Below are 71,283 nucleotides of genomic sequence, written 5' to 3'. Positions count from 1 at the left end.
GCTGAGCCCAGCCTTAGTGATCATATGAGAAACTTGGACATATACATGTACTCGGTGTAGAGCCTGTGCTCCTTCACAGTTGAATTATGCCCCCTGGGATCCTTCTGTTGGAGGTTTTCCATGCCAAGTGGAGACCTTAGAACCAGAACTTGAGGCGTGTCCTCAGGCCTACCTTGCTTGACCTGCGCTACTTAGGAAAAAGAAAATCCACCCATCCATCACACACCTACCCATCCATTCATCTACTGAATAAGTGCATGGGTGGAGGTTCTGCAGGGTAGTTAGCAGGCACGATTACTTAGTGGGAACAATACTGATATTCTAAGAACATCAGAAACAAAATAGGCGATCTATTACTGACTTTGCTTCAAACAGAGGGTAAATCTGAATCATTTCATGTGAATTATTTATTCAAGACATTAACCCATTAAATACCAGAATATAGTACTAATGCAATTATCACTGATACCATCTCAGTACTGAGAAATCGAAATCTTAGTAGGAAGTGAGCATTTCATTTTCCTTGCCTTTGTTCCAAACAGATTGTTTTTCATAGAAAAACTCTTCATGAGCAGTTCCTGGTCATTTATATGAGACTTACTGATAATTTGACAAATAATTTTAACGGGAACTGATTTAATGGGTTAAGTTCAAGTTCAAGTTAATAATAACTGTTAATAATAACTGTATTAAATATTAATTACGTTATTACTCATTTGTGGCAAATTGTTCACGGAGCAGCAGAAGAGTAAATCAATATGAAAATAAGTCAGGAACATTACCTACTCTTCAAAGTCAATGTTTCCCACTGTAGATAACTGGTACAGTGACATCAGTCTTTTTGAAATCTAATCAAAAAGACCATTTGAAATTTCCATTTTAAAATCTTTATATGAATTGCATGCCTAAAGATGTTTGACACATAATTTGCACTACTGAATATGCAATATATATATAGCCAGTTATTGTAATGTAATTATGTTCAGGAAACCTAAAACTATTATTTTACAATAATACAAAACTAATCAGTCTTCCAAGACAGTTTTTGGCCTCCTTTTGATGTCGTCCTTTGAGGCTCCGAATGAAACCACTTGTGGTGCACAGTGATATAGCTGCAGCTGAAATGATGCAAAATGAAATTGCACTCTGATTTGTTTCCACACAGACAAATCTCATTACAAATGCAAATGCAAAAAGAGTGTCGTGGCCTTATTATGTAGAGCCAGTACAGACAATATGCAAAATATATTTTATTTTAGGCCAATTTGAATATTGGATTTTTTTTTACTACCTGTGGATGTATTTTTTTCTAACCTACAATTTGAAATACAAACTGTTATGACAAAGCTAAAGCAGTAATGTAAGGGACCATGATGACCAGAGCCACCATATGCAGTCAGTTGATAGTCTAGTTTAATTTAATGTGCCAACAGATCTGGCATAGAAATAAGGAAGAAGTGTACTTTCAATTAATGCCTACAGTGTATTATTTTAATGTGTTTTTGGGCATGTTTTCCTGTGCATTCTGCACCTTTCCCCCTGTTATATAAATACGACTGTACATGCTAAATCATCATGCAGTTATTAAAAATGTTGGCAATGGACCTGAAATGCAATATGGTTTTTAGAAGTATGTAATAAGTGGATGAATAAGTTAATACAGTGACAGTGAAAAAAATTCCAAACATGATAAAAAATGTAGTTATTTTATAATTCCGTGGTAAAAGGAAGACTACACAGTGAGAAGAAGAAAACCTTGACCTGGTAGTTATGGCAGTACGGTATACATCTAACACCCAAAGCTTTACAACAACACTTTACAACAGCTTTTCACAGTCCTTGTTTCCCACTTTTAACGTCTACTGAGGCCGTTGATAAATCTTTAATTTGTGCGACTCATTAGTCACAACATTGTTTCTTCAAACCTCTACACCCCTGCCCACTTTTTGGCTACATTGGCATCAAATGTTCCAAAACAAAGAAGGAAACGGCAATCATTGCAGGCAAGACAGAAAAAAAACCCATGATAAAAAAAAGAAAGCTGGATTATTCTGCACCCCCAAAACAGAAAAAGCACAGTCAAAGTGCCAGACTTCTTACTTCTGTGAGAAGGTTGAGAGAGCAGCAGCAGGTGCTTAACACTTCTATTTAGATAAGTCAGTGTTTTACACGAGGGTAGCCTGAATATGCACTTTTTGCATGGAAATTACTTATGAAAATAACTCAGGGTCTAAACTGTTTAGATTCTTTGTTATGGGAATAATCTGCAACTCAGTGTAAGCCTTAATGAGAGCAATGGTGAACCCAAGCAGCAGCCTCCAGGGCTGAAATATGAATGCAGTGAGAAAGTGTCAGAAACCTCACTTCCTCAAGTGGCCACTTGAGGCTGAATCCAAAATCAAGTCAATCCCTGTGGACTCCCACAGCCACCTTTATGACTAAAATATACAGTTTGATACAGAGAAGTTTTACTTTCTACAGTATACTTTCACCTTTTTGCCTTTTTTTTTTTGGCATTTATATGACAAATAATATTTCCTGCTATGCTGTTAATTGTACTTTTCCAAAGAGGCTGTGCACTGGTTTTAGTGAGTGAATTCTACTATTTGTACATCTTCTAGCATCTGGTACTAGTGCATTAAACCTGCTTTCACTGTCATGGTCAGCAGCTGATGCCTCTGGCTGCAAAAAGACTGATTTTATAGAAGTTTATGGGAGAACAGCCCTCAGCTCCTGCTCTGTTACCTCAGTACACAGTTTCCTAATTACTTTATTCGTTCAGCTGCTGGTTTCATATCATATTGCCTAAAATAATAATAATAATAATAAGTTCATTTTCTAAATGATTGTCTTTATTAGAGTCAGAAAGCAGGGCCTTAGAGAATGTGGTCATATGTTAAGGACTTGTCAATCACAGGTCATTACCAGCTGAGCGTGGGGTATCCTTGTTTCCAGCTCTTCCTCTTCAGAAGCAATTTCAAAACACTAAGATCTGCAAAATGCTCAGCTTGGAGCTTCATGATGAGACCTCCCTAACAAAAGTATACTAAGTATTAGTTCATCTGCTGTTACATCCATATGAACTAGAGTGACATCTCGTGTTAAATCAATACATTTAATATGACATTGACCCACCTTTTGCTGCTATAACAGCTTCATCTGTCTGGGAAAGGCTTTCCACAAGGTTTCCTCGCTACCATATTTGGAAATTTCACAACTGGACTGGTTACACCGGTCACAGTACTACACTGAACTTCACTGAGCTCCTGGGAGCGACCCATTGTTTCACAAATGTTTGTAGACACAGGTTGCTTGCCTAAGTGCTTGATTTTATACACCTGTGGACATGGAAGTGATTGGAAGACCTGAATCTAATGTTTTGGATTGGTGAGTGAATATTTTTGGTAATTTAGTGTATCTTGGCTCTACCATCCACATATGGTCTGGCTCAGAACGATGGAGAGGGGCAAATTGACCCCTCAATCATAGGCAAGTGCAAAGACAAACTCCCAGAATGCATTACTGACCACAGATTGACAAATAGTAAACAGACTGGGTTTTGTATAATGCTTTTCTACGTCTATGCTTTCTACCTAACATTCAGACACATTCACACTCTGATGAATGCATCAGGAGCATCTCAGGGTTCAGTGTCTTGCCCAAGAATTCTTTGTGAGTGGAGCAGCCAGGGGTTGAACCACCAACCATCCACTAACCTGGACAACAGTGAGCTGGCTATTAGTGAATAGTCCAGGGTCCATTTGTCAAAATTGAGCTAAGCTTTACACGAGACCCACCTGCTTAGCATGGCCAGCAGGAAAAACAGGAAAACTAGTGCAAGGTTTTCTAAAATGTCTATTGTGAGTTCAGCAACAAATAAAGTATTATAGATTAGTGAAGTCCTGTCTAAGTCTAGAGTAAAGGGAGCCTAAAGATGGAGGACGTTTGAGCCTGCTTGGTAAAATGCCTGGTTGGAAAATTGCTATGAGTGATTAGCTTCTGTGCCCTGTTTGTTAACCCCATCATGACTCAAAGGATGCTGCATGACCCTGGAGACTGAACAAAAAGTGAGCTTTCAGTAAAGTCCAAAGGATGAAACTGAAATCTGCAGACCTTCAAAAAAGATAAAGAAATGAATCAAAGCAACACATAAGGGAACTAATCCAGGCAATGCAACAAAGAGGAACACACGACTGTACATACACAAACGGCTGACAAGACACAGGTGGGGAATAAGACACATGTACATGTACTTAACACAGTCAGGAAGCGAGACACAAGAGAAAACCAACTATCAAAGTAAAACAGGAAATGAGCAAACAACTGAAACAAGCATAAAGCATGACAGGCAAACACTGAACATGAATGAAGGGAAACACAAAAGGACAAGACAAAACAAGGAGGGCAGGAAACAGGGAACTACAGATTAAATAAATGGGAACCAAAACACAGACGCTCAAATAAATTTATGGTATTTGTTTATGATCATCATAAAGTGTAAAATGAGACTTAAAGATTCATCAATATGACCAAAAATATAATTTACTGTTGGAATAATAACAAATCCTTGGAACTTGGATACCAAAAAAACTGGAACAGAAACTCAAACTTAAGTATTTAGCTAACAAAAACAAAACCGCTAAACAAATTCAGGAGAAACTCTCAGGAGACCACGAGCAGACGAGTGGGGCTTCAACATGCACCTGTAAGCAGAATTGGAAGCCTATTAATGATTCTATACTCAGTGCATCTTCTGGATAATTAAGTTAAATCCAAAGACAGAATTCATGCACATGATATAATTAGAAATTCAGCAGTGTAAGTAAAAGTCAAGTTCAGTGTGTTCTCACATAAAATCCATAATGATAAATGTGGTGCAGGCATCATGCTGCTTTTAGCTTTCAAGTTTTCCAGTTTGGACCTCCCTCCTGGCTCGTTCCTTTCTGTGTGCCTTTCCTGTAGCTCTGTGGGTTTCTTCTGGCTCCTCCCAAATGTCCAAAGACACATTAGGTTAATAATTTTAAATTGGCTGTTAGGGAATTTTTCCGTGTTGGTCTTCTGATGGACTGGCACCTCGTTGCTCCTCTGATTATCGGGATAAGTTGGATACATTTTTAAGAAAACGGAAAGATAGATAATCAAATATTTTTTTAATTCTGTCCCTAAGGGCAATAACAATTTTAATTCTGACTCTGACATACATGCTCACAAAAGAAGCAAATACTTTAATGTTATACGACTATACCTTGATTTCCTGTTTTCTCCTGCGCTTATTTTCAACTTTAACTGTTATGTGATTTTAGAGCAACGAGAAGCCTTCTGTCAATGAGTGAGCTCGACAGTTTAGGCTGACAGATTGGACGAAGGGCAACGCGGTCAATCAAAGGCCACCTTCCCTCTCTCGGCTCTTGCTTTGGGGTCTTCCTGACGGTAATTCTCTGATTTGACTTTGATGTGCCAATTTGTGCCTGATGAATAATTGTCTGGTTTGCTGATAACTTGTGGGAGTCAAGTGTATTCTGGTGGCACTCAATGCAAATAGGAGATATTTGGGTCCTTCAAATCACGACAGTAGCCCCTCTGCATTTGCCTTCCCGTTCCGTGAGTAAACTGACCAATTAGCTGTGTTTGAAGAAGCCATTTTTGATTAGAGCAATCAGTAAACAGCATGGCCTCTCTTTGATTGTCCCCCTGATTAGATGAGTTGTCACTTGAGAAGTTGTTGGAGATTTTAATTTATGGCCTTATATCACTGGAAAGTATGGTAATTACCTAATCCATTCTCCACAGCTCAGCACTTGGATCCATACTGTTACTGTTGACGACCTCATTTTTCCTCCTAAAGTTTCTTAAAGTAGTCTCTGAATTGACCGAATCAAGCAAATAGGGCCGACACCATTTAGATGCAGATGAACGGCATTGATGTCAGTGTGATAGCGTGAAAAAAATATACAGGAAACACTAGGATACAGTTTTTAAAATGTTTTTTTCTTGTTGCATTTTCTCATTGTTATATTTACCTCCTGTCTCCTTTAGGAACCGGTACTCGGTACTCATAATTTACCACCGAATAATCTGCATAAGAAAGAAAAATATCTTCACTGTAAAACATAATTATTCATACCTATCTTTGAGTGTCTTTGCATTAGAGTCTAATTAACACGATGGTCCAGTTAATGACTAAAAGACTGCAATAAGTGATAAATTACTGCATTCTTTGCAACAAAATTACCAGCTCAATAATTTGAATAATAAGTGGTAGCATTTGGAAACATGTTTTTTAAGCAATTTCAGCAAAAAAAAAAAAAGATGATACATTTGTCTTCAGTTTAATCAGACGAGTAAGGCAGTAGAAGATGTTTTAGCACAAGGCATGAAAGCTGATTAATAATGTAGTTAAATGAAATCGATTGTTCTGCTCACTCATTTTTTTATTATTTGTGCAGATTTGTCTTTATTCAGCACAGTGTAAACTCTGTGTTTGTTGGAACTTCAGTCCACACAAAGTTAACAAATCATTTTTATTCAGAGGGATTATTAAAGGAGTTTAACCTTTGAAGATGAAGTTTTTAATTATGTCACTGGAGCAGAGAATACATGAAGGCATCTGAGGGTAATCTGTATTAACTCAAAGAGCTTCAGAATAAAGTTGACATCCTATAAAGCTCAGAGACAAAAGACACATCCAGAACTCGGCAACATTACATTATAGTTATTAATAGAAAAATGACTTTTCTTCCTTGTGCTGTAAAGTAAAGTCGTTAACTAACATAACAGCACAGTTTAACTTAGTTGTTTTTATCTGTTACTCGTAGTTAGTTTTGACTGTATAAAGAAAGCGTCGCTACGGTGTTTGACACCACGCATGCCAGCTTTACTTTTACTGTTTAGGCCTTTTTTTTAAGTGTCATTAGATGACATCATACGAAGCTCAAACCCATAGCTCATTGCAAATTGCAGTGTATTGACCACTAAATCCCCAAATGATGCATCAATCAATACTGCAGACAGAGTAAGTAGCTAGAACAGGGGTGTGTGTGTGTGACACAAAGCCAGGATTAGGCCTGATTAGGGCAGTTTTAACATGTCCTGCTGATTAGGGGCCAGTGGATCTGACCGCTAATTAGATGTGAAGTGTGGCTGGCTGCACAGACAGGACAGCGGTGGGAGGAGGGGTTGGCAGCCCAAAACTCACCCCCTCACTGTCCCTCCCTCCTTCGCCTGTCCACTCACCACCCCCACAAAAGCGTCTGGGGGCTCTTTGATTGGGTGTGCTGCACTGTGGAGTGGGTAGTTGAAAAAGAGTCCCATTTCCCTTTTGCTGTGCCACTACCCCCTGCAGGGTGGAGTCAATGTACCCTTTCTGTGGCTTCGTATGACCAGCTGGCTGCAGCAGGGCAAATAAACACTCCAGGCCCACCGGCCAGTGTGACTCCCATCTGAGACAGGGCTGTTTGTCCCATATGGATTGTTCCCTAATTGGTATCCCTGAGAGAAATTCTCAGTGTGATGGTTATTAGCACTGATGAGCTTTTAATGGACAGATAATACACAGAAGATGCAAGCTGCAAGTAAATAATAGACTACTCTGAATAGTAATGCAAGTAGGGAATGTTTAGAATATTGCAAACGCTCAGTGTATCGTCCCCAAACTAAAAATTATAATTCAATAAAAATAAAAATATATTTTTTAATTATAGATTTGCTCTATGAAATAGCATTGAGCTCAATGTCATGCCTTTGTAACCAGTGTAACGACATCATCAGACATTTCTGTGACTTGAAATGACACAAATTAGTCTGCAATGTAAAAAAAGACCTTTTCAGGTTGAGCTCAAGCTTAATGGCTTCCCAACATGTTCACGTCCCCTAAAATTGATATTTAATTGGTAACTTTTAAACACATTTTTATAGTTTTAAACTTGGGTTATATATTACACATAATTTCCTTAGGGATTAATAAAGTATTCTGATTCTGATTTGTAACTCTGCCTTGTCCTTGTGTTCATACCATAAATATTTATCTCATGGCCTTTTGCGGCCATTCTTTTTTTTTTTTTTTTTTAAACTTCATTCAAACCACACCAATGTGTTTTTTTCTTCTTCTGTGTAACCTTTATCCACCCTCAACATACAAAAGATCATTGGGATAAAAAAAAAAAGCCACATAATAATTTCTCTAAAAGCAGAATTCAAATGGAATTCATCTCCGTCCACACATTCTCCTTCCCCGTCTCCACCCTGAGACCTCCAGACCACAGTAACTTAAGAGGAGAGAGTAAAGCAACAAGGGATTTGGGGCGTAATCCTGTTTGTCCTTGGGGTCACATGCTCTACAGAGTTGAGATTGTCAGCTACAGTCTGGAAGTTTATTCGAGGAACAACCAGCGGTTTAATTGTAATTCCCTCTGGAGAGCAGTCAGTGTCTCTTGCTGAATGCTGGAGAGGAGACAGGTTGCTGCAAGATGATAATTGAAAAGAAAGTGGGTGGTCCTGCTTGGCCTCTGTGGCCCTCTGGGACAGTTATATTGAGACTCCTGTGTGTTTTGGAGGGGGCAGATTATCGAATGTTATATTTGAAGAAATGATTACATCCTTCTGGGCTTAATTTGACAGACATAGCTCGAGTGATAGCTGTTTCTGTTGTCTTTTGTCATTCGTGTTAATTTGCGTGTTTGCTGTGCTGGTTTACTGTTGAACCGCTGCCCCCGCTCAGCTGATTTCCTGACCTTATATCCAACAACGCTTTGAAAATATAAATATAAACTGTGTCTATAAGAAGAAATGAAACAATAAAAAGAAATGAAGCAAATAAAACGCCCTTACGGACATACAAATTACTTTCTCGTAACCAGCACACACTGATCTTATCCATTGCTTACCTTCATTGAACTGCTCTTCAGCCCTGGCCCTATTAACCGGTAATCCTTCGACTGGCAGCTGGCCATTGCCGTGGCAACGGTGAGCTGGGAGAAAAGTGCTTGCTGGTTCAAAAGTAAAGAGGAGTGTTGCGAAGGACGGAGGTGAACTCTTTTGTCCTGTGAATGTGTCTTTTTCATATTTCTGAATATAAAAAAAAAACATCTCTTTGCATATGTGGAGATGATTAAATATCTTCTAGGCATGCTTGTATAATTTCCTTTTTTCTTGTTTTGTATAGATTGAAACCCATTCCAAGGATGGAGTAAAATTATATTATGTGTAGTCAAAGGAGGCATAAAGGCTGGCTTACAAATCTCTTAGAGTTTAAAGCTGTAGTCTCTCGCCTACTGTTTTCAAAAGTACTTTATTTAGCCATTTTTTCTCATGCATACAGATAAACACAAAACCCAGATGCTACATGTTTAAAAAAAGACGAAAAATGGAACAGAATTCAGATGGTCTGTATTGTCCTCTCTCGTCCGCTCATTGAAAGCTGGAGGCTCCTAACTAATCCTTAAACAACTCGAGAAAACAGAAGCACACAAGATTGCACCGGACAACAAGAAAACACAAAACCTTTAACAGAAAAAGTGATGCAGTGGTGTAACAAGGTAAAGGAGAAAAAAATGGTGCTGGTGGGTGGGTGGGGCACCCCCCCGACCAGAGAAAAAAAAACCCTAAATAAACAGAAGCGTTAATTAAACTTTCAGCACTCTTGGATTCAAGACGCCTTTTGACAGATTCATTTTTTTTCTCCTTTCACTTTTATGGCGACAAATATTTTATATAAAAGACCAAGGTCATATTGAGGTTTGGAAACCCAACATGACCTTAATAAAGATAAGTAAAATTTCTTAGCTATGGCCAAAAGAGGCTCTGCTACATTTAAATTACACTGGTATGGTGTATAATACCCTGAAACTACACAGAGGCCCGGTTGTAATTAAAGCATGTCGCCTAAATGTAAAATTAAAGAATTAGATGAGGATTTAAAAAAAATATGTATATATAAATGAGGGAATTATTAATTTTGACCTAAAATTTATTTCTATTAAAAGGAGGTAAAGGACACAAAAACTGACTGAAGGTCAAAGGCTTTCAAACGTTTCTCAAAAAGTTATTGCAGACTAAACAAGGTCTTCCTCCAAACTGCTGTCTAAACAGAATCAGTGTGAGATTCAAAACCGTAATAGATTTCAGAACTGGCTAAACCAATTTTCTTAAAGAACAGTTTGTGGGACTTAATGAGGCATAACTAATGGAGGTCCCACAATCATCAGCACCATGCTGGAAGCACTGTGGTAGCACAGAGCAGCCATTGATTCTTGCTTCAAACCTCTTGAGTTTCTAATCAGCTTCTTTAGTTGTGCGTTTCAGGCCTGACAAACCTATTGTTGGTCTGTGTCACTGGAGGTCAGTAGCTATTAGTAGCAACTGAAAACAGTTTCTCTAAATACTTATGAGAGAATTGAATAACATGCATAGTGGGACTTGGAAGGGGGATTACTGGCAGTGTAGCGGGTCTGGTCACCACAGAGAGAGAATGTGACATGGTTTTCTAATAAGGGATGCCCCCCCCCCCCCCCCCTTGCGCACACACACACACACACACATAAACACACACGCACATGCACACACACTCCAAACCAGGTTCTTCAACCTCTGCCCCCACTCTCTTATAGACAGTTGTGAATAGCCTCTGCTTTGGTCCTGAGGTACCTAATATTGCTAAAATGGTATTCATAGTAACCAGTGGAATTAGCCAGTGGAAGCCCAGGAATAGAAATAACCACGTGTGTAAATGTGGAGTTTGATGTTATTGTCAAACCAAAAGCAATGTTAAAAATATGGTTTCATGTATTTAATTTCATGAAAATCTATTAGAGTGAGAAATGCTTTCAGAGTCCTATGACCTACTTGAAATGTTGTTTTTCCCACTCTGTAGGAAGATGATTATTTTTTTTTCCCATTTGAAAAAGGCTGGAATTAGAGAACTTTTTGCTTTCTGGGGCAAAGATATCCAGCTTTCAGTGACTCATTCTGTCGAAACCAAACAAATCACGCAGGCACAGGTTTGTTGTAGAGAAGAAAAAGACTGTCTCTCCTTGGCAGAATAAGAGGGCAATACACTAATTAAAATCTTGCTCTGTGTGTCTCAGAACCTGCCAATTCAATGCATTCATTCTTTCAGTGAAATGAAAAAGCGGACCTCACCTCTCCTAATCATTTCACATAAGTGGCAAGATTTGAGGACTATTTCTAGGAAGGAGGAATAGAAGCGGAGGTTAAACTTGCTACCATAAGCCCACGTTCCTACTGAATCAATATCATGATAATCATAACGAATAACACATTTCTATGAAGCATTTGTTTACATTTATTCTTCCCCAAAAACATGTGTGCGTTTCAGGAAAAATTTTAAAGTTATCCAGGTCAAAATATTGTTTTTTAGTTGAGACTAACAAAATGAAACAATTTGCCATCATATATATTTAAATGAAAGAAAAAACTCTAAACAAAACAAACAAGACAAAAAGCACTCTCTTGTGCATGATGATGGTTATATGTTAGGCCTGTGTTTCTGTGTAAACTATGCAGCCAATCACGTTAAGCCTTTGCCAATTAGCGCTCTCTAGGTTGCTAGGTCGCCATGGTCAATTGAGGAACACATCAATAGGACTTGAAAAGGTTTCTCTGCGATCAGACCTTCTGACATATTAAGTAGAATAATGGGGAGGAAGAGAGTTGGGCAGGGGGAGGTTGAGGGGGGGTTACAGAGACAGAAGCTTAGACTCCTTCTACGTTCACATTATGCAGTGCAACCTGCAATTACCTGAGACGAATAGTCTAAAAATTTCTTTGCATCCATGAAATGGAATATCCTCCGCTCCGTGCTTTGTGCTAACATGACATTGAAGTAGTGATGGACTTCCTCCAGCCATGATGGAAATATCTGCTTTTTGCAACAGAGGCAATTTTACACAATGTCTAACTTATTCAGTTGCTTTGTTTGTGTATGTAAATGTGAACTGTGTGTGTGCGCGCGTGCAAATGTGTGTGGGTGTGGACGTTGTTAGCAAGGACTTAAAGCTGGTTCTGCAACTATACACACAGAGGTAAGAGTGCACTGCAGCAACTGCCGTTCCAGAAAGTTTCCACATAGAAATGATGATGCCAGCACCAATTACAGTGCCCAGCCTGTCTCATATATCCTTACAAAGAGAGGTACCCCCCCAATAAACTGAGAGAAGCAACAGGCACAATAGCCAGTGATTACCAAGCATAGCCTATTAGTGCGCCATAACTATGGCTATTGAAAAGAGAAAAGAATGGCTTCACCTCCACTTTCATTTCATGTGGTCCACCATCAAAAGCTCTGTTGACAGCTCATTCATACCCTCAATTTAGAGACAAAATCTATCAGAAGCATCTTGCAGCATCATAGTGTATATTGTGGAATGCATTTCTCTTTTTAATGCTCTTATCAAACTCCTTTCTGATAGAGTTGCCACGCTCAATTCCAAATGTCAGGTGCATATTGGCTCTGGCGCTTCCTTCAAGTGTAGGGATGATAGCACATATACATACAGCTGCCAGGTATGTGAAGGGGTTGAAAATGGAGGCTCTCCAAGGTCTCCACTGATACACACTGATAGCCATCATCATCACCATCGCAGGGTGTCATCAGCAAGGGGATTGAGAAGTAATTTCTGAACGTGTTTAAATGACCACAGGAAATGAAATGTTACTTTCTATTATCAGCCGCCGCTGGTGTGGAAAAAGCTTTTGGAGGACAGAAGCAAAGGGGAACCGACAACGACGCTAAGTGATGACCTTAAAAACTTTGGAATTTGTTTGCACAAATCATTCACCTTCGACAGAGATTAAACAGAACAGGGCCAGTCCGTGCAAACGTGAGTGTGTGTGTGAATAACACTAACGCTTTAGAAATAAATAAGTGGATATATCAGTGTTATTTCATTAATCAAGTAAAAGTAAATACAGAGCAAGACCCAGTATTAGCTCTTTATCTATATTTAGATTCATGTTACCTTTCTGGTCCTGTGCTTTACAGAGAAAAGGTGGGTTTATAAAAGAAAATTAACTGCAAATAAATGACATTTAACTCTAAATAATAACGGTCAATAATTTAGCTAATAGAGAAATATCCTCGTCATACTTTCTGTGAGTCGTCAAAATGATTCCTAAAACTTTACGGATTACAACACAGCCCCCCATTTATAATTAAATTACATTTACTAATAAAACATAATTTGGACTTCTTTTTTCAGTTTTGAATAATTAAAAAACAACAACATTAATTCATTAAAAAAATATATAAAATATAACAAAAGTAATAATACAATTGTTCCTATTTGATTTTACAACGATGATACAAATGTTTATTGTGATAATAATAATAATAATAATAATAATAATAATAATAATAATAATAATAATAATAATAATAATAATAATAATAATAATAATAATAATAATAATAGCTGTTCTGTGATTACTGTCATTAACTCTGAGGTCACATAATAATAATGTGGAGCATGCATCTCGTTCTTTTACATACTATACCTACTATTTATAAGATTCCCATTTCCAATAATTGGTGATCATTGTGCATTCCACAGACGCTTGCATTCACAATAAAATTGGCCAATTGCACAGCGCAAAACCAACGTCTGGGCCTATTAAAAAGATTAAGATCAATATGATTGAATTGTTTAGTTGATTTAAAGGAAAGAAAAAAATATCTATTAATGTAGTGAAGTATGAATTAATCCCAAGATCGAGGCTGCTAAAAAGTGATAGTTTTTTTGTTGTTTTGTTTTTTTTTAAAAAAAAGGGTGATTTCCCGGTCTTAGACTCTTGCAGACATTTCCCATGAAAGGCAGCCCTCCAAAATGTCACCTGAACAATGCTGGCTCCCTCATCGACCTTGCTTTCCAGCTCAATTTGGTCTCAATCACAACATAATGAAAATGCACTCCAAAACAGATGCCTTTTAAAAAATTACTTGTTCAGGAATAGCTCTCACACTTCAAGTTATTTATTGTTAACGTTCAATTGGTTTTGAAACATATACAGCAGCCATCACGCATTTGTTCCTTTTTAACTTACAAAAGAATAAAGAAAACATAAAAGTGGACGCAATAACGATTATTATACAGTTAAACGCATTCTTGTGTGTTAGCCAAATATACAAGTCCCTACTTTATTCAATAAGTCTAAATGAATACATTAGTTTACAATATTAATATGATAAAATACCAGGTTATCACCGCAAATAAGGAGTGGTGGCTTAGTGTACTTCGAACCTGATCCCACCTCTCCCCCAGTCCGAACTCAAGTGAAGCAGCATTCCTTTTTGTTTCACCAACATAGACTACGTTTAAAACATCATGAGGAAGGTCCAAAACATGGATTACAAAAGGTCCAGAAACGACATAATTGCTTTGAAGGGCGGCCATTTCTGCAAAGTTCAAAAATAGACTCCCCTGTCAGAGATGTCAAGAAAATGTGCCCTGATCAGCTGGTGCGCCTCTGTGCGCCCCTTGCCCACTTCAACACCCTCCAAAGCCAAAGGGCCCCATTTTAAGCCCTCAGCGAGAATATATATATACATATATATATATATATATATGTGTGTATGTATATATATATATATATGTATGTATTGCAGTGTTTTGTTTTGCATGGGCTCATCCGCAGGTTCACATAGAAAAAGTGGAAAGTGACAGTACTGTATTAGGTCCTACCACGTTCTGCCGTACAGGAGGTTTGAGCTGACCATGTTACTGGTGTAATCTACAGCAGATGTGTCTATCTGTGCCATGTTCAGCTGGCTGTGCAGCGAGGGAGGGCTGGGCGACATCTCTTCCAGCTCCAAAGTGTTCACCTGCTGCTGGCTTTGATGCTGGCTGAGGCTGTTGGTGGAGGATGCGAGCACGACTCCAGCTCCGCTCTGTTGTTGGCTTTGCTGTTGGTTCTGTTGTACCTGCTGCTGGTTCGGCGTTGGCGTATTTGAGCCGTTCTGGCACGGTTTACCGTCCTTCACCAGAACAGGCACCGCTACGCGCCTGGGGGACTGCGCCTGCTGTTGGCACAGAGAACCGTCCTGTTGCTGCATCTGTTGCGCTGCCTTGTCCTTGGCCTGGCGCTTCATCTTGTACCGGTGGTTCTGAAACCAGATCTTCACCTGAGTCGGCGTCAGGTGTATCATACTGGCCAGGTGCTCCCTTTCAGGCGCAGACAGGTATTTCTGTTGCTTAAACCTCCTCTCGAGCTCGTAGACCTGAGCCTGTGAGAACAGGACGCGCCGTTTCCTCCTGGGCGCAGCGTGGAGAGCCGGCATGGCTTTGGTGGCGTCCGCCATTCCTGTGAGACTCCCCATGCCGGTCATGTTCATACCTGTGGAAGGTCCCATGAATCTAGAAACTTAAAAATATACATACATATACATGCGTTCAATAAACAGAAGAGGAGAACACTATTTCGCCTGAAGTAGTCTTTATTGATTATTGGCTGAAGTTGGAAAATATAAACAAACAAAAACATATAATAATAATAATAATAATAATAATAATAATAATAATAATAATAATAATAATAATAATAATAATAATAATAATAATAATAAATTATCAAATTATTGCTTTAAAATTGTTTCTTATTCCAAAATTTTAAAAAAGTCGAGTCAGACTGAGCCAAAGAATGATCTCCTTTTCGGTTTTCATCAGCATAAACAGTCATTTAAAATAAGATATTTTGTAAAATAGCGGACAATATATATCATTTTTAAATTAACATATAAAAAACAAACAAAAAGAAACTACAGGTTAGTCGTGTGCGTTTTTAACGGTCACTCTCAAAATTCATTTGTGGTTTTACGAAGATTAAAAAAAGTGTGAAAAGTGTTGATAAAAGGAGAATCGAACTTACTTGTGGAGTATCTTGGATCAGGGTTGGCGCTGTACCACCCTGTTGCTGCTGCACTATTCCGCATGCTTTCCTGGTACGACGGAAGATCTCCCATGTTGCCAATGCTTCCATTGCAGTATCCTCCCATTGCGCTGTGGGAGAACTGGGAGACGCTGTGCGGCATGTGGTAAGTGGTGGCCACCGTGGCGTTATGGCCCATGGAGTGCTGTTGCATGCCGGTCTGAGACACCTGAGGCTGTCGGTAGGCTCCCAGTGGAGAGGTTAGGTTCCCTGCGCCGTCCATGCCACTAAACTTCTTGTAGGTCTCCTCGATTGGACTCAAAATATCTGTCACTGAAAAAGGCGTTGTGTGCTTTGGGCTCAACGACATGATTCAGAAAGCAGGTAGATTTTTGTGTTTGAGCAGATCAACCGTGTTGTTGTATCGGCTCTCTCCTTGGTGGATGTCTACGTAAGAGAGTGCTTGTAGTGCGCCTGAGATCCTATTGATCGCCTTAGAGAAGGAGGCGAGCCCAGGGCGCTCTTAGCCCGGGTTTATTGGAGCCAGGAGCCAGGTTTACGACAAACACAGGGGGCGGAGCAAAACTCCTAAACCAGCAAACAATAGTCATTGACATTTTAGGGAAATAATTCATGAAAACACACTTTGCTTTGTATTAACTTGTATACGTGAATAAAACTACGACACATACTCACGATTCTGTGTTTGCAGCAGCTACATACAGGTGATAATATCCCATTATGTTCCGCACATCAGCTGATCTGACCACATATGACTATTTTGCGTCAGTAGGGAATTCCACTCTTTCTAGAAACTTTGAGAGCACTTTGAACAGACATAAGGGCCACCGAGTATCATCAAAGAGTCACAATGAAGTTGTATGACCAGCTCGTTTATGCTTCTTGAGCATCATTTTATCCCAGCGAAGAGGAACAAGTCCAAATAAGCTCAAAAAGAAAAAAAGAAAAGAAAGAAAAATATGTTGAAAAATGCAGTATGGGTCCAAAACTCTTTGCCATTACACAGCACTCACACAGCAAAAGACATAAACGAATTTGTAAATTATATTTTTCCGAAACTAATCATACAGCATCCGACTCCATATAACCTAATTTAGGATCAAAAGGGAGGAAATTACTTTTTTTTTTTTTTTTTTTTTTTTACCTATACTTCTTAGGCATCTACAATTATATTAGACTTGGTGCACTATTTTAAGCCTCAAACCCTCGAGTCTGGTCAACATGCATTAACGACACTTTGCAGTCTTGACCTGACATTGTAATCTCTGAGCAAACTGACTGGCGCCAGGGGAAGAATAAGAGGAAGAGGAACAAAACAAGAGGGTCAAATGAGAAAAGAGCCGCTAGAAACGGCGAACAGTGGTTAATAAAAACTTCTCAATTTGTCATTTATTTCTAAACTGATTTATGACGCCTATATCTGATAACTACTCAGTAATAAAGACTTGCCGCTACAATTCCTCTTGGAAAATATGTTTTCATAACAATGATAATGTTTCCTCTGAATTTTTTTTTAACTTTATCATCACCATAATACTGCAGACAACAATGGGAACAGGTGCTCTGCTCGGAGGTTATTTTCCAGACGTGAAATGTGTCGCTGTCTTCATTATTGTAGGAAGGAACCACTCGTCTGCATGAAGCCACTAATGTAATTTGCCATGGCATGGCAGCAAGTAGCTACCTACCCTAATTGAGTAAATGAAGATGTGACATGGTCAGCCATCAATTATAGAGAAATATCAAGAACAGCAATCTCCGGTTAAGTTGATAGGCTGATTGTAATCATTCATTTTTTCCTATGCATATTTCAGAAGCCGGATTTCTTATTTTTCTTTCCCCCCAGATGCCCGCACTCCGCGGCGGATTTAATGTGAAGTGGCTGGGCTTTATTGTTCTTCAGGAAAACAAAACAGTGCGTGCTTTTTCCAAAGTCAGCTGGAGTTGTCAGAAAGACACTGAAGACAAAAAGAAAAGAAAAAATGGCGTTTGAAAAGAATGCGGTCTAACCTGTGTAAAATAAAGAATCTCCCGAAAAGCTATTTCTATTAGAACATAAATTAGGGTAAATTAGCCTTTTTTAGAGTAATATTTCCTACCTGAAAATACACCTATGCTTGTCCAGACGTCTGTGAGCCTTTTCCACTCTTTTGGGAACAGCAGCATGGTGTCTTTTCAAGTAGAAAAGAAAAGTAGGCCTCGGCCCAGACCTCTAACATTATGTAAATGAGGCAAACCTCTCAACCTTGTGGATTACTGAGTCAGAGAGCAGGACCCGGTCCACAAACCCTCCACATTAGGATCCCATAAAAATGTGGAGCTGGTAGGCTGCATGCAACTCTTATAGGCGCTTATAGTTCATTTTTATATAGTTTTCAGTCCTAGTTAACTTTTACATCCTGTGGAGATGATGCGGAAAATGCAACCGGAGCCATATAAAGGAACGCGCCGGGACTCGTGAAGAAGGCCCACCCAAGGTTGGTTCACAAATCTAAGACGAACAAAGAGAAAAAGATTTAAAATATTCTCCACTTTTCAAACTATGTTTAGCAATAATTTTTGTCTCGTGCTTAGTTTCGCTTGTCTGCTTAGTCAAGCAAACGGGTACGATGCGTTCTGAAAAACATCGGGGAATTATTCATATAAATTAGCCCACATTGATTCTTTCCATCACAAGAAATACAATCAATAAATTGTTGGCACTATGGCGAAGAATACTGCTTTTCTATTCCCAAAATTCCAAATGGGAAGCTAGTTAGTGTCTATGGAATACATTTTTCCTTAAAGAAGACGTTAAGCTTTCTCACTAAGTCACAGAGCAAATCAGTTCACATGCTTCTGTGACTTTATTCCTGAAGACAAACAGAAGTATGTTACATAATATTCTATAGGCATCAGCGTGCTTGCCACCAGGGACTAAATGATCTCTTAAATTGTGTTCATTAACGATAGAGATTACTGGCGCAAACCGCGGTGTTCAGATAAACAGCGGCGACTTTCTATAACAACATTCTAACCATTTTTCTCTCTATATCTACGCTTTTATCGGAACATTTAAGTGTTGTTAACGAGAACCTAATAACAACCCATTTATGTAGTTTGTATCCTACAGATAGCCTTTTGCTCAATACCTTCGCCTTCATCAGCTCAGCACAGCAGATGGATTCAAGCGCCTGGTTACTGAAGTGCTTTTCTCCATCTCTTCGATGCTAGTTCAATACCCTGAGAGATGTGGAGAGATGGCTAGAGGGCCAGGGTCCTGACCTGTCACCTCAACCACGCACCGGCCGAGCACAAAGTGCAGAAAACACGAAAACGATTTCGTCTTGCAGCTCCTACAACCCCTCACATTTCCCACTTCTATCTGTAAAATAATACGAGTGAAATTAATCACACTAAAAGTGGTTTCCAGTTTCTCTTACTTCTCATCTTCTTCTTTGTTTGGATGATTTTTGAAAAGTGGAAACAAACGTGTGCCGTTATTGTAATGTTATCTAAGCTACGGGAATCATTTATCTGGGTAAATTTTTCTGTGCGTAATTTACGCGCGAACCGTGAATCTCTCTTTCGATTGTCTGGGACATCTTCCTTAGATTTCTAGTGTTTTCGTTTAGATTTCGTTGTGAGTACACCGGCCTCTAGTTAAAAGAAAACAGCTTCTTGGGTATGTTAAGAAAAAGGTGGATTTGCAAAACGACGCATTTTGGTGTGGCGAGTTTACAAAGAAGAAGAAGGAGAAGAAGGAAAACCTGAAAATACACACCGAACCTTGTAGACTGGGATCCTTATTTTTAAATTTAAGTTCAAACATATTCTAACGGAAAAGAAGCCAGGGATTTATAAATTCATGTCAGGGTTTGTCAACGAAAAGAAAAAGAAGAAAGCAGCAAGTATTCTTTAACAGTCAAACAACACCCACCACGATATTTATTACATCTGTAAATTGAAGGATACTGGAGGGAGGTGGGGGATCTTATGTACAGCTTTTCTTCCAGATTACTGATATTTGTATTTGGACATTCGTGCGCATGGAATCAAAAAGGCTCGTATATTAGAGCATGGCGCAAAATAAACACAAATACTGGTATTAAACGCACCAGTCTTACAACAACTCTAATCAGTTTTTCTTCATGTAAAGCGCATCTCTATACTGCCCGGCCCAGAGGGTGAATTTTTGCTGAGATTTGTGGAGGAAATTCCACACCTGCAGTCAGTGTAGTACCATTTAGATCAAATACTTTCTCTCCTCTTAAATCGCAGAGCAGTGTGAGAGTAAAAAGCGGGCAGGTGCATATCTTTCAGCTGCACTACTTGAAACGGTCCGGTTCCTCAGCTAAGTAGGTTAAAGGTCCTCCCAAGTGGAGAAAGTATGTGACAGACCTCTTGAAGACCGTATTCTTCTGCAGGAGTTTGCATTCATTCACAATTAATGTCGCTTGATGGACGAAATGATGCTAATAGGGTGCCAAAAACAGAATATGGGCTTTAATGGGCACTGACCATAATCTGACAGCTGTGGAAAATGGAGGAAAGAAGAATTTAACATACTATAATAGGATTAACGTTTAGAAGTTATTCTTAAAGTATTACAATACAGCTTTTCGTTAAGTTGATAAAGTTGCAGTAAAGGCCAATCAGACTGGATTATGTGCTGCAGCTGGGGGATAACAGCATGTGGGATATGTAGCTATGCTGGTGGTAGAAAACTGAATGTTCCTTCTTGTTTTTGGAAGCAAATTAAGATACTGAATTGTGTTAAATTCTTTTCTATGTTGCCTGAAAGAGGACATATTCTTTTAATTTCCATGCCATAGAACCCCCCCCCCCCCAAACAAAAAAACCCAAACAGTTTCTTTCTGCTTTTTTACAAAAATGTTAAACTCTTCTAATATCACATCAATGTAATAAAATCATCAATGTGAGTGGAAAGTTAAGTCAAAGATGTGTTGAGTACACCATTTCGTTGCCCTGTACCTGTGCATGTGCAATGACAATAAAGTTGAATTCTATTCTATTCTATTCACTCAAGAACACTCATTGCAAAAAAATTACCTTCACATCAGTTGGCACAATTTTTTTAATTATTGAACCATATGCTAAACTAATCAGATAGGAAATTAAAAGTAGTATAAAAATTGTACCTTGTAGTACACATTTATGACAACAAGTGATTGTGATTCCAGTTTTCAAACTGAAGCTGAAGACTAGCAAGGCATATAACAACCTTAATTAAGGTTCGTTAAGCTACAGTGGCACTGCAAAGCGTGGACAGGCTGTCAGTGATCCATTAATCATGTCATGATGAGTTTTAAAGAATGACTGGTGAGATTAACTTTATAGATCATATTTTTATGCATATAATTTATACACACATGACTTAATAAATCCTGTATCTGTAACTATGACCAGTCACTTTATTTGAGATTTGAAAAACAAAACAACAATAACAACAACAACAAAGGAAAAAGAGACAACAAATTGTGCCCTTCCATGTTTGAAACTGATTTAGCTCCCTGAAATTTTAGGTCCTCCGAGTTCTGTGAGTGCCACTGTCCTCTGCACTGTTTTGAGTGGCGATATTTTAGCATAGCTGCTCTCTTTTGTAGCAACAATTAAAAACCACAGCAGCAGATCAGTGCAGACTACCAAATGCATGGCAGAACAAAGCAGATAGTGTACTTGGACTGGGTGCTTGGTTCCAAGGGTACCTGGTTCGTCCACTTCTCTGCTGCATTAATTGTGGCAGCAGTAAGGGCAGGTAAACAAAGCTGTTAGAGAGTATAGTTGTGACTCAACCGTGGCTCACTCTGGATTTGTCACCCAGTTACTCATATGGCAAATTGGATCTGCCAGTCCTTCTCCTGTATCTGGTTGCCCTTGCATTCAATTATTGTGATAAGATGAAATCTGTTTGATGTCCTGAAATGTAATTTTGTAGTTTAATTTGAAGTGGATCCCCGTTTTACTTGTTTTACATAACAATATTTAGACATAGTTCAAGTACTGAGGATTCTTAGAATTATAAGGTAGAAGATAATCTTTTGGACTTTTGGCATTTTCCAGTGACATGTAAGTGTTTGCAATGTTCTGCTTTGACTTTTCTTTTCCGTTTTCATTTTCTTGAGCCAAATTTGCATTTTTTTTGTTCTTAATAAATCAAGAGGCTGTTCAGATTTACAATCATGTCTGCTTTAGTCATTACAGGCTGCATAAAGTTAAAATAATAAAATAATTTAGATAATTTTTGGATTTTGGAAGAAGCTTCAAAACATTGTTCAAACATTTAAGTGCACTTCTTCTCTCTCCCCCCCCCCCCCCCCCCAAAAGAAAGCTTTGTTAATGTAGAAACAGTATAAAGTTAGATATATAAATATATTTTACCTCTGAATAAAAAAAGTGCCGTAAAATAAATAATAATAATAATAATAATAATGATCAAACATGGTTTTGCACCTGAAATGCATGCAAATAGCTGCAATTTGCATCAAGTGTTTCCTGATGTCCATTTATGCCAGGAATTCATTTATTCGGCTTATTTTCACATTAACAGTCAAGAGATGTATCTTCTAATCAAAAGTTTGAAAACACTTTGAGAGCTGAACGTGGAGACGGAAACTTTTTAAATGGCCTCACAACTCAACAATGGAAATGTGAGCAGAAGCTGCATATCAATGTGGCATTTTTACCTGTCTGTTTGTCCCCACTTTGGGATGCTTTTATCCAGTAGGCCACCTGACAGCCTACCATTATTTAGATGAATCCACATAAACACATCCCAAAACTACTTCAAATTGTGAATGTATTGATCCTGACAGTTACAAGAATGCACCATGTGCTGCAATTTAAAATATGAAGTCAAAGTCCAGTTTTCCTGCAAAGTGTCAAAGGATTAAAACTCTAATTTCTATTCGTTTTTTACTGAGCACTGTCTGAATAAAACGCTGTATGCTGGATGGGAATGCCAGGTAGCTGTAATCCTGAAAAGGTAGAAGACTGTATGCAGAATTTATTTTTTTTAAAAATGGCATCGTAAAAAATAAATAAAAACATAGCTATTTGTATCTTATAGAAAAATAAATAACAAATTATATATAACATATACAAATAAGGAATATACTACTATATACTTTTACACTACTACAAATGTACAGTTGCAGTGCATGTATCTGTATCCAGCACACTTTCAGAAATTTATTCTTTACAAAGAATAAATTTTTGTTTTTGGAAATAAAATCTATTTTTACGGGTTTATTTCATTTAAATTTTGCTTTGTGTGGTTTGAATTTGTCCAAAAGAAAAAACAATATCCTTATTCCCCTTAAAAATATTTATTCATAGTAAGTAGCTTTTTGAATAAATAACCAGTCATTTTCTGTCCTGCCTCGTTTACAAAAAAACGGATTATTTATAAATGGATTATCCTTTTTTTAATGTCTTAAACCATTATTCACACAGTACATCTGTTATATCATTACACATTTTGTGTGTTGTGTGTCTATTAGAATGGTTGATATTTTCCCATATTGACTTTGTGCAGCAAATCAAGTGAATCAAGGAGTGCTCTACCAATTACCAGGCAGTTATTTTAGAAGGAGGAAGTTAACTTTAAAGAAACTTTAAAGAAACCAGAGGAATGTTACTATAAAAAGTACCTCTGAGATAAATGTAAAAAGTGTGACATGGGTTTCAGCTTGAATCATAGCAAGAGAGTAAAACCTGTGCAAAACGATCAAATTCAGGCCAAAATACACCCGTCTATAACAACAACATGCAACAGTTCAGTCTCTCTATAATTCTTTAGTGCTCTTCTGAGGAACTACAGAAAGAAAATGTCAGATTGTCCACATGTTAAGGACAGTTTTTATTTAACCAAACAGCCAACTGCCACTTCAGCTAATTCAAATTCAGATTCAGATTAAGATGCTGGTTTATTATCTCAGCACTGTGTCAGGCTGTGATCTGTAGCAAACTCGGCTGGTTGCTTAAAAGATATTAAAACGCAGAAAATGACCAAAGAGTGTTCGAGTATTGACACTTTTAAAATCAGCCTTATTCTGTGAATAACATTTATTTTTAAATTAAACATGTTTAATGAGAAGTGTAATATAAAATAATAATACAGCTTTTAAAAATCTACATACCTGTGAGTCAAAGTGCACCTTTGACACTTTTTCCTTAGTCGATTCATTAAAGTTTGGACAGTTTGTTTAGAGCTGAAGTTAGTGATGAAAAAACTGTTTATACTCCACTGGATTTAATCATGTTGTCAATGCATGAGAATCATTTAGAAGTTGTTAAATTACCTGTTACGTCTGGCAGATTTTTATAAATCAACAGCAGATCATCACAAACTGTGAAACGAGGCTCGCCACACAATATAAACCCTGCAAGAATTTGCACCATAAACTGTGATTTATTGAGATGCAGTTCAAAAAACAACTCTAAAATAATTCATCAGAAACTAATAGTCACATACATGTGCAGATATTATTATGCTTTGGCATTTATTATCAGATCTCATCCCAGGAGATGCAGACAGAGATTGCAATAACTATTTTATGAGTTGTGCACATGTGCACTTCGTAAAGATGGTTTATTTTATTGTGAAGTTGTTTGTCCATTTTGTTGGTGACTACTCAGAAATGCATGCTATTACACACATGCTGCAAATACCAGTTTATTATTGCCAACAGTTCATGTGTATTCGGTGTTTGTGCTCCTGTATGTGTTGCACAGAGACTGCGCTGACTTTGTGCTGCTGTACAGTAATAACAAGTCTTCTCGTGGTTAATGGCTCTCTTGTTTGTTGGTTTTGTCTCGTCCTGTTTCAGTGGTTCTTTTTGCCTGGAAGGATGTGAACTCAGTGTGTCTGACCGTCTCTGAGGACGCTCGATGTCATCTTGTCTACCTGATCATTACACTACCTGCTCTCCTCTGCAATACTGCCCTCTCGCTGCTCCGCCACTTGAAATGCTTGGCTGGCCTCTTCTCTGAAACCATCAGGAAATTGTGTGCTAAAACGCTGCAGACGGTTCGTCCTCTCTCTTCCCTCCAGCCATGAGTGCAGGAGTCATAAAAAGATTCCTCAGCTCGGATGACTACTGCTGCTGCTCACTCGACAGGAAAACACACAAAACACCCTTCAGCCGCCCGCCACAGCTCACCTCTCACAGCTTTTACTTGATTTATTGACGTTCACTACACTGCAGAAATGCAGAACACTGCATGTAAATTACATGGATGTGACCACTTGTTTAAAAGCAGGCCTAGATATATTACACATGGCCATTAGGAGTAAAACTAATTTTTAAATTACTATTATGTTACTAACATCTTGTCAGCAACATATTTAATGATGGAATGAGATTATATATGTTTAATATGCCTTTTTAAATAATCCCAAGGAATGTGAAGACTTGTAATATGTCAGCTTTCTGATCTGCAAATAAATTGGAAGTAAAATGGATTCTCAGTATTTCATATTTTGAGGTAAACAAGAGCCTCAGTCTGCATGTGGAGTCGCTGCATCGGCATTATTGCTATAAAAATACATCAGGCCTTCTTGCTGTAAAAAAGTTCAGTAACTCACATGAAGAAAGGACACATGCTGTTACTGACTGCATTCAAATACTCCTTTCTTAAACTCCCACGCTGCTGCTCTGTCGCCACCATTATGAATCTAAACAGGAACAGATGAGTGTCATGATGGCAAGTCAAAAAGTGAACTGCCAAAAACAGTTCTGAGTTTTTAAGTAACTGTAAAATGTCTCTTTGGTTATCCAATAAATTGTTGCTCCAGTCATCACTGATACTGATGAACAAACATTCCTGAGCTCCAAAAAGAGACCTTGAAAGCTTTCTCTTTAAAAAAGTGTCTCTGAATGCAGTTCAGTGCTCTGCATGTGAAGCTAATTTAATAATACAGGAGAAACCATCAAATGGAAAGTGAACCATGTTAAAGAAACTATTTCTGGCATCTGTCTGCTCACAGATGAAACATCATATATGCTCTGCAGGCGGTGGATTTTTCCCAGTTACAGAAACTAAGAAGAGATTTTTACCTGATCAGTAAGACTGACCACTGCAAACAGAACCTGCTTCAATGGACCTCTCTGCTGGATTCAATTCATACACTTTTTAAAAACCGTATTATGAAAGTATTGTTTAAGTTAGCTGGGTTAATAATATGACACACATTCATAGATGAAAGTGTTTGACAACACGCACATCATCTCATTTTGGACTTTTAATAAACGTACCTTTTTGTAAAAATGCAAAAGTTCTTCTAAGCTTTTGTGAATTGAGTGAAAGTGAATAAACATTATTAAAACGCTGCACTCACTCAGACACAACTTTAAAAAGAATCACGCAGCAACATTTCTGCAGTTACCTGGATGATAATCGAGAGCTAACAGATCATGCCTCAGAGTTCTGTGCTTGTCTTGCTCAAGAGTACCTCAGTCTAAAATGCTGAGGGCGTGGTTACATTGTTTCTTAAGTGTTTCTGACTCACTGTGTGCACCTTACAATAAAATAAATGTGCTTTGATGTTTTCACCTTTTCCATGCGTGCGCTTCATGTGTCCTTCAGTTCATCCTTTTGCCACATTTACCACTATTCTTCATATTCTTCATCCAATCAAATTACACTAAAGTATTAAACCTCTGTTTGTTTTAAACTTTTTTGCATCTCAGATAACTGAAGATTAATAAACATAAGAGTTGTCATCACGAACCAGAACTCTGCTTCTGTAGAAGGCACAGAAATCAGCACTGTGACTGTGCCTTTCATTTATTAGTGGAGATTTTATACAGTTTATACATAAGATTTTTGCCAATATAAGGCAAAAATAATGCGTTAGCACCAGAAATAGATTATTATTTACTTTTCTAAGCACTTGAACACTAACAGTAACACTATCTGTGAAACTATTAACTCTTGTAACTGAAGCATTTACAAAGTGTGTTAAACTGAACGTACAGCCTTCCTTAAAGTTTTACCCTGAACACATCCCACTGCTTCAGTTATATAACAGTCTACACAATAGCCTGTCTCTCTCTTTCTCTCTGTGTGCACTGCAAAACAGGATGCTATTTCCCCATGAAATGAAATACAACATATACAAACATAAAATTAGTAAAATATATAGATACATAAATATATTGTTTACAGATATGCAGTATGTGATGTACTGTTGTGCTGCATGATATCAGATATTTGGTCATTTTTTTCTTCTGAATCAATATGAATGATGCACAAATGAGGTACAAGTTTGTCATTTAGTAAAACCAATAAAATTCAAATAGCAAAGCAAATGCAATAATAACATTTATTTAAATAAATTTTGGGTAATTGTCTGTACAGTTCACATTTAAAGCAAACTTTGATGGGAAGAACAGATACAAATACATAATAAATAACATTTCATATGTACAGTGTTGGTTTCAAAAAGAAATGGAACACTTGACGACCTGAAAGTTAAATGTAGCTGCCTCTTTTCTTTTCCTCTGAGTAAAGGAAAAAGGACAATGGACTGCAGAGGATCTGAGGAACCTGCAGGGTTGAGGGTGCTGATGTCGTTTAGAAACGTGGAGCATGAATGGAGCCGAAAACAAAACAAAAAAATCAAACAAATTAAACTTTTGCAGTTGGATTTGGACCACATTACGAGTTAAAAAAGAGTTTTATGCATAAATAAAAAAAATGCAAATTCATAATAATGAATTTGTCCCCCGAGATGTAAATGATTACATATTTGATGAGCTTGTATAGAGGGATTTTTCTGTATCACCATGCTAGTGTTAGAGTTCTTCAGCAGTTTGTGGCCATGCTTGTGATGTTTGTGGCACCCATGCTGTTTGGTAGGACGATCTATGCATTAATGACTACAACAGATGAATACGTTGAAGGTTATTGCTTCATACTCATACATTTCAAAGAGCACGCGATGTGATACGTTGTATAATGAAGTCAGGCAGTGCAAAAGGAAATATCATAGAGAAACTTTTATTTTCCATCTATTGCAGAGAGCCATGAAACACATTAAAAATTCACCACAGAGCACAAGTGCACAAACACATGATAGGCACATCCTGCTACACATATTTTACATCCTCTTTAAACAGGAAGTTAATTAGATGATTTGAATTGGTAAAACACTGCTGCTACATTGCTGCTCTTTGATCATCACGCCTGCTGATTGAAGCATGTCTGAAACAGATGACGGCCAGTCGTTATCAGCCTCAAAGGCCCAGGATCCATTTGCAGTGCTGGCATCTCAAGCACCTCATGTTCATCCTCTGAAGAAGGTGAGACAATCCATTAAGTGAAAGGCATAAACACTCAACTCTGGGAACCTGATTGTTGGCGCTGTCCCCCATCCAGCCCACCTGACTGCAGCGGACTGTGGGTTTTATACAAGACAATTCAAGTCCTGAGGTGGAACATTGAGAAAGAGAAGACAAAGGGAAATAAGACCATATGGTGATTTGCATATCATAACACAGCAGCACAACTTTTAATAGAACTCAGAGATGCAAGAGAGAGTCGACTTTGAGCTTAGTCGGCTCTGAACATTATCATTCACCGTGGGTTGAAATTTACCTGCAGGTGCTATGAAACGGTTTCAAGTCCAAATAAGAGTGCCTATCTTTATCGTATTTTTATTGCATATTTATTTGGGCATGTAGATCAGCTCATCTAATTAATCATTAATTACAGCATATCTGAAACAAAAAGGTAATGTGTCATATTTGCATTGTCCCACAGGCATTGCACAGGTACACAGACTGTGAATGATGTTGCCTTAATTTACAAATTAAGGACTCTGGATCATTTGGATATAATGTGTAGAAAAAGTCACCTGGTGTGAAATTAAGTCTTGTTTTTTTTTGTTTTGTTTTTTTTTTTAAGAAAAGAAAAGAAAAGAAAAGAAAGAAAAAAAAGACACTGTTGGCAAACCAAAGGGGTGCATGAACAGTCCACTCATACTATAGACACTGAAATTTGAATCATCTACTTTTCCTGCTTCTTCTGCAAAGGGCTTAACGCCCCTTCACTTGTACAGTGCATTAATACCACAGCATCAGAGCTACTAGGTCGATTTAAAAAGTTAAGTTGATAAAAGATGAAGAAATATTTGCTCCAGCGCTTGACTGTTAAACATCTTTTCCATTAGAATAAGGTGGTGTGACTACATATTTAAAATGGCAGGCTCAAGAATCTCAGTTGATCTCGCAGGTCATTGTATAAAACTAATAATCACCGTATTCCCTGACCTTTGCCCTTACACTTTACACCAGCTAAAAATGATGGATGAATGATTTTATATCTATTTTTTCAGTAATGCATCAGAGCTTGCCCATCAGTGAGGGCTGGAGAAGCAATTAAACATTGCTGCTTGAGACACATTTAGTTGTTAATGGCACTCAACAACCTTTTTTTTTTTTTTTGTAATTCTCTCTCATGGAAGCAGAGGCATTGGCTGCTACAGTATGACTTAATGATTCATACTTTGGAACATTTTAAGAAAAATTATGACATACACTATCTGCGTTTCATACCCATGTCGTGGTAGGTAAATTAAATTTGTATCCCACTTATCATCATTTCATTATGATCCTAAGCACACTCGTCAGAAAATACCAAAAATTAACAAAACAACGTGATTTTTTTTTTGCAGTCCTTTATTTAATTCATCATACACATTATAGGATTTTACATCGGTTCGTGGAGTAGATTAGATTGAGTAAATTATTTGAGAAGAAAAATCCAAACTTTAGTCTCTGAGCACTCTACTCACCCTGTCACTCTCCTCATCTCTTTGCTGTTTTCTTAATCTCAACATTCAGCAAAGTCAAGAACCTTGACGCCCCCCCCCCCCCCCCCTTTTCCGTGAGATGACTCTGAGCTGGCTGCTGGTCATCTGCAGCACTTTAAACTCAGACCTGCCACTTTTAAAGAACTGCGCGATCAGCGTCTCCCACGGCAAAACACCGTGGCGTGTTTTCTCTTGCGTGTGGAGGCAAGAATGAAAACTGAATACATGCGGATGTCTTGCAGTGTTTACTTAGAGATCGTATCCAATGACTGGATTTTCCTTAAAATCATTAAATTTCCGAATAACGTCACTGTGTTTACATTTCCTGTCTTGGCATTTCATACCTCTAATGCAGACAAATATGAAAGAAAAAAGCACCAAAAAAAAAAAACCCCTGTTATAGAAGTAAAGTGAAGGTTGTGACCGTGGGCTTACATGGATGACGAAACTCAAGCGAATAGATTTTATAGTGCAACAGAACTGCAGTCAGGGGGGAAGAAAGGAGAAGCAATAACAAGTCAAAGCGCTGCAGAGTAAGAAGCTGCATGGAGAGCTGGTGTCCACTTGTTAAACCAATGGATGCCATGATGTTTACGTGTACATGCTAATGAGCTAAACAAGTAATGGTAAGTATATGTTACACCCCTCCTAATGTGCTCACGGTAGAAGCATATAGTTTGTCATTGCAATAACACAAGCTGTGTTCATATTTAGTATATATTCCCCCAATAATGGAGTTCAAACACGAGTGCCAATTTAACATCAAGAAATCTTTCATACCAGAAAATAAACTGTGCGCAACTTAAAATGCTTTTTCACAATTATTCCTTTAATTAGACACATTAGATAAGTCATCTACAAATAGTGACTTCATTCAGTGAGAACAATGACAAGCCTTTTATGAATTTAGCTTATCATCGGCTGTGAATCAAATAGATTTGTTACAGAGCGCTGCAGGCGTATACTTGCTTTTAGTGTATCATAGAAAAGCACTACTCTTGACTGTTAAATGGGTACAGTTCAAATTGAAGTGGACAAAGACAATCCTGTTTTATTTAATCTTATAGATAAACACAGTGTGACAGAAGCTGGAGCTGTTCGGAGACGATGGAAGGATTCCCCTTTGAGCTCCACAGAAAACTTCAGCTCTCCGGTTTCTTCCTTGTGTAAGTCATAGATGCTGGTGTTTGTGTTAGGCAGCTCGCACCTCTCCAGACTCTTCTCACGCAGATGGGCTGCTGATGTGAACAGTACTCTGCAGACGCTCGCTGAGTCAACTTGTGTATGTGTCATGTGGGCTTTGTCTGCTTCACACAGCAGCCTGCCGCCTACACTAATACACACAGCACCAATTTGAATGCAGCTCGTGGATTCGAATATGACCGTGTTACTTTCACATGCCCACCGGCTGACACCAAAACAGCAAACAGAAGAAGCCCCAGTGTTGATGTCTTGATATGTTTCTGCTCTCAGCGCTGTGTGTGTTTGTTTCAAACCGCTGTTTTTATTCCAAAGTCAAAACTGGTCACAATGCAAGCAGATTAAGAATTTATCTCCTCTCCCCTCAACCCTCCTTCACCGTGTTCAGCATCTCCGCACCCCCTGCTGCGAAACGTTTCTAACCCAATGAGGCCCCCTACAGTTGCAAGCTCACTGACGCTGAACTGAGCAGGTGCATAAAGATGGTAGCTTTTACTTTGACGTCATTTGACCCATTTTGCAGTGCTTTGCATAGTTCTCTACATGGAGGGATGTGTTCAGGCATTTTGCAGCTTGGAAAGTAAGTCTATGTGACTGCAGGACGTGATGCACATGTAAAAACCCAAAATGCTAACGATTTGATTCTTGATACCAAATATGATGCTTAATTTTCATTATTTTCCTTTGATCGTAAGGAAACAGATCCAGCCCTCTCTGAGTTTATTTGATGCTCCAAGTAGATTATTAGTTATTATTTTGTTTGATTTTATTTTTTAAAAAACAAAAACACACACCTCTCCTTTGCGTTTCTGGCACAAAACGTAGCAGCGGTGTAGATTTAGATTTTCACACGCGTGACCAGCTATGACTCACAGCCTTCTTTGTTGTAAAAGGCGATGATTGATTCAGACTTTCTTTGGTAAACCTTACTTCACCCCCATTGTTCACTTTCACTGGAGTGAATTAATCTGCGAGCTGCTGCACCCCGTTTCTCCCCCTATCCAATTGCGCCACACCGTGGAGACACGCAGACTATTTCTCCGCCAGTTCCCTCTCTCTGACTGTGAAATGGAAACTGTGCTAATTGCCCGTGGACTGTTTACGTCGAGCCTAGTTTGTTTTGAAGAGCGATATGATTATGCTCTCAAGATCCATAACAATGTCATAAACCGCAATCATGCACTTAAAAGACAGTCAAGTTTGCTGGTTCATTAAAGAGAAAAAAAGGCGCATTATTTCAGCAGTTGGAATATGATTTAGCTGCAGTAATTTGTAGCGATGGAATTAGATGCAGTAAGGCGACATTTGCAGGTAAGAGCTGCATGGCGCCAACTGAAGACCTCTGCTTCCATCTTGTGGCAACCTGGCGCAACGTTTTTTCTTCTCCGTCTCCCCCTCCCCCTCCCTCCATCACTCCCCTTTCTCTTTAATATCGGCACTGTGGCGAATCTAATCTGGATCTCCTTTAAGGCAATAAAACCCAGATCGCTTCCTTTAAATGAAAAGCACCGCTTATTATAGCTTTGAAATCCTCGTTTATTTGGCGATGTGCGTGATAGAAAAATGATTCATGTCGAGGTTCAAATGGGCAGGATGACGAAGATTCACGGTGTCCCAAGTGCATATTTCCTCAAGTATTGTATTCCAAGGTATATAATAGAGTTATCCACGCAGGTTGAACTATGCTGCACGCCAAGATGCTTGTTTTAATATCGTACTGCTTTATCCCTTCAAGCAGCCAAAAGCAATTTCCGATAAATCTGACCCTGTTGCTGAGCGGATAGAGGTGTAGTGTAATTTTCTGGTGCGTTAATGGCAATACGGGGGTGCAAAGAGAATGCTGTTCGTCATAAAAGTTTATCGTAAAGGCTTCCACGAAGACACTATTGAGGTTTTACTTCAGTTTTGTGGAAAACACGACAGAGCCTGACTGAACGCGCAGGGAGCTTCCAGCTGGTTTAAATCACTTTATATTTGCAAGTGAGCATAATTTCTGAAAGCAGATTTGTATGGTTCCGAAAAAGTGTTAAATATCATATTGTTAAATATGAAAATGTAAAGGCAATTTATGAATAAAGAAACCACTTGAATGGGATCAGTTCCGGTCTTTCATGCGCAAAAGTCCACAACACACCTGCCAACAAACCCAGTTTTTGTCCTCACGGAAAAACATCTGCATTTTCCAGAGATCACAGCAAAATAAAAGTGCAAATGGCAGCTTCAGCATTTAATTATTAGTCAGGTGTATTATTTGTTCTACATCCGTATATCGCACAGCAGCGCGGCACTGGCTTTAAAGTCAGGAGAGCTGCTGTGAAATCTAACCGTAAATTGTTAATTAATAGTAGATCAAGTTTACGCTCGATACGGAAGTCCTTAAAAAAGGACGGGGGCCAAACAGTGTCAAATATTTTTCCATGTGTTCATTTTAGAAACAGGCCCACGCACAGCAAACAAGGAAGAACACTGTCTAGAATTAAAAATAGTTTTTGCGCCTTGACGAGCCACTTTTTTGGACAGACAATAATCGGCCTTTCACGTTGGAGAATGGGAGGATAGAGGGAAAAGAGAAATGAGAAGGCTGTTGTTGGCATAGCTCTATCAAGGAAGAAGGACTCCCTGTTATGTGTGAATGGGGCTTCTTTTTTGACCAGAATAGATATAGCACGAATTTTTAATTCGTTTTTCTTTGAGAGACAACAATGCTTTATTTGAAAGCTTGATACAATTTGGGGCTTGTAAGAGATTCTTTTCTCCTTTTCCGAGCCCAGCTGCCCATATGGGACACAACGTGTGCAGCAAGGATCACAATGGCACCAAGTGACAGGCAGGACAAAAAGCCCAAGGATACATCTCCCTGACTCTGAACAGCACCAAGAAACTCTGTCTATCTACACTGTCTGCATCTCCACTCCTGCTGCTCGTTAGCATGCACGCCTCTAACATCCACAGAAACCAGGCCTGGGCTTTTGTTTTTTATTTTTTATTTTTTTATTGCCTCGTGCACTTGCGTTGCGCAGTGATAGAGTCGCAGAGCTGCCTTCTCTGTTGGACAAAAACTGACACAAATGTCAGCGTCATTCTTTCACTTATGAGTTTTTAAATTGCGTTATTGTTCCGGGACTTGTTCAGTTTGAGTTTGATTTGAAAGAAACCAGTCAGAGTTCACTAAAATCCAATCACAGACAGGCAATCATTTATCATCGACTCTTATCGGTTCTCTTTATAATTCTCATAACACGCACTGGTACTCACGTCATTTTTCTCTTCGCATGTGGCGGGTTTCTATAATAACTGCGTCTGCTTATTTAACACACGCACACACACGTTTCTGGGGGTTTTAAGACAAAGAAATAAAAAAATAAAGTTTGATTTATTTGACCTGGAAGCTCGAAACACAAAACCTTTCTGTCAGCGACAAATTGAGTCTGTGTCATCCACAAAAGCAGTAGCCCCCTGAGACTCAATTCTGTAAATAATTAGCAAATCTGCCCAATTTAGCTGTTTGTTCGGTGATGATAGGGGCGACTCTAACATCTGCTGTGAGATTTTTTGGCCCGGGACAAACAAAATGCATAGATTTTTTTCAACTAGGTTATCATATTTACTCAAGATATTGACTGGAGTCTGATAATCCGCAATGCGCTCTGCGGATCACTGGGGAGCCATTTGTGCTCGTTTTGGTCCCACGGTAAAGAACGCCTAATAGCGTAAAGTATATTGTAATGCGGGCTATGATTGCCAACATGTTATATGATCGTGTAAAAAATGTCTTTATTAGTCCCTTCAAGCCTCTGTAAGCCACGCGAATTTTAGCTGAACGCTGCCGTGATTAAACAAAGAAGGCTGGTGAGTCATTGATCCGTCCTGCTCTGTTTGCAGTTTAGCGCTTAACAAGATAACAAAACATTTATTGCATTAAACGATGTTTTTCCTCGCAGTCTACCACTTTACAACCAAGGCCGGGGGTGGTTGGGGATGCTGACAAAAAGGAGAGCTTTTCACTCAAAAGCTTCTTATGTTGAGAAGCCCACTTATAGTAAGTGAGTGGATTTTAGTCCCATTTCACAAGTGACTTTCGGCTCTTTATTAGCGAGGTGTTCGGATTGAGAAAAAATATTTTCGGGATTAAATTTGCCTGAAAGAGAAAGAACTGAAGTGCGCTGGAGATTTTTTTTTCGTTCCCGTGCTCACTTCCATTCTGTGCCACAATAAAGTGTTTTCATCATCGCCTTTTATCATCACGTTTACCGGTGTCTTTTAAAATAAAATAGAATTTTCACAGTGGCGGCTATAAACCAAACCCTGGTGTCAGAAACAACGCATTTTATTTAAATGATGTTTTTTTTTATTTAAAAAAACAAAATCGGTTATTTTACCGTCGCCGCGAGGCTACAGTTTTTATTTACACGGCAGTCCCCTTATTTTATTTTTTTAATTAAAAGATTCAGAAATGTAGGCTACACAACCCTCTTCATCGCCACACTCCCGCAACTGCTCTGCGTTGCAAACACCTGCCACAAAATTATTTACAAGAAATAAAAACCAAAGGGAAAAAGCTGAAAACTTGCCAGTGTTTATTCATGGCCATAAATATTTTTTTCGGTCCATAAAAGAAGCAAGAAATTAAAATTTCTATAATTATAAAGTGGTTCGTACGTGCTGATAATAACACGAAGGGACAAAGAAAAAAAAAGAGGAAACATCTCTACAACCAACACACAACATACTTACAAAAAAATAAAATAAAAAATAAAAAATCACAAGAAGAGCATTGACATTCTTAATAAAATCTATATGGGAGAGGTTTGGACCCAGTTCTCTTAACGAAAACATGTAAACACGGCGCACACATGAGCCCCGAATAAAAATGGTAGTATATATATGAGTCAAGCTGCAAAAATGAAAAGTCTTTTGTTTGTGTGTTTTATTTTTTCTTTGCTTTGTGGTGAAACTCCCTACCGCGCCTCCAAGCCAAGTCTCTATAATTTCTCTCACCAAGTCCACTGTTGCGTTTGCACCAAGTGATGTGCTGTGGGGAATTGTGGCGTGGCCGCGGCGCTGTACTGCGCGTTATACTGCATGTGTTGGAGTGACTGGGCACTATATGCCGAAAAGGGGATCCCGGCCTGAAAAGTGGCCGCCAAGTCCTGAGCTTTAAGAGTGTGACAAGGCTTTCCATCCCTGACTAAGACGGGCACGGCCACCCGCCTGGGAGAAGGGAGATGGGTCACTTCCATACCTTTCTCGGCCCGGGCTCTCTTCATCTTATACCGGTGGTTCTGGAACCAGATCTTCACTTGGGTCGGGGTGAGGCGGATCAAGCTGGCCAGGTGCTCCCTCTCCGGGGCGGACAGGTACCTCTGCTGTCTGAAGCGGCGCTCCAGCTCATAGGTCTGTGCCTTGGAAAACAACACCCTCCTTTTCCGCTTCTTGCCAGAGTCGCTCCCGCCGCTGCTGGAAGTTTCCTTGTCGTTGTCCGGCGATTCGTCGTCCGCAGAAGGCTCCGGGGACTTGGCGGAGTCCTGAGAGCTGGCGGATAGACCGTGCACTGCGGCAAGAAACGGGAGAAACACTGTCAAAATGTTATGTTGTAAAGTTCTTAGAGACATTTATCACAAACACATAATCTCCATGGAAAGTTTAGGATGCGCCACCATTACTGCTTAATTCGAATAACCTCGCTTTAAAGCGATATTATGTTCAATTTCTCGGGATTTAACGACTCTTACAACATCTTTAATACAGAAGCCTAACTGAAGAATACAAGCCCAAGACCTGTGGCTAATTTCAACTATTTAGGACGCGTGGAAAACTGAAAAACAGAACAATTCCTCAGCCCAGTTCTACACGAGCAGGGCGAATCAGTGAAGCATTAAAAGGTGCATTGTGTGCTTGTAAATCCCCACAGAATGCAGGCTTATATTTCACACCATGATTATACTCTGAGTAACTGACAGCCCCCTTGTTTTTCCACGGTGCTTAATCGATCGAATTCTTACAATGCAAAGTGCAGGAGTCTAAACACTGAGCGCATTTGTTGAGCTGCAAACGCCACAATCGAGCAGTGCACGGTGCATAAATTTTAACACTGAAAGCCACCCAAGGGCATCGCTGGGCTGGATCTGGAAGCTGCATGTCATCAGTTATGGTTTAATGTAACCGAATAGCTTATAAAATAAGTCGTTATCATCTAGATCAGCAAGGATTCTTCTACTTACATGAATATTGAATACTGTCCGTTGTTGCAAGCCATCGTGTGTAAGGATTGTCACTACTGTCATAAAAGGGGTTCTTTAAAGGCAGATTTTGAACGTTTTCTAGAGGACTTTGCACCAAAACTCCAGTGGTTTTTGTCGTGGAAGTGGTCTCCGATCCCTCTGTGTCTTCCTCCGCTCCGGTGATAGATCCTTCTTCGTCATTTGTGTCAGGAAGGTCCAAAATGTCCTTTACAGAAAAGCCCGTCTTTGTGTTGGTCAACGACATATTCTGGTGGGGGGGAATATGCAGGGAAAGTTGCTGCACCAGCTTTTCGGACAATCCGCTGTTTTGAAAGAAAACAAACAACAAAAAGCAGAAGCGATTTTTCAGGAAAACAGGACGAGTGAGTGTCGCTCTACGCTGAAGTACAGTCAAAGCAGCCACTGTGGATAACCATTGCCTAAGCAAGTAGTAGCAGCGGATTCAGTCTCTTTAAGTCCAGGAAGGATGCCAAAGTGGCTGAAGTGCTATATGTGGCTCATGGATATTGTGCTACTGCTGGGTGCTAGAGGGAAATAAGCCATTACCTTGTCCGATCAGTCCATATAAGGTTGGTCTCAACACATGAACCTGCAGTGAAAAAGCATTAAAAAACGCGAAAGGTTGGCCACGTGTGGGCGGGTCTTAGGAGTCAAGTGGATGAAGACAGTGTTTGCAGATGTGAAATTGTGGGTTTTGGGGAGATCCGAGCCTCTACCATTGGTGCTTCAGAGCATGATGAGTGGTATAACGTGTCAATTAATTACAAAGACGGGGAGGGCCTTTTTTACACCCTATTTACATACAAAGAACCTCCAAGTAGCTTTACACTCACAATACTTAAAAAGCCCGTTTTTAACAAATTGCTCGCACTGAAGCTTTTTTCCTTTTCCTTCCCTCATATATATATATATATATATATATATATATATATATATATATATATATATATATATATATATATATATATATATATATATATATATATATATATATATATATATATATATATATATATATAGAACAAGAACAAGTTAACACATCAAACTCCAAATTGTTATATTTTTTATGAATGAATGAATATATATATATATATATATATATATATATATATATATATATATATATATATATATATATATATATATATATATATATATATATATATATATATATATATATATATTCATTCATTCATAAAAAATATAACAATTTGGAGTTTGATGTGTTAACTTGTTCTTTTTGTTGAGAGATGGAAGCCACAAGAAAGACGGCTATTGTTTAAATATTTGGGGATAATTTATGTAAACCTTTTGAGTCAATATTTTTGCCAGAGCTTAAGGACAAGAGGCTGTGTTGAAACTGAAGCAGGACTGTTTGTCTGAAAACGCTAAACAACCGTTTAAGGCAGCAGGCCTATCCAAATGTGACAGTGATGACGAGGTTTGTAAAATAAACAATAATAATAATAATTATTATTATTTTTATTCTATTTGAACCACACATTTCTGCACAGTTTACAAAGCAATGTGACTACCAACATTTATTTATTTTTTATCTTTTGCTTTTTTCCACAGTAAATCTGTCCGCCTCCATCATGGCAGCGCATCCTAATATTTGTTTTTTTGCTTGTGTGGAGCCCCCTTCAAAGTGTTCAATCTCGCCGTCTTTTTTTTCCTGGGGAAATCCGAGTATCATTGTTGCTTACTTTATTTTCCTCCCCTTCAAGACTTTCCCTTTCGCTCTCCTCCCTCTGCCTCCTATCCAGTATGTGATGTGGGTGACAATGTTTCACGTTTTTTAGCGAGTCCTCTGCGCATCCTGGGTGGTCGGACCCGGGCAAACACAAATACAAACCGATTGCTAAGCTGCAGACAATGGGGGAAATGTAGACAAATGTCCGGCTCCTGTTGGAAGCTTTTGTCCGGTCGCAGTTTTTGCATTTATTTCAGGGGCGAAATAATAGATGATTGACGCCCCGTGCACAATGCTTTCTAACTGTTTGGAATAAATCTGAGGTTGTTCCTAGTTGTCATGGCATTCAACTGCTTTCAATGGACTATCTCTTCATTCAATTCCTGGATCCTTCCACAATATTAAGGAAAGTCCTTCATCTCAGCACACACACACGCACACTCTCTCTCACACACACAGTAGTCTCCTTTTCGAAAGCCAGGACCTATTGTGTCTTTTTAGTTCCTTATAGGCTGGTTCCATAGATTGCTTCAGAAAAACGCAGTTTAAATAATAATAATAATAATAATAATAATAATAATAATAATAATAATAATAATAATAATAATAATAATAATAATAATTATTATTATTATTATTATTATTATTATATTTAACATGGCAAATTATTCTTCTTTTGCGACAATTAGCAGTAATATTACAGACTTTTTTTAAATTTTAAAATAAGATACAGTCTAGGTAAAAATTTACTTCGCTCATTCTTTCTTGGAACGTCCTTTCTAAGATTTTGGGTGCATATAAAAGCGCGCCTGGTGCACAGGCCTGAGGTAAATATTTCACTAGCCTGGCAGAATTAATCACAAGTCTCTGCGTCCCACAAAGGCTCCATTGAGCTGAGCGGGCTATATGGACAAACTGGAGCTGCGCCTGAGCCTCTATAAGGGAGAGAGAGGTTACTGACCTGATCCACCAAGTAATGCTGCACAGCTAAATCCGACATGTGAAGGGACAAGCAGCCCACAGGAGACACCCAGAAAGCTTTACGCACCACGGAGGAATGACCCAGGCTGCAGCCTTTATGCGCACCTCATCAGGAAACTGACTTTGGCCCATGCAACAACATTATTTCGTTGAGATTTATTCAGTGGCTTAAAAGTGTATGGAGCCAAATTATGGTATGTTTGAGCACGCAGGGTTACCATCCGTGTCATTCTGCTTTGGTTCTGCCGTGGGTGGCACACTGACACGGGGAGGGGGAGTCACAGTAGGTCTGGTGACGGTGCATGGGTGCGCACTGGGCTGCAGAATGTGGTCAGTTGCTGGGGATATACTATTTGATCAATTGAGCCGTGGGTTTCGGAAAAGGAGAGGTAAATGTGCACTGGCTAAGTGGACGTACTCCACTTGGAGAGCCTATCGCTCTGTGTTTACCTGTTTACTTTCACAGGTAGTTCAAACAGCCCGCTTGCCTTTTCACTCTGACAGTGGCCAGTACGCAGACTGTTTTTGTACAGCTGGACGAGTTAACGGGACCAACACCGGGAAATGTTTACAGTCCAGTAAATTAGCTCAGGACACATTCAGGCTAAATTTATGTAAAATTATTTGTAAAAAAACAAAGTGTAAAAATACGTCGTGCATTTTGTCCAAGTTAGACTTTTATTTTCTAGTCATGATCTATTTATTGTAGTTTTTGTTGTTGTGTTTGCTTTTTGTATTTTTTTTCCACGCTTTTGGTTTGTGTTTCTTTAAATATTAACTCGCAAAAATAAGAATCCTCTGTTTAGAGTCAAAAAGTTGAAACAAAAAATGTTAAATCCACTTAGAGACCATTGTTTCACTATCCCCAGTTAGGACTGTGTGAAATGTGTGTGTATTGGGGGTGTTAATGCGCACAGAAGATATTGTAAAGAATGGCTTCTGAGCTGTGGATGCAGCAGGATTTAAAGGACAATGCAGGGCGCAGTGCTGCTCCTTCCTATCACCTGCTTACTTGAGTCCGGTTGACATTAAATCTTTAGATCTGACACCAGAACGATACACTATTCTGACTGAGATGTTCATTTGACTTTTGTGCGTATAGTGCGTGCACAAGACTAACCTTTTTTCTCTATGTGATCACCGATGCTGTAATTATGCTATCACCAGTTTTGCCAGTTCTTCCATTTTAATATTATATGCTACAGAGCTGGCTGCCTAATTATTAAAGCTCATTACATTTTTTTTCTGATCCCAGCTTTGCAATCAAAAGTATGACAGAATGGATTCATCCAAAAACAATTAATTTTTCGGATGAACCCCAAAAAACGGGCCCCGTCTGATTAATTATAATTCCCTCCTAAAAATTCATGCCCACGATTGTTCCCAAATAAGTAAAGAAAGGGCTTTTTATATTGTTGATTAAATAAATCTTTCGATTGAATGCACAAATAAGAATGCCGCAGGAGAATCCATAATAATGTTGATCATTGCTTTCCTTTAATCGCTGAATTTCAGCGTGTTCGGATGCCTCAGGCAGTGAGGTAGTCTTTGATAAAGGTAACCCCGCCTGCCTCAGGGTGCCTATGATAAATGTACAGACTGACAAGACCGATTTCCTCCCTCTATGATTAAAAGGCTATATATAATATTCAGGTAGAGCCGGGTCCAGTTTATTTATGGGGGCTAAGCCGTGGCCCGGGGAGACTTGGCTCGAGGGCAGAAATCATTCTGGAGCCCGATTTTTTTCCTTTTTTTTCTTAAAAAAAAGAAGAAGAAAAAAAAAAGAAAAGGAAACAGAAACAGAAATCCTTCCACCTTCCCCCCGCCCCGGGCACAAAGTCTTTATTCGTCTCCTTTTCTCTAATGATTAAACATGTCATGGCGAGATTATAGCGAGGCGCCCATGCCCCGAGGAGATGCCTTCATTTGTTAAACCACCAGTTTATTTGTAACGGTGAATTTCATGCCACGCTTTCCCATTCGCCTTAATCTTTTTCTATGTAAGACAAATTGCTAAAAGGGGGTTTATTATTTTTTAATCACTTCCCATTTCAACATCGCTCTGACACCGGCAGGGAGGAGGGAGAATAGTTAGAAATCTCCAAGGCTTCTTCACATAAATCCAAAGTGACAATTTGTAAAGCCTCGAACAATATTATTGTCAAATAAACAATTAAACAAATAAATAAACAAAAATAAAATAAATAAATAAGTAAATCATCCTCTCCACGAAAACTTGATCTGGCCCGCTGTAGATGGCACAAGTACAGACAACTTGTCCTCCTTGTTAAGCAGCTAGTGTGCGAGAGCAGTAATAACGTTAACAGCTGTTGACATCTGTAGAGCTCTAGCGGTCTCTACCGGCAAAATTAAGAAACAACAGGGGGTGCTTACAATTAGGCAACTTATGATTGCCAGTATCGGTGCTCATAGGTGCACAGAAAAGAAACATTTGATCATACGAGGACCAAACGCAGGATTTCTGACAGGTAAAGCACAGAGATGTTATCTTCGAGCACAGAATTTGGCTCGGCTTTGGTGTAACTTTGTGAGCGCATCATTTGTGGAAGCTTTTTAAAAAAAAATTTAATAAAATTTTTTGCATTATTGGGGTCAATGTGTACGCCTTTTGTTGACTCTTGGACAAGAACATCTGTCGTATTAAAATATTTTCTTTAATTTTACTCTTAGTCATCTCCAGATGACACCTCAATTCTCCCGATTGAGCAATTGAGTGTGAAGGTGAAGGCCTCTTTCTCTAAGTGTCACGCAATGATAATGCTGAAAAGAGCACAGTCTGCCCAAGTGAACGCGTAATGATCACCAGCTACTGTAGGCTGAAAACACACAGGCCTGGCTGCATCATTCTTGTATTTAAAACACATTAAGATCAGCGTTTTATTAATTTAAAGATCAAAGTGCGCGCTCACGTGCATGAATCAGCAGTAACAGAAAATAAGCAGCGTCTATTAAGCTGTAACAAGAGAAAATACTGTATAAACTGCCTGGAGCATCCAGTGCGCTTACCTAGACTGGAGGGGGGCTGAATGTGTTGCCAGCGTTAAGACAGCGCGCAGAGTTAATGAAATATCTTCAAATGGGAGTCAGGAGTGCGTGCAGAGATAAGCCTGATGTGGTTTATATACCCAGAAAGCAAGTGCTCCTCTTCTCATATTGTCCAAGAGCGTTTGCATAGCTGGCCAAGTGGCTCTGCTCTTGCTGACTCGCTAACATTGCATGATGTTTGTTTTCCCCTTGCTATGACGTGAGACAAAATATTGGCCATATGTTCATCGGCAATAAATTGGTCTTGAGCGCAAACACAACTCCCCTTGGAGGGCGCTTTTAAGCTACACAACTAGTTTTCCCTCTTTGAAATGCTTTGGGGACACAAAACTATCTGTTGGTGAATAACAATATTACAACAGCCGGTTTAAGAGATAATTGTATGCCTATGGAAGCGTTGCTAGTTGATCCTTATACCTTGACCTATTATCCCTCACACAGTGCGCTCTAATAAATCGCTTGGTAACCAAGAAGCAGCACAGTCCAGAGAGCAGATGTGGCATGTTATCCACACCACGGTTGCGTTTACATTAGATACCCTGATACAATGATTGATAACCAAGGTCACAGTAATTCACAATGATTCGAGACCCGGGCAGCTCCCAGGAGGCGCACTACGAGCATATAATGTTTGCAACATAGAGCCACGCGTGTCGACACTGAAAACGGGCGCAACGGTGAGAACAGAGAAAATGTCACACGTACCATGTTCAGGAGAATAGCAGCATAGTACAACCCAGCAGATAATAATAATAAACATAATGATAATAACACAATCTTTTGATGGCATTAACAATTAGAAAACCAACAAATGTTTTTTTTTAACTGTTTGTTATAATTGTGGAAACTTTTACGACTTTTAGTTTTTGAATAAAATCACAAGTCAGAGTTTGACAACATGAGTCAAAATAAAAGCTTAAAAGTTTCAAATATAGCACAAAGTAAAAAAAAAACCCAAAACAGTTTGGTCCCCAAAATGTTAAATTATTCACTTAAATTCAGAATCTGCTCTTAGAAAAAATAAAATGCAATCAAATGTCTGTTATCTTTAGCATATCTTTGCACCTGTTGCACGTACACACCGGCAGCATTTTTGTGTAAACAAAGCTTTGTCTCCTGCATGAAAGGTTGCAAGAGTATTAGGCTGGTGTAAAGATGATAACAGGGAATCCCGGCAATTGTCGAGGAAGAAAGCAATACAAGGCAAATACCAGTCGTGCTATTATGACACCTCAGGGGTGGATGACTTAAATCAAGACAATGATTTTATTGTGGGCAGTCTGGAATCTATGCATGATAATAATGGTGTTGCCTAGTAGTGCAGGAGCGACCATCAATCAATAGCGAATACATTACTGATGGGTTTTGTGCAGGGCCACTTTGCTGATGAAAGACTGAGATTATCCTGCCTGTCATCACCGTGTTCAAGAGTATCACTAAGAAGCTGAGAATACAAATAAATAAATTGGCCTCATACCTTGATGAAATTCCACATTAAGGCAAAGTAGTTGGTTAGAGTTGGAATATATTCATGAGGTTCAGAGGAATGAGAAAAAGCTTTCCACTCAGCTGCTCTGTGAATACCCTTGTGCTGTTTGAGTTTTGCCACAAGTGCTCTGGGTGCTAAATACAAGACCTCCTGAAAAAGGATGGGTAAGATAGGCCCCGGCGGTCAAGCTATTATCAATCCCTGGCCTAAAGCTTGATGACTAAGATACTTCAGATGTAGTTAATGGCAGCGTAAGGACACTGATGGCACAAGCATTCTGAAATCAATCAGTTCAAGTTTTAATGTATCGACCACTCGAGCGAAAAAGAGGGAGAGCTTCTCGACACACGAATGCCAGAGAGACTAGGTTGATTTCATGGAAGATACACTTTGAAAAAAGTTTAATTAAAGCTGAGGGCTCACTTGGATGGCTGGAACTCATACATGATGATAGCCAGTCCTATCAATTTGAAAGGCTTAGAACATTTTCTTCACAAACACATGCACTTGGAGAGGTTTAGCATTAGATCGCCAAGTCCTCAGTGTTAAGGCGAATGAATAGGAGTTTATAGCCCCTTTAAGAGATGTGAAGCAAAGTAGAGGGATGAGTTGTTTTCCAACAAAGTGCCCAGTTCTACACACTGATGAATATTACCGTTCCTTAAATGACAACAGTGCATTGTGAATTTGAGGAGCTGTGGAGTGCAGGGCGTTCAGTCTTAACGTTTTTGCCCTGCTGTGTTACCTACTGGAGAGGAAGAGAAGCCATGGAACAAATAGTGTGAAAGTGGTGAGCTGTGTCAAAGTGTTAACTGAGTGAAAAAGCTCCTTTAGAGCACTCATGAAATGTCTGGTATTTCCATCAAAATATCAGATTTATGGGTTGTATGGAAGGGTTTTGTGGGCCTTACTTGACATGAATAACTTTAAGCTTGAATACCTCCATTTCAGTGCTAAGCCTCTAGTGCAAGGCCAGTGCTTGGCCTTGGAGAGCCATATAGCTGTTTGTAAACCCTGCTTCTGAGGCTAAGGGCCAATAATACAATACTTACCTGACACATTATTTAAGCATTTTAGCCCTTGTGGCATGTGAGTACAACACAAAAGTCCCAGTCTAGGTCAGTTGCCTGAAAAGGTGTAAGCTTCAAATAATAATCAAGAACGGAGGCAATCAACATTATTTTCGCTCGAGCACATATCGGCTCAGTCAGGTATCACGAGGAAAGACGACAAATGTTTATGATAGCCGCTGAAGTGAAAGTGAGGACGTAAATAAAGAAAGTGGTTGTGAACCTGCACATACTTTCAGCAAATTGTAAAGTAAGTGTTGTGCAGATATGTGGCCGTATGGCTGTTGAAGACAAAAGCAGCCTAAGTACCTCATGGTTGTGATAGACAAGAAAGGCACCTGACCAGGTATGTTTCAACACTGCTTCTATCATCCAAGGTAAAAGCAGAGCAACAACTCACAGGTAGGACCACCTTAACAATAAAGCATTTTCTCTTTGGTGAACCAAATCATCCGGTAAATCAAACCTAAACCTGAAGGGTAGCGCTGCAAAGTGTTAACCCACAACGGTGCATTGATTCCACAGTGTATTCATCAAGAGAGAACTTAATACATGCAGAAAGCAGTAGTAACTCTGCTTTAGTCTTACAAGACTTCCTTTATTTTTTGAAACAATAAACGCAGCATGAGCCAAGGACAGATCATTGGAGCTGGGTGCACTCGTCCTTGCCTTCACTCCTGCTGAACAGAACAGGTCTGGAGCAAAGATTCAAAAGCAGTGCAAGGATATTGACTGTTAGCTTCAACAGTAGGTCCACGGTGGGGAAGGTAGAATATAACTCATATCTGAATAGTACAGCATGGACAAAGCATGATGAATTAGAGGAGGGATGTCTCAAGGCCACTTCTTTTACAAATGTATCTTGCTGAAAAATATATGCTCATGTAAAATCCTTCTAACAAACATCCTTCTGAAAAGTTTACCCTTCAGGTAGATGAAACCATGGACAGATTAACGTGGTAAAACTTTGAAATTCCACTGAATACAATAGAATACTGACTAGTAGTGAATGTAGTGAAATATCACAATGTTGCACAAAGGAAATGACAAGCAGCCATCAAAGGAAAGGGAGAAAAACATACATTAAAGTAATGGCTTATTGGAACATACATTTTAAATGTTTTATGAGGAATCTAGTAAGGTCAAGTATTGCAATTTTTTTAAAATCCTTTTTAAAGCAGTAGCTCTGCTTTTTTATTATTCAAAGTTGTATATTGCCTAAAAACCAGATGGATGGTTGTAAAGTGTGTGCTGTTGTCCTTCCAGCAACAAGGAGCCGGGCAGAGATCGAAGCAAAAGATCCCCAGTTTGATCCCAGGAATAGAAATCCAGTGTAAAAATGTGGAGCTGAACGCCTGTGAGTAAGGCAGCAGCTGAAAGTAGCACAGAATTACACTGTAAACTAATAATAATAATGATAATAATAATGTCCCCTCTATTTTTTGCCTTTAATTGAATATTTATGAATATAATTCATCCAAAGCTGTACATACATTTTATCACCAGCAAGGATCAAAAAGTAAACTGCATGGTAAATGACAATGGTTCACATGCATTACTGTCCACATATGGATGAAAATGGATGTTCAGAGTATGCTGAGCAAAGTTTATATCACATACTAACTGAATATGCAGAATGCAGCTAGATCAATTAAAACAATCCTCATTACTATAATACTGCAATACTACATCCATAAATGTTTGGTCAACTTGACAGAGCTGCGTTACATGCTGAAGTGTATCCAACTTTATGTGTGTGACAGTCAACGGAGCCTTAAACAGCAACATCATGAGCTTGTGATGTGTCTATAACTTGAGGGGACGACACTGAAAACAACTACTAGAACTTTTTTGGAGCCCAAGAGGAATTTAAGAACTTACATATAAAGTGCAAAGATGATATAACAACCCTTAAAAACAGAAATTTACTTTTTATCCAAACTTATATTAATATTTACACAACCACAAACATAAGCTGAGTCTCTCCAAAACTGCATCCAGGTCACTTTGAACATTTGAACATTTAACTCAATGCGAGCTCAAATAGTGCCTGATGATAATCCATTTCTATAAAATAAGCTGTCATTCACACTCAGTTTACTGCAGATTATATTTCTTTGTGGCACTTTAAAATGTTTTTAACTACTTTGAAGGGTTTCTCAACCAGTTTGGCCCATAAATGCAAAAGGTTAAGGTTTCAATATTGTATCAAAGATTCTACAGCTTTTGGAGGTCTGAGGTTACATTTTCAGTGTCCATTTTTCCACCAAGAGAAAAAAAAATTCTGTTTACTGAAATCTTACTTAAACAGACAATCGCACAAATAATGACCCAAAGCTAATGCCTTGCCATGAGTAGGTGTGCTCACGGTTGCATGTAGAGCAGTGTGCATGCGGATATATCTTAATGGCTGTGAGAGTTTCTTCTGTGTGTGAGTGCGATTGGATGCGTGTGAGAAACTCTCTATTTGAGCCCATCAGGATATGTAACCTAAACAACACAATGGAGAGTAACAGAAGGGCTTGGGGGCATGAAACACTCACCTTGAACCAGGCTGTTCCTTGCAGACACAAGGATTGCCCATCTGCACATTTCTGAAGCCTTTTGATTAACAATGTGTCCAAAATAAAAGCTGAAAAGGAGAAAACACAATTTAGTATTTTCAATGGCTTTCTGCAGATGGGTTGCCAACATATTTGGATAATTAACGTGTAGATATTTTCTTTATACTGGGCTCACGATGGCAATTAACATGTTTTGTGAAGAGGTGGAAACTTTTTTCGAGGCAGTGAAGATGGAGGGAAATGCATTAGAGGAGGTCATGAAAATGGGCTTCTATTCTTTGTGCTAAAAGGATGCTTTTATAAGGTGATAGCAATTGAGGAATAAAAACCCAAGGGCAAATAAATGATAAAGAACTCATCATTAATTGGCAATCTTTTGGGCTTATATAAATACCACTCCAAATGTTGTACCCACATTTTCATTGACAGTAATGGTAAGTCTCTCTTGAACTAGAAATATGAAAGGCAAAAGGAGCCACAATGCCACCCAAAAAGGACAACTGTGTCTCTCAGCAAGCCAAAGGTTTGCAAATTGCCCACTCTGTGTTCATCATGATACTATACAATTCAACGAGAACAGTAATTGCTTTAAAAGAGATTAAAAGATGCAAACTGTAGTTCTGGAGACCTTCATTCTGAAAACTGGATTAATTTGTTGTTACCAATTTGAATGAATTTGTATTAAAACATAAATAAGTGCATCCTGATTCACAAAGGATAAAATATGGTGGTCTCGCTGGAAAAACAATGCGCTGTAGAGTTTAAAGTGTCAAGGTTTCCTTTTCAGAAACATACTTTGTGACTCGGTTTGGCTTTCCACTAACAGTTTTTCTTTATACTCAGGTTGTGGTAATGTATGTGTGAGCCATGACCTGGGTCTTCACACCCATAACCCCCCCAGTCCCCCCTCTCTCTCTCTCGCTGTGTCTCTCTGCTTGCTGTCCCTCTCTGTCGCCACCTAATGGCAGGAGTGTGTGTTAATTCTGAACTCTGAAGCCCAGCTGAGGAAAAGTGTGCACTGCACAACACATCCTCCCTCTCTCAGGTAATTATGTCTTTTATCTGGGAGACACATACAGCTACTTTAACATCGGATATCCAGCCGTCCTAATGGGCCATTATTCAAATAAATGGGGGAAACACTGTGGGGTTGGTGACCCCCTCCGTGCGGCAGGGTCCTCCATCCAGGCACACCTGCTGAGACAAGGTAACGTTTATCACTGACACCTTCGCAGGACAGAAACAAAATGGCAGGCAGGGTCAGCGGTAAGGAGCACACTGGGCCTGTCATATTGCAAACATGTCCATTTGGTACAGCTCTACTCTTGTGGTTGCCAGGCTACTGCCTAATATATGGTGACTGAGTGTGCGTCAGGAAAACAGAAGTAAGATGTTGACTTTGAGATAAGTACCTCTTCAAATTAAACAGCACCATCACATTGCATTCAAAATAACATTTCCAAAGGTCAACTTTAAATGGTCCCCATTTGGCAAAAAAAAAATCCCTGTGTTCTTCAACTCACTAAATCATCAAATTTGCATACCAGTTATGTTAGTTAGTGGCATTTAATTATTTATGTTTTAATTACACCGAATGAAGGGGATAATATCACTGTACGGTAGTTTTGTGGCGCGTGTGCCCCTATCATCGGAGCACTCGGATGTCTCCTTATTAAAGTACACAAAAAGATAATTATGTCCGGCTCTGTCTAAACATTTCCATGGTGCTGCACTAGAGAATCATCGCTGAATTGGACACAGGAGAGGGTTAGACCTCTTATGATTAATGTGCTTGGTCACACACACTCAGGAGTGGTAAAGGCATGTCAATTTCTTCTCTTTCCTGCTCTCCTCCTGAGTTAAGGGTCAGCAAAATTGTTTGGATGGCACTGATTGCTGCTAGGTTTATAATGTGCAGTGAGCTCACCTATGGACATAGGTGAGCTCACTGCACATTATAAACCTGGATTGCTGGAGTGCTGGAGTCTATATGTAAGGCCAGCTGGCATGCAGCAGAAGAAAACACCCTTTTCTCCTAAACTGCTTTTGTGATGTTCATTAACAAATGCAAGGACATGGATAGATAGCTATGTATGTTGAAGGTTTACAAACATGTACCACACCAATGCAATATAAAATCTAACCATGAAAAAGGTTAACAATGACAAAAAGCTGCAGGTCCAAATTTGCACAACTCATTCCCACCAGCTCTCCCACAAAACACCCATCACCTCGAAATGCCTTGCTGAATAGAACTGCTGATGTCATCGGAGAGATGGTATTGACTGACCAAGGGGCAGCAAAGGCCAATGCAATTAAGAGACAAGAGAACATATAGCTTTAAAGACTGTGTAAATAAAGGGACACTGCAGTAGGTCCAGACAAAGGCCAGTTCAGAGCCCTTTCAGGAGATCCTTGGATTGGGGTCTTCTCCAAGTAGTGAGGGTCTGGGTGGGAGGCCTAAAAGAGGTGGCAAAAAAGGAGAGTGTGGGTGTCCGGAGCGATGAGGAGTCAGGGAGTTGCTAAGATGGCTCTGAGAGGTCAAAGAGCTCAGCCGGACTCTGGAACAGTCAGGTGATTGCATCTATGTCTCACGGATGTCCACGTCTCTCATTTTTATGAGCTACGGGCTGGATACAACCAACTACAGTTAGATTAATTCTTTGATTGCTGTATCAAAGATAGGTACACCTTAATCATATGTACGTGTTTCCAAAATTTTACCTAACAAGAGAGAATTTATGCTTTATGAGAGGATTAAGCTAACATTTTGGTAAAAGTCCACATTACACATCTGCACACATTAATCAGTAAACGATCACACCACGTAGAAAAAATCCTAGAAAACTAAAAATTGGAAACTTTGTGTATAGAATGGTTGTGGTACTAAAATGCTCCAGCAAGGTACAATAATATATTTTTGTATGTAAGTCTTAGTCTGCTCAGTTAGTGAAAAATAAACATGCTAAGTAGTGTTTTTACATGAGAACAATATGGCCCGTAGCAATTTACCTTGTTAGACTGCTAATATTCACAGACAAGTTTAACTCTGTTGAGAATGTCACCGCTTTAGAAGGTTTTGGACAGAATTAATAAATTGAAGCCTGCCAGTGCTGCATCTGTCGAAATATTTCATAGAAAACCTGAAAATGTTCACCTTCTGGTAACACTTGGGCAAATCAAAGGGTCACCAAAGTCATCGGGATTTTTTTTTTCATAGGCCATGCAGTCAATGATTATCAAGACTTCATCAAAAAACAAAGTGATTGAATGAGCAGGGAAGTCTGGTGTTACTCCATTCCAAAGCCAAAATGAGTTTCTTCTCTGGACTGGATTTCTAGAGATCTCATCGCATCGAATTTCTCTGAAAATTTGATTTTATTGCAGCAAAGTCTAAACACAACATCCTGGCTAATCGTTAGCGTTACAAGGAAAAAACAAAATTAATCAGATTTGTACAGTATACAGTACGCCAAACCCGATACCATCTTAAATATGACTTCATGTAACAGTCATTTGATGTGTGCAGCCCGTATCATCACCATCCTTTGATGGAGTACAGCAGACTAGACCAGGGTCTGCTGCATCTGTCTCAGGTGTTCAGTGTCAGCACGATCCTGGGATAATTGACTTATTTTCTCGTTTCGTGTTCAACAAATGTTATGTACACCTTAGTCTCATTTACATGTGATCATCAGCTCTGTACAGAAGTCGTGTTTTCATCCTTGCTGTCCACAAATTACCCTGCAACAATGAGGACAGCGTATGTATGTCTGGACAGCCACCTGAAGATGGAGAGAGTCATTGTTTCCTCTTCCATTTTTTAAAGTGGTTGCTTTTCTATCAAGGCCTTTTGATACATCACGTTTGCTGTTCTTCACAAAATAATAATACAAAAAAAAATGAGTGTAACTCTGCTCTCCATAGCTAGAACACAAAGGCACTTTTAGAGCCTTTTCTATCAAAGCACCTTTGACACCAGAATAGGATCTTGATGCATAGGAAGAGGGGTGGACATTGTATCTGGTAGGTTCAACATCTATCTCTGTGTGAAAAGATATTACAAATTCACTGGCCCACCACCATTGTCTATAGACTCTGGTCCTTGACCATGATTTTAAAAGGTTCACCACTTGACCATGGTTTTTCACAACATTCAGCAACCGTGAATGCATGTTAGTCCTTTCCTGTGAATGATGAATGTATATTTTTGCCTCTGCAATTCAAGGATGTCGCATATTAACGGATGTGTCTGACACCGCAAACGTATCCATTTGCAGAATCGTTTACTTGTTGTACAATAAGCCCCATTGATAATTTAGCTTTGATCTATCTGTCAGTCTTATGGGTTTAAATTTTAACAGTCTAGTCCAAACAGTGTCGCGAACGATGTCGCTAGTCGCTCCTGGAACAAGCTGATAATATATACTGGGGAAGAAATCATATAGCATGTGTGCACTAAATCAAGCAACTCAGTGACAGTGAAGTGCACCGAGAGTCAGCGGTGATGCAAAGAGACGCAGAGGACTTGATGGGTTCAGTCTAAAGAGATAGGCGCCGATTACAGTGGGTGCGGGTAGATGTGTATGGAGACATGGGGGCAATATTCCCAGACATCTTTCCACAATAAATATATTTTTAATTTGTGCTATTTTATTAACCAGCAAAATCACTTCAAAATGAATAGCACATTATTAAGTCTTCTAGTGGCTCTTACTGTTCTTTATCATGAGTTTGTATCACTGCGCAATTCATCTCCAGCCATTCTTCACACTAAATATGTTTTATATGAGCCTTCATTTATCATGGCCTGTCAGCTCTTAACTGTATCATTATTCAGTCTAGAGTTATAAATTGGAATCATTAAACGGTTTTTCATATAATCTGATGCAATAACTGCTCCCCCTTTATTGGCTTGTGAAAAGAAAATAGTAAATACAATTGTCTGTCAAGATCTTTGGAGATAGCCGTCTCTCTCAGGCTGAAATGAAATTAGGCCAGCCGAGGAGACAGGATCAATGTCAGCAGATTTGTTCGACTTTCATCGTGGAGGGGACGAGGGTTGAGCAGATGAAGGATGGCGAGAAAAGGAAGCTGACACCGCCGAACCCGATGAGGAATGTGGGCTTAGCTGTCAATATTTTTTTCATACAGTGTCACATCAATCACAGGTGTCTTTTCAACTTCTCGCTGCGGTTCTGCTGAGACATTTGGAGATATTACATTCTCCGAACTAAATGTGTGGTCTCTGTATCCTTTTGTCCCGCAGCTGAGATGCTTTCATGAAAGGAGATTCAGTGATTAACAATGACAATGCGGGGTCAAAATTTTCAGCACTTGTATCATATTCTAATCCAGAGAAGTCCTTGGCAACGTGAACTCCTTTTGCGGCTGTACCAAATTATATCAGCTACCAAAATTTTTGTGCAACCTAAAAGACTTTGAAATTAAACAGCAGGATCTGTAACATGCCATTACCGTTTTCTAATGATACAAATATGCCTGCACTTATTTAGCTATGGACTGTACATATGTGGCACAGCTGAGACACGCATCATTCTCAGGAATATATCTGTCATGTTTTTTTAAGTGAAACTACAAAACTACAGTTGAGTTTTAATTTGAGTTATTCTGTTTTCTTCACTCTGCACACATAAAGAGAAGGCGATAAAAAACCTGGTCGGAAAATGGGTAAAGACTGCCACCATCTGGTAATCTCTTCAATTTAGATCCCCTCTACATGTTCTGCTTTTATTTTGAAGACATTTTAATGCAGTTTTTATACCAAGACAGAGACAAAGAGCTGCGCAAACAGGTTACTACAGAATGAGATGCAAAAATTTAAAGTCAGAAAAAGTAAAAATGGGAAGAATATACACTGAGGAAATCTTGCTTTCACAGGACAAGGACCCGAAATATACTTTTATATGAGCCTATGCTGCCATCTACTGGATGATAAACTGAAACGATGAAAGATATGAGCGGCAGTGCATGGCTGAGGTGGAAGTGATTGAGGTCACAATGTCTTTCTTTCACAGAAAAGGCTTTCTGAGTAAGTTCAGAAGAAAACATAAGATCAAGGTTGCGTCTTGCAGGTGAATAATCGAGTGAGCAACTTCCAGTTTAGGCCAGGTGGTGGCGTGTTTGTACCAGGTTGCACTCAAGTCTGCGACAGAAGGGTTGTAGAGCAATTTTGAAATTTACAAATATACTGGATCACAGAAGAAAAAACTCACCTGGGTGAATTCTTCACGATTTCACTTTTTTGGTTCTAGTTTAAATCAGTTTTTAGGAAAAAAGTTTTTAAAGTTAATTTGCAGATGTTTGAGGCCCCAGTCTTCTCATCAGGTGTTTTATCCATGCAATGAACAGATTGTAAGAAGTAGTTTCATTTCTAAGGAGCTTTCAAGTCCAAGTTTACCTGAAAAATTCCATTGTTTGCAAAATGTCCCAAACTCCAAACCAAGACTATTTATTTACCCCTACAGACCCATATTTCCACCTGCATGTTGAACGTGTTTATATGTAAACCCCCCAAAAGAGAGTTCACACCAAGGTCTCTGTTCTGTCGCTCTGGCAATAAAGCTCAGCCATGCTCTCTTTCCGCCCTCTTTGGCCCCCCATCTCTCTCTCTGCCCTTCTTAATACTTCACCATCTATCAGTGTGTGTCATGCAAAGATGAAGGAAAACTCTGGAAAAATTAAAGCATATTGCTATGGGTATTTGGCATCTGACAAAAGAGATAATAGGAATGCGACTGTGATATTTTCTAGAAACAAATACGTCTTTCACCGTGGAAACAAACTTACCTAACAAACTGTAAAAAAAAAAGCATCAAATCAGTGTTTGCAGTGTTTCAGTTTGATGTCATTGCAGACTAAATGGAGAGAAGAATGGAGTTGTCTTCAGCCCGACAGTCATAATTTTGCTGCTCCAGTTATTAGCTCACGGCTCTTTGGCTTATTATTAGTTAAAAGGTCAGGAAGGCCAACTGACATGTCGTTAATACTTTCATTTTTAGTTTATATGGAGTTCATTGAAAATTAATTCTTTGAAATTTACATTTGCACTCAGCTTGAACCTATCATTGACAGGATATTTGTGGCTCTTTAGCTCCAGTTATTGAGATTTGCACAAGTTACGATGCAGCTCTCCCCCCAGCAGAACCATCTGCTTTCGGCAGCCTTTTCACCAGAAAAATGTGTAGCCGAGTCTTTCTCGTCGGTGCTTAAAGATGATGACGACCCAACTACGCTTTCTCAGCCACCCGTGACCCAGGCCTCGTTAGACAGGCTGATTCTGCAAACGTGTCATCACTTTGCACCATCTTGTCGATGTTATCGCAGTTATTTGCATTCTCTCCATGGAACTTGATATGACCCAGAGTGCTATGAAGTAAAGAGAAATGTGGTATGAATGTCTTTACATATCAGAATTATGGGGAAAGTTCTAACACCAGCTGGTTCTCCCACATTGCGTAGCCACCCAATTAGTTGTAGGGCAGGGTGGTTAAAGGTGTGCGGCCTCTGTCAAGACAGACTTATTTCACTGTGCATCTAATCACTGAGAGTAAACTCACATTTTTAGAAGCAACTGCTAACGAGCTTGCAAAACATCCCTTTGTAACAAATGATGTTGCTTTAGCTTTAAAAAGGTTTATGCTCAGATTTGTGCTCCATTCACATGGAAAAACCTGGTGTCTGCCCCGAGCTCTGTATGCAGAGAAAGAAAACTATTAACAGTAGCCAATCAAACCTGTCCTCCAGAACTTGCTTGCACTTGTCTTGGCTCCAGTTCAGAAAAAAGCAAAAGAGGACAGAGAATGGCTCGGTATGAATCATTTGAAGACAGGCAGACAGTGATAAATCCATTTTTAGCTTAAACTCAAACATTTTAACAGCAGAGTGCTAATAACATCTCGCTTGGTTTAGTCAAACAGTGTCTGAAGAGCGAGTATCACTTTCAGACGGCTCACAGGTCACAACACTGCTAAAGAAATACCAGACAATGACTTATCTTTCCTGTATTATGTGTTATGATAGTCAAAAGCTGAAGGTGGTGTGTAGGTGTGCCACAAAATCAGATCAGGTGGTGCTAGCACCTTTGAATGCGAATGACATTTTCAGCCATAATGGAAATGGAAATATCTTGTGGCTGTTATTGGTGAGCTGCTCAGTGAGATGTTTTGTTTGTAGAGTAATGCTTTTCCTTAACAAAAAGAAGAAAGGTTATTATTTACTTTGTTTATGGGGTCACAGAGTAAAGAAAGTAAGTGAAAATACTTCCTTGTGTATACACATATAATAGTGCTGAAGAAGAGGTTCAAATGTGGAGTCACTGAAGCACTTACTAACAAACTTTGTGTGTTTGTTTGTGCGTGGCATGTGTAATTATCTGGCCATGCATCCTGCACACCTGAGATTCTCACACCTGAGACTCGTCGGGGATCCTGCAGTTTATAAACACCAGTTGTGGGTGTCAGTCTCTATTGTTCAGTTCACCAGCATGGTGATACTGACACGTACGCTCACTGATGAGCACAAGTCCAGTTTTTCTTGTTATTGCTGAATTCCTTGTAACCCCCTTATCTCCACTGGTTTACGTTCAGTTCTTTCTCCTGTCTGTTGTGTCTGTCTGACTTTATCCAGCTCTTCAGCACCGACTCTGCCAGGATTGACTCGCCTGTCTGCTCTCTGCTCACGCATCGTTCCCCTCGTTGCCGGATAGTCTTCTCCTACCAGCTTTTCATACTTTCATTTCGTGATCAGTTTAACCCGGAGAGCCAAACTCTTGCCTCCAAACTGCCATCTTTCTGGATTCTGCTCTTGGGTCAAGTGTCGTTCCTATTTTATCATGTTTTAAATACACTAAATGTAGACATAAAAATATAAATGAAATGGAAAAAAATATTGTCATGTTAAAACATGACAAAACATGTTGTCTATTTTCTTTTAGAATTCATAGTCACGGGGGGCTGGAGCCAGTCCCGGCTGTCGTTGGGTGAAAAGCGGGGTTGACAGAATTATAACATCCCTTATTATCACCACTTTGTAAGTATTTAGAAACTCTGGGGACCAGTTGATGTATTTTTGAAAACAAAATATTTTCCACTCCTTTTCAGCTGTGTAACACTTCCAGGCCTCCTGTACTTTTTTGTAATACACAAAAATGTATTCACCAAGGAGACAAGTCTGGACTGCAGGCACACAGGTTTAGCACCCACGGTCATTTGCTAAAAAGCCATGACTCTAAAGTGTATGCATGTAATTTTTATATTGCTTTGCTCAAATAAGCAATATCTTGAGAGAACGAGAGTCTTTGGATGGCAGCATAAGCTGCTTCTGTAAAATTTGTATACATGTGCCACGTGCTCCAGTTTACTGCAGTCATGCTTTTGAACTGTGTGCTGAAAACAAGCTGGTTGGTCACACTGTCCACAGTCATCAGACCACAGGACAGTTCTTCAGTAGAGCTGAAGCACAGACGCCTGATGTGCTGCTCATAGATTTGCATGATAGAGTTGCATCTTTAAATACAGACAAAAACTGATCAGTGAATCTATGCAGACGATAATTGAACGATAAACCAGGGCCAGTACTCCCTCTGTAGTGTCACCTGATATATCCTTCTGTGCCACAGGGCTGTTACCATGTTTCTTCATTATATAAATCACTGTTACGGTAATTTGGTCCAATCCCTGCTCTCTTGGGGAACACTAGAACAGCAAATGTGTATCAGTCCACGACAGAAAGCGGTTCCCAATAAATGGAATATGTATCCCATTTGAATAATTGATTAAAAAAATATGAGATACAGTAATTCCAACATAATTTCAAGGAATCGTGTGCATATAATAATCTGGAAGCAACCATCAGAAGGTCTGTGATCACAAAGGGATGGTCAGAATGTCAGGTAAGCTGTGGTGGGCCATGAAAATACCCCCACCAGCAGCAGTCTGAACCACTCATCAGACCAGCCAATGTTTTTCCAGTCATCTGTTGTCCAATTTTGGAGAGACTGTGTGAATTGTAGCCTCTGTTTTCTAGCGACATATGCCAGGGATGCCACCCTTCTACTGCTTCAGGGTTTGACATCCTGTGTTTTCAGAGATGCTCTTCTGCATACCATGGCAATAACGAGTGGTTATTTAAGTCGAAGATACCTGTACCTTCTCCTCTGACGTCTGGCATCAACAGGCTTTTTTGCTCAGTGAATTCCTGCTCACTGGAAATTTCTCTTCTCAGATTATTCTCTGTGTACCATAGAGATGGTTTTGTGGGAAAATCCCAGTAGATCAGCAGTTTTTCAAACAGTCAGTCCAGCCCTTCTGGGGTTGGTCAGTAACTACGCCAAGTTCAAAGTCACTTAAATCACTTTTCTTTTTTTCAGCAGCTTCATTCTGAACTCCAGCAGGTCATCCTGACCACGTCTACATGCCTCAACACACCGAGCTGCTGCCATGTGATTGCTTAAATAAAATTTGTGTTAATGGGCAGGTTAAGAGGAGTCCCTAATACAGCAGCCAGTAAATGTATGTATTCATCCACATATCACACCATTAAGGTGAGATGGGTAGGCGGTTGTAAGCATGTTAGGTTTGTGATTAAAGCAATCTGGGTAAGTCAATAGAGACTAAAGTGTAAAATGACAAGCAAAAAATATAATAACTCAAAAGTAAAGCTGGAGTATTATTTCCTGGATTTTGTGTAGTCATATTTCATCCATAAAAAATAGACTTTGTATGTTCTTCGTCATTAGAGTGACAAAGAACAATAATGCCTAAGCTTTGTTTTATCCTCTTGCCTTTGGCTAAGTATCCTGTGCACTGCGTCATGGGGAAATCCTTGACATCTATTTAAGTAAAGGGGGCTTTCAGCCAGTAACACTTTGCACTGCCAGGGAAAGACTCAACCCTCTCATCTGCGAAGTGTGCTGTGCACTTTTCGTTTGATGTTGTAATTGTTTCTCTATCTCGGACGGGAGGTCTGGAGCTTTTTTTTTCTTTTCTTTTTTTCAGGGGAGGAAGCACTTGAGCATGGAGCTGAATGTTTTGGAGATGTGGCAGCAGGTTGTGGTCTGCAGCATATGGGCTCACTTTAAAATCTCCTCATAAACCTCTCAGTTTAGATAATTGTATCACGTATCAGACCAGAGAGGCTTTGATTTATCAACACAGTTGTTGACAACAAGTTTCCACTCTTTCAGAATATCCATTGACAATTGTTCTGTGACAACTAAAACCGTTTAAAATAACACTACACAGCATGAAACTTAATTCATCATCTTGAATAAATTGTCTTTAGTGGATCAAAATACCAGAGTGTTTGCACGATAATGGCACCGATAATTTCCGTATGTAGCAAATTTCTGTGGAGGCTAAATGTCCTCTAATTAGACTGGATGAAGTTCTCCTTGACATCTCGTAACACCGTGAGTCTTCTAGGAAGCTCAATGTGATCTCTGACCAAGCCCATAATTAGCTGGATATGGGTGTACACAGTTCAAATATGGTTACATCAACACTGCATTGAGCAATCGCGGTTTTACATTTTCCATTTTCCAAAGTTGTTCCAACAAATAACATCATCACATGTGGGCTCTGCCACACATACAATCATTATTACAGCTGATCTCGACGGTATATTGACACAAATCATGATCTTGCTCGTGGCTGTTGCCACAAATGATTACCGTAGTAATTCAGCTACACTGTTTATCCTTTCAGCTGTCTCAGTGGCCTTATATAATTACTTTAAAAAATTGCATTTTTTGGGATAAAGAAAATCTTTTTACCAATATTTTTTCTTCCAACACATTTAGTTCCATCATCCATCCATTCATTTTCTTAACCATTTTCTTTAAATTCAGGGTTGCAGGGGAGCTGAAGCTTATCCCAGCTGTCTTTGGGTGAAAGGCACAGGGCACCAGGGCTCAACAAATTTCAATAATGACGAAACATTCCCAATTCATCGGATCATTTCTCTGTTTTTGCTTTGTTTTTTGCTACACTTTGTAAGTTTATAAGAACAGAGAAGAATTATTCTTATTTTTATTTAAGTGAGCATAATGCTTTCTTGTTGACACAAATGTTCAGTTGCATGTCAGCTTGATTTCAATCACTGGACATTCCTCTTGCTTAGACATGCTGAACACAGTTTAGCTACAAAACAACATACTATTTTCCACTACACGATTATGTTTGTGTGCTTTTTAACCTTGCACCTTGCATACAGAGATTTCTTAAAAACTTCTGGCACAACTTTCCCAACTTTACATCAGACAGGCTCAGGTGGTCTTTTTGCGAAATAAATGGTGGTGAGTGGTGAGATGGCTTTTTAAAAGCATTTATTTATGACACATGTTTGTTAGTAACACATTAAAAGTCAGTGCATATTTTAAAATATATTTCCAAACCTATTTTCAATCAAATATAGTATATTTGTATGCAGTGTGCTATGTACAAATCACACAGCGTTATGTCTTTACTGCATTACTGCTTTACAAACACAGAATTGCACATGCATCATAGTTTATATGCACTCTTATGTGCAGATTTTTGCACGCTTGCTCATTATTGTGCATGCAGTGACTAAATAGGCAAAGCTACGCAGCACATTCATTCAGGAAGGGGCATGTTGAGGAAAATGGGGGAGCAATGAGGGGCTTTTTCTTGGCCAGCAAGTCCAGGCTTGGTTGCAGGCCTGTCTGTCCCTACTCAGTACAAACATGTCAGACATTTCACCACCAGCATGAGTGAGCTAAGTTCACTCACTCCTTTTAGGTTGAAGTGATCTCCGCTCATAAGCCTGATCTTCTTTTTTTAAAGTGTTTTTTACTCAGCATGATTAACATGTTAATGCCACATAATTAGCTTTAGAATATGGAAAATTAGTAAGGGACATAAGGGATCCCTGCATACTAAAAGCTACACATGCATTTTCTACAAGCAATGTGTCCAGATGTGACCAAAAAACAATCATGTGGGTTGAGTTTCTGACATGGTTTGACGCAGACTTAACTCCTCACCTACCCAGACTGGAGTCAGTTTTCACATTTTCTCTGCTGAATGTCGACTCCTGCAGTACGGCACCACAATTCGTAGAGGAGAGACGTCCACTGATTAATCCTCAAGTGCTGGGACAAACAAGTCCTCATTATACGGACACTGGACTCGGGTTTGGTAGCTTTCAACAGATCACCACCATGACAGACGACCACAAGTAGGAATGCATATGCATTTCAGGAAGTCAGCACAGTTCTCTTATTAGAAACGTGAAAGCATGCCCTGGCTGAAAAATACTGAGAACTCCCAAAACAAACCCGCTTCCCGGCCCAACTGGCATCTACGCAAGAGTAGAAATAAGGGAACGTATTTATAAGCATCTGGCTGTGGTTCAGTGAGGTCAGTGAACTGATAGAGTACAAGGAGAGATCCCTGCACCTCTATAAACTATTTTGAAGGGAAGAAGACCTGTGTCACTTAGGATTCACATATTAGTAAATTAATGACTTTAGTTTTTGTGACAATTATAAAATAAGACCTTGTAACTACCAGCCTGTGTGTTCCTGCAACCTTCAAAAGGCAGATTCTGATTGCCCAGTGTTGTGACACCAATATTGAATCTCTTTGGGATTTCTTTTTGTCAGGACAACATGACCATGCTGGTAACATTGACTGACACTGAGCTTGGCTTTTGGAAGAAGACACATGGTTCTCATAAGCCCATTAATCTTAAAAGGAGCAACTGTCAGAAATGATACAGTACCCCTATCCCTGACATAAAAAAGGCCCATCCAAGGCCTTGATTTCTGGTTTGGCGGAAAACAACATCACACTGCATTCGATAGAAGACCTTGAATGTCCCTTTTCAGAATTTTCCATTATAGATCTGGCATTCTTAAACTTAGAAGCACAGATTTTTGGCGCAGCTGCAATCCCAACAATTGACTGGATTTACAGCTCAAGAGAGGCTCATTTTGAGGTGATAATTATCATTGCTTTAATTACAGATATCCTAATGCTCTAGCCGAGCAAAGCTTTCATCTGAGAACACAAAGAACAAAATAAAAAGGTTAAACGCTAATCAAAAACATTACAGCAGTACTGTGGATTCAACATACAAGGTTAATGTCAGTTTCCACATGTGACCCAGTGTTTTTGACTCCCTGGGCTGATTTCCAAGTAGGGCAGGCATGAATCAGCAGCAGCCATGGATACAGTCTCAAGTGCTCCAAAAGTAATTAAGGCTCCTCCTTAATTGACAACAGATCCAGCCAAGCAAAGCCCCACTTGCAAACAAAAACCATACATGGCAGTACAAGGTGCATAAAACAATGCCTAGAAAAGTTTTATGGCAGAACAGACTGGACAGACTGTGAGCGTGAGTGTTAATGATGTAGTAACAATTCAAATGAGCGCTTTTAGAAATATGTCAGAAAACAAATCCCGTTAAAAAGATTTTGCCATTTTTTAAATATTTGACTATATTGTTTATTTAGCAGTTTGAATTTGGTTCCTGCGGGTGTTTCAGACCATTTGAATCACCAAAAAAGAACAACAGGGCATAAGTGAGTGGACACAGGAGCATCAAACTGTACACGCAAGAGAGTTTCACTTCTTCAACAATCATCACTACTTTGCTTATGCACAGAGGGAGCCCTTCACTCTGCTTTATTATTGTATAGCCATGTGAGATGAAACATAGGAGTGAGACTGTGGCCTCTAATGACTCTGCACAATCTAAAGTCTCACCAAATATTTCTGCTCCAAAAGAAAATACAGCTGAATGGTTCCCAAAGAGACAGAAACAGATGCAAAAATAAACAGCAGACTATATTATAGTATTATAGTTATGGCACGTATTGTCTGCACAATCATTTCTGGCATTAGTGTGACACACTCAAAGTTTGACCTCTTGATCTTTCTGTAAGTAATTTGAAGCCATATCTGATAAAGCAATTCGGTCACATCTTCATTAGTTTGTTAGCAGATGCTTAGCATGGATATGCTGTTGAGCAAAGTTATCTTTTGCTGAGCAGATTGTCATCTTATGGCTTCTAATTTAGAAGTAATGTGCTCTATCTTAATTAAAAACACCACAATAAACACAGGCACCTTTTCATATCCAGAGAAATTACTATTCTGCATTCAAATTATAGTCTTCCAGAAAATGCAGCTGCTACAACAAGGAAGTCGACGGCTTACAGTTTAATCTTACCTAAATATAAATTCTCCATTACGTATGAATGCCGCTGTGGCATCTAAAGAGGCTGTTTAGAAACACTGTCAGCATTTCTTTTTGCTTAAAGCGTCGCTTTCCATAAAGATTCGTTTTTGCTTGATACTCGAGCCAAGATGATTTTAAGTTGCCAAATTTAAACACAAATCAAATAGTAATGCTACATTGTCTCTGTTAGCTTAACAATTTTAACTTCTTTTAACTTAATAAGACAGTATAAATAAAAAACAGATTTCTTAGAGACAGCTCCAGTAACTTGAGCTCTGTCCCAGTGTAATGAAGACCCAGGTATAGTTTTTATTTTGTGTCCTGTGCCGTATTGACTGCTACTGATGCTAAGTGGTGGGTCATATTAAAAAGGTAACACGTTTACCTGTGGTGAAATTTTGAGTAAATAATTTTTTAAATAAACCTGCACTGAGAGCTCAAATAAGTTAGTTTGTAAAATATGTGATTTCTTTTAATACTTTCACTAGTTTCTTTGTATTTTTTGTTGTTTCTTATAATTTCCAGTTTAATGAAAACCAAGTTTGTCCCTGACATGCAGCAGGGCTGTTAGGGGTTGGTACGAGTTACTGAGGACAAGCAGTGGCATGAAAACAAATTCAGCCCACCTATTTCAGAAGGAACTCTTTCCATAGGAAAATGACATACTTGTGGAGTAAGTAAGAAAAACAAAATAGCTCGTTAAGACGTACTAATTGAAAAGTTTTGGTAGTCTTTATAGTCACTGAGATGTGTAAACTACAAGCAGAAAGCATCCATAGCTCATTTAATTCAAGCATAAATGCCATCAGATCAAGCTACAAATGCACCTCCCCATTGTAAACAGAATTAAAACATTTGACTTTCCTGGGCTTCCATCCAAAAACACTCACAATGAGTGTGTAATCCTGAGACGTTGCCCTCAATGTAACAATTAGAAGTACGTTCAGAACACACAGACACTTGAGACATGTTTAGTGAAGGTCACGAGCAATTATCCAGCCTGGTAAAAGCTGGCATGTCTCACATGGCACTGCTGCACACCCTCATTAGGCGTCTTCTGCAGCTCAGAGTGGGTCTTGCGGCTATAAAAGAACTGAGCTTGCTGCCTTCCCAGCCTCCTTTTAGCAGAACTTCACCAGCAGGAGCACAAAGAAACTACACATCACCGCCTCTAGATCAGATAGGAATGGACAAACTTTATTTTGTAAAGGAGGGGGATACTTTACCAAGGAATCTGTGTTTCTTTACAGGTTGAGCTTGGTTGGCTTTCAACAGAAAAACATTGATTTCTCCCCTTTTCCTATAATGAGCAAAAAGGGCTTCTTACCACACAGAACCCGTGAAAGGCTAAAAATATTCTAAATCACGCACAAGTGATATTTTGAAAAAGAGGCAAATGTTGAGTCAAAACTTTTATGGAACCAGAACAAACAACAACAACAACAACAGGCACAAATATAAACAAGATAAGTTAATTAATTTAAAAAACAAATGGTGCGTATTTATTTTTTTCTGTTCAGGACTTTCTCTGACACTTTGCTTTAAACTTGCAGTCTTCTTCCTGGTGTGCTCAAAGCGAGCAGGCTGGACCCTGACTAATAATTTCCATATTTAGGGCTGAGATCACTAAACTCACAAACACTAAATCAAAACCGTAGACACACACAAAAAGCTCTTCAATAAAACAATATGGCTCGCTCGGTTGTGGAAAGAAAATTGAAACCATGTCAAAAAATATAGCCGACTGATTTTGTTGAAATGGGAAAGACAGGGGTGTCTATAGGTGGCACGATAGGGGGTCCTGGTACCTGGTGAGAGATGAGACAGTTGCACACTTTTTAGGGTGAATGTAAACATCACGTACTCATCACGTAAATGTGTTTGCATTTTTTGTTCACTCCAAGAAGCCAGTAGGAGGCCTGGGTTGCGTTAGACTTGCACAGAGGCATTACTGTGCATGCACACGAAAATGCTAGGTATTCTTCATTAATTTCAGCTTTCTCCCCCATTTACAAAGGAGTACAATTGTACAACAGCTTCCAACAGATCACTAAATTCCAACGCACACACACGAAAACCATACTCCAACATTTTAGGCCCCTCTAAGACAACGAAAAATATAACTTTAAATTCACCTTAAAACTTTAAAGACAAAGCACACCCGAGGAAGCGAATCCTTTGATGCCACTTAAAACCAGCATCAATATTTACCGACCGGGGTCGCTGCACCTTACGGGTGTCAGGTGTCAGTTGGATGAGATAACTTGCGTTTGATCTAAAAGCGATTTGGAGGGAAAATATACACCCTGGAGACCTTTGTACTTTCTTTTTGTTTCTTTTTGCTTCGTTTTATTTTATATATGCTCGCAGGTAATCAAATATTTATGATAAATCATGTTCTCAAGTTAAATTTTAGAACATTTACAATAATGCAATGAGGCCTGTTTAAACGAAAGGCAGGTCTAAATGAAATTAAGTTTTCTCACACCCAAGTCATCACGTACGGGTGGCATAAAAAGAGACTGAACAGAGGCTGACTTTTTTCAGCAGGATTTAATACAGACTAAATACATTTAATGATTTCCCCGTGGAAAGATATCTAATCTACGGATCACACTTGTTTCTCTTCACAGTAAAAGCCTGCTTTAGACGCATTAATGCGCAATAATGCTGCACGTTGCAGTTTCGTCTTACGCACTGCAACTAGAATAAAAATTAAGGTAAACACACACTAAAAGCTGCTTTTGCACAGAATTTAATAACGTGAATTTTATTGCTGTTCTTCAAATTATCCCCATTATCAATGCTCATGCTAAATGAAAACATCTGAAAATATCCACGCACCTGTCACAGTAGTCACGGGCAAACTTCTCCTCAAAATACATTGAGTAAAAAATTCAGATCTAAAATTAAATATTGGATATTAAACAGCACTTTTTTGGGTTTATTTATTTATGTTTATGTGGGCATGTATTTTATGAATATACATGATACAATGTGACTCCTGAAAAAAAACGTGGGGGCGGTTCAAGGTTGCTTTGTTTTGTCACACTTGACAAAGTCAGACGGTTCAACGTACACCTGACATGCGTGCAAAATGTAGACCTGCAGCAGCTGCGGTTTACTTTCATGGAGAGAAAATGTTCCAACAGTCTAACACATTAACACAGGATACAAATAATTCAAACAATTTAGTCAAATCTCGTTTATTCCTGTAATACAGCCACACCACCGACCTCGACCTAGAAGCCTCTTATCTAACTGACCCATCCTGGATTTACGCGGCAGAAAATCAGGTCGCTCCCGTGCATATTTCTGACTTCAGTATCATTTTAAACATCTGAATTTGAGAAACGAGAAGCTCGGAAGCCAAGAAATTCAGATTTCCAAGACTGGAAAATAAATATATTTCACAGAGACAAACGCTAGATAATAAAAATGCAGTCCAGTGGAAGATGTGCATGTGATACAGCATATATTCATATTCCGGTATTCAAAGTTGTTTTGTTTTTTTTACTTTTCAAAATGAAGGTATCATTTATCAGTATTTCCAAATAATTACTGATGCACGTGATGCAATTATGACAATTTCAAGTTCAGGAAACTAAAACCTGAAGCGCTGTCCAACGTCAGCCGAGGAGAAAAAACCGCAAAAAGTGTTATAACGTCTGCGTAAATGTATCCAATAATAAAGCTGACTCATCAGTGTAGCATTTTTCTAAAATGCAAATGTAAGGTTTTAATCGATGCCGCTTATTTGGATATTTTGTTTCCATGCAACATTCAGAAACAAATTCAAATACGGAGGCTGAGGCGGTGCTGAGGGAACCGGTGCAGTTCCTACAATGTCCAGATGAGGGGAGAAATGCCAGCCGGGCACTGGCGGAGAAGGGATAATAATAATAATAATAATAATAATAATAATAATAATAATAATAATAATAATAATAATAATGTTTAAATAGAATTTATACTCAACAACGAACACAACTGATGCTTCCTCATGTTTGTCCAGTATCACCGCTCTGCAACCTGCAAATGCAGAAATGCAGCATGTGGACTTGTGATATCTGGTCGCTTGGTCTCCAGACAAAGTCCACAGTAAAACCAAACGTGTCCGTGGCAGGTATGAAGCTTTCAGGCGATCTTCTCCAGCCCCCCTGACTCTATTCCTCTGACCTAACGTGATGCTTTCCATGTGTCCTGCTTTCAGCTTTGGATGGAGACGTAGTCAGGAGACAGAGAGGAGAGGGGTTGGGCCGGTTATGTGCGTGCGTGCGTGCGTCCTTGTGTGTGAGGATTGGTGTGTGTGTGTCTGTGTGTGTGTGTGTGGGGGGGGGGGGGGGGGGGGGGACACTACACCTTGTTACCATTGGGTCGACTGTTAAGTTTTACAAGTAACATTTTGCGAGCTTATAAACGATACCTTCTAAACTTGCACAGGAAACTCCGAAAACATGCTGTGATAATGTATGTCTGTGGAATCCAGTCGATAAGCCATAGTCTGGGAGCTCCGCGATCTACAGAGGTATCGATTACATGAGGCCCTTCCCATGTTTGATGCCTTAACACTGGCTTATAAAAAGACTCAGGCTGGAAGTGTGCAAGTTTCCTCCCGCTCTGGTGGCTAAGAGAGTCGCTTCTGCGGGATAATACCTTTAAATACTCCAGAGTTGCTCAGTCAGCCTATTTATTATATACAATATAAAAAAAGAGGAAAAAGATTTGTTGGCGTAAGTAAGCAAAACTGTTTTATCTCAAAAGTTAGAAAAAGTCTCTACAAACTGTAAACGTGTCAGATCTGATCTTCTAAAAGAATATTTTGAGATTTTGGGGGTAATTTAGAAAAACAAAACAAACACATTCCCTGTTTTAAACACGCGTCACTGGTTTCATACATTCAAATTTGATGCAATTTCAGTTAAATGAATACAATTACACTGTAACGTTCAAGAGAGTGAGATTCATTTATTAAAAATGACCGTCAAACTGAACTACGTGCGTTATCGATATTAATACATGTCTTAAAAATGGCTCCATTTTATTTTAGACCTGAAATTACTTGGAACGAGTTCAGCAAGGTTACACCTCTACTGTCATCCCGCTTATTACATCTCCCATATTACAAGTCCTTACCAGAAACGGTGGATGAAACGCTTCCCTGTCTCCACTTCCCTCTATGCAAAACTGTCAGGAGGCTGCGCAGCTTTAAACCGGATGGGGTTTGTATTGGCTGAGAGCATTTCCAGCACAGGACGACCAATGAAACCAAAGCAGAGACTCGGCGTATAACAGCGAGGGTTGAAGGACGCTCCAAATTAATTCCAGCAGGCTCCGGACTTCCCGGGATAACTCTAAATTGCATATATCGGATGAAGATCACTTTGGCGCTATTGTACCTTGCAGGCACTTGCTTCCAAAAAGAAGCGGGCACGCTGCTTTCGGAGGATTTTAAAAAGGTCTACGTTTTCTCTTCTGGGGCTCATTCCTCCCGTTCCCTTTTCTTCTCTGATCTCGCTCGGCGCATTCAGCCATTTGAAAGGACACCTATATTTCCAAGCATCTCGAAACATATAGGCAAATGGGTAAGCCTTTACCGTCTGCATGCTTCAGTGACATGTAGCTTATGGAAGCGTATCCAAACTCAGCACGCCTGCGTAAAAAGAGAATTAAGGAACTTTTCCCCTTCTCCAAGTTCAGATAATGTGCAAATAAATAAAAAAACCTTTTGGAGAACAAGTTTATTCTTTGGGGGATTTTTTCCAGCACTGCTGAGCAGGAATGACAGCCTGTTTAAAGCTTTAAATCGTAAACTTAACCACAGAACCAATTATCCAGTGAGACGCGTTTCTTTGAAGCGCTCTTGTTTGTATTCTTCGAGCTCGCCATTTTTTATGTTTTTGTTGTGTTGGAGGCTAATCCCAGCCAAACACTTTATATACTTTGTATAGTTGCAAAGTAAAGGTTAACCAGCTATCAGCTTTATGAACTCGGTTTATGGCGTGGATTACAACTGAACTGCATCAAACGGTCTCAGCTGAGCATTTTAAAATGCTTTTGCCTCTCACTATTTTTTTTTTTCGCTTAATTGAATATGTGTCAGAATAAATGCAATGAAAAAACACGCTGTAATATTTTCTTTGATCACATTAGTGGACTCAACTCAAAGAGTAACAACATGTAACTCGTATCTTTCTCTTTTCCTGCAGAGCAAACCTATGGAGAGGTGAACCAACTGGGCGGTGTGTTCGTCAACGGCCGACCTCTACCTAACGCCATACGGTTAAGAATTGTAGAGCTGGCTCAGCTCGGGATTAGACCCTGTGATATAAGCAGGCAACTCCGAGTCTCCCACGGCTGCGTGAGCAAGATTTTAGCGAGGTACAACGAGACTGGCTCCATACTACCCGGTGCCATCGGTGGAAGCAAACCCCGAGTCACGACGCCGAACGTGGTGAAAAACATCAGGGACTACAAACAAAATGACCCCGGGATCTTTGCTTGGGAGATCCGGGACAGGCTTTTGGCTGATGGTGTTTGTGACAAGTACAATGTCCCGTCGGTTAGCTCGATCAGCAGGATTTTACGCAACAAGATTGGAAATCTCTCCCAGCCTAACCAGTATGAAAGCACCAAGCAAGCCTCCGCGCAGGCAGGCCTCCCCTACAACCACATATACCCTTATTCCTACCCCAACACTATGTCACCCACTAGCACTAAAATGGGCAGCCCTCCTGGAGTACCAGTGACGGCTGGACATGTGAGCATTTCCAGGGCCTGGCCTTCTGCGCACACCGTCAGTAACATCCTCGGAATACGAGCCTTCATGGATCCTACAGGTGAGGAAAACGACACTTTATAATTCTTAAAATCACAGGCTTCAAAATGCACGACACTTTATCTCTCACAAATAAGAGCTTAATAAACTTGAACAGCTGGTTATTGTGCAATTCCACACGACTAGTTTCCATACCTCTGCGTACAAGCAGCTATGGCAACAGACGGGACAATGTGCCCATTAAAATGTGCACAGGCCTCCATTTCACCATTCAGCCAGAACGTAGTAAGGCCACGCTCAATGGGCCTTTTCATGGGATGATACATTTACAAACACCTTGCCCACCTGCTACATCCAACCTAATAATTCAAGCACTCCTTATATTTTTTTCCCTCTGCCTTGCTGGTGTTTTACTCATTTTACTCATTTACTCATCTACTGTTGGGTCTCACAGCTACGGTTGTGTTCCAACTGAATTTATTCAAAACATATGTAGAACTAAAAATAAATAAATAAATATATATATATATATATATATATATATATATATATATATATATATATATATATATATATATATATATATATATATATATATATTTATTTAAAGATATACTTTCTCGATCAAATTCCTCAAAACCTTATGCAATTATATTTTCTCTGTCTTTCATACGCATAAAAAATAACATGTAGGACTTTATTATGTAATAAAACCTAAAAAAAAATCATTAAAACGGAGAGAAATGTTTATAATGAGCTGCTGTTGCCTTCTAACCGAACAGCTTTTTTCTGTTTATTTTTTAAGACAGTTGTATTTATTTATTTATTACTCATTATTAAGCTGCGCGCTGGAGTAATTATAATTATTATAGTATTAAATATTATATTTATCCTGTCTTGAAAACTATTTTTCAGTATTGAAAATTAAATCTGTTTGATACTCAAGAAAAGTTAGTGAGGAAATTGTTTACCTGTCTTCTACTTTTATAATTATGACGTTAAATAAAACTGCCCTGTCATTTTCCTTTCTTTACCTTTCCTTTGTTTTTTCTTTTGATTTTCTGAAACCTGAGAATTTTTAATTTTTACACACTTTTAACGTAAAGTTACTGTCTCTAAATCAGCAATTGCTGGGACAGAGGGATACCCACCAAAAATGGAGGAGTGGGGTAGTGTCAACAGAGCAGCTTTCCCAGCCGCGCACACAGTCAACGGGATTGACAAGTCAGCCATTGACGCCGACATAAAATATGCTC

General features: G+C 39.2%; 3 protein-coding genes and 2 long non-coding RNA genes across 10 annotated transcripts in view; 2 read left to right on the top strand and 3 right to left on the bottom strand.

The window, feature by feature from the left end:
- Positions 1–13,968: 13,968 nt before the first annotated feature.
- nkx2.4a (NK2 homeobox 4a) lies at positions 13,969–16,656 on the bottom strand. 2 transcript variants are annotated; one of them, XM_026152285.2, is made up of 2 exons: positions 15,877–16,656; positions 13,969–15,372 (listed from the first exon to the last, which is right to left on the bottom strand). In XM_026152285.2, the coding sequence occupies exons 1-2, from the start codon at positions 16,244–16,246 to the stop codon at positions 14,690–14,692; spliced, it is 1,053 nt and encodes a 350-aa protein (XP_026008070.1). In that variant the 5' UTR covers positions 16,247–16,656; the 3' UTR covers positions 13,969–14,689. The 2 variants fall into 2 exon arrangements, with proteins under 2 accessions (XP_026008070.1, XP_026008071.1); XM_026152286.2 differs by having other exon boundaries at positions 13,969–15,345.
- A 1,360-nt stretch (positions 16,657–18,016) lies between these two features.
- On the top strand, positions 18,017–25,363 carry LOC145422432 (uncharacterized). Its single transcript, XR_013903719.1, has 2 exons — positions 18,017–18,374; positions 24,729–25,363. It is a non-coding gene; the product is annotated as an uncharacterized LOC145422432 (long non-coding RNA).
- Positions 25,364–27,887: 2,524 nt separating this feature from the next.
- On the bottom strand, positions 27,888–48,352 carry nkx2.2a (NK2 homeobox 2a). Of its 5 annotated transcripts, XM_026152896.2 has the most exons (4): positions 48,001–48,352; positions 37,138–37,460; positions 36,159–36,491; positions 27,888–28,330 (listed from the first exon to the last, which is right to left on the bottom strand). In XM_026152896.2, exons 1-4 carry the CDS (start codon positions 48,039–48,041, stop codon positions 28,140–28,142), a joined length of 888 nt encoding a protein of 295 aa, XP_026008681.2. In that variant the 5' UTR covers positions 48,042–48,352; the 3' UTR covers positions 27,888–28,139. The 5 variants fall into 5 exon arrangements, with proteins under 5 accessions (XP_026008681.2, XP_080149770.1, XP_080149771.1 ...); XM_080293644.1 differs by lacking the exon at positions 27,888–28,330 and having other exon boundaries at positions 30,525–36,491; positions 48,001–48,318; XM_080293645.1 differs by lacking the exon at positions 27,888–28,330 and having other exon boundaries at positions 30,525–36,467; positions 48,001–48,232.
- A 16,073-nt stretch (positions 48,353–64,425) lies between these two features.
- Positions 64,426–68,437, bottom strand: LOC145422354 (uncharacterized). The gene is made up of 2 exons (XR_013903637.1): positions 68,386–68,437; positions 64,426–65,057 (listed from the first exon to the last, which is right to left on the bottom strand). It is a non-coding gene; the product is annotated as an uncharacterized LOC145422354 (long non-coding RNA).
- pax1a (paired box 1a) overlaps positions 68,415–71,283 on the top strand; it is a 4,632-nt gene continuing 1,763 nt past the window's right edge. The window contains exons 1-3 of the mRNA XM_026152230.2: positions 68,415–68,834; positions 69,459–70,088; positions 71,152–71,283. The exon at positions 71,152–71,283 is cut by the window's right edge and continues 2 nt beyond it. Of these exons, the coding sequence (XP_026008015.2) occupies positions 68,831–68,834; positions 69,459–70,088; positions 71,152–71,283 (766 nt within the window). The 5' untranslated portion in view covers positions 68,415–68,830. The remainder of the gene's footprint in view (positions 68,835–69,458; positions 70,089–71,151) is intronic.

Source organism: Astatotilapia calliptera, chromosome 19 (genome assembly GCF_964374335.1).
Source record: "Astatotilapia calliptera chromosome 19, fAstCal68.1, whole genome shotgun sequence".
NCBI lineage: Eukaryota > Metazoa > Chordata > Actinopteri > Cichliformes > Cichlidae > Astatotilapia > Astatotilapia calliptera.
This window is presented reverse-complemented; position numbering and strand designations above follow the sequence as displayed.

What these genes read in the sequence shown, in the direction of transcription:
- nkx2.4a (XM_026152285.2), bottom strand. Translation starts at nt 16,246, where the DNA reads ATGTCGTTGAGCCCAAAGCACACAACGCCTTTTTCAGTGACAGATATT. An exon ending in TGATCCAAGATACTCCACAA is followed by an intron (nt 15,373 to 15,876) that starts GTAAGTTCGATT and finishes TATATTTTTAAG; the next exon opens with TTTCTAGATTCATGGGACCT.
- nkx2.2a (XM_080293644.1), bottom strand. Translation starts at nt 48,041, where the DNA reads ATGGGCAATCCTTGTGTCTGCAAGGAACAGCCTGGTTCAAG. An exon ending in AAGGAACAGCCTGGTTCAAG is followed by an intron (nt 37,461 to 48,000) that starts GTGAGTGTTTCA and finishes CTTTCAAAACAG; the next exon opens with CGGATTGTCCGAAAAGCTGG. An exon ending in GGACAGTATTCAATATTCAT is followed by an intron (nt 36,492 to 37,137) that starts GTAAGTAGAAGA and finishes ACATTTTGACAG; the next exon opens with TGTTTCTCCCGTTTCTTGCC.